Consider the following 72,089-nt stretch of genomic DNA (forward strand, 5'->3'; position numbering starts at 1 on the left):
GCTCACTGCAACCTCTGCCTCCCAGGCTCAAGCAATTCTCCAGCCTCAGCCTCCCAAGCAGCTGGGCTTACAGGCATGTGCCACCACGCCCGGCTAATTTTTGTATTTTTAGTAGAGACGAGGTTTTGCCATGTTGGCCAGGCTGATCTCAAACTCCTGACCTCAATTAATCTCCCCGCCTCGAGCTCCCAAAGTGTTGGGATTACAAGCGTGAGCCACCATGCCCAGCTAACATTATATTAAAGACTGCCTCTTTAGCACTCATTTCTTAGTGTCCGTCAATTTTTGGTTTCCAGTGTCTGTTATTGGTGTACCATGTTAGTAATGAATCCTGGCTAAGATTCCAATGCTTTTTCCCTGCTGTGGCATTTTCTTCTGACTTGAAACCATTCATTTCTAGCAAGACACAGCTTGTGCAGAGGTGAAACAGCCTATATAACTGCTTAACAGTACATCCAGGCTTGGGGCATGAGCATGATTATACCCCCAGAGTTTCGGCAATATTGTTCACCACATTTTTGTCCCTCTCCAGGGACAGAGATCATTTTTTGAACGTTCGAGGCTTCTATCTTCTTCTTTGGTTTTCCTTTCTGTGTTATGTTTGAGATTCACAGAGAAATTAATCTTCCCAGAAGCCTTTTTAAGTTTACTATTTAGTTGTTTAATTTCCCTGACTCTCCTGTTACCTATGCTTTACCTGCTCAGGGTTTTTAAAAACTACCTAAAATATACCTTTGAAGTTAATCTCATGATAGTTCACTTTTATTTGCCAAATCAGTAGTAACTTTGGAAGTTCCACATACAACCTGCAAACTAATTTTCCAAAAGGTTCACAGATGGCTTAAAATTGAGGTTAGCTTCAAATTCAAGGATTGTAATCAGCACATAGTGCACATAGATACACTGCAACAGCCGTTCTTAGCAATTCTAGAAATGATACCACATTTAGCAGGTTTAAATCTTACTTCCTAGAAACCTGGTATAAAATAAATGTCACATTTATTTTATAGAACCAGAAATTACCAGCACACCATGATCATTAGTCTATAGGCAAAGTATTTATTCCTGTAATGTTGTAGGAAACTGTTGACCATATTATTAAGTGTGAAATGTGACTCTGACTTCAATAAATTTAAGACACAGTTGATACTTAAAAAATAATTTCAAATTTCAAACTATTACCTATTACATGAATTTGTGAAAGACTACAGACATTCTGCAGCATAGACTATCTTCTCTGGTTATATAAATAAAACAGAACTTGCATGACCTTATATACTTGCTCGACTTTTTTTGTGTTTAGTTACATATCTTTATCAATCCATTTATTTATACATTTAAAGGGTATGTGTGTGGGTATGTGTGTGTATGCCAGATAGAAATATACAGAGATAAACTGTCTGAATGTGTATAGTTCTTTATAGCCATAGCAGAGGAATATAATACTTAAAAGTTTGGAAAAGTGATCACCACTAGCTAAAATCACATTTCAAACTATATTTAAATTAACACTACTTAAATAAGTTTCCACGGTACTTCATCCACAGGGTGGGTGAAAATTTAATTTCAAATAATATGCATATCCCCTCTTTTTCTTTGGGTTAGGCAATTGGAACAGTTTACCTGAGGCTCAGAGAAAAGGTGGAAGGGCTTTTAGTCTTTAACCCATCATGGTTGCACACCATCCACATAGTTAAAACCCATATCCATCTTTCAGTAGTCAGTGGCTTTGTCTGTTCTGTGCAAGACTGGTGCAGGATAATCTTTTCAAAGGCTGTAACTTTATTTTCTTGAATGCATTCTCATTTAATGAACCATAGCATGGAGCCCTTGACTGCTCCTCTGAGTGCTGTGGGGGATAAGAGTGGTAGATGTTGGCACACGTATACAATATTCAAGGTAACTTACAGTTTCCATGCCTTTCTATTATAAAACAATTTCTCTTCAATTTTGTTGCCCTAAAACAAAAGCAAAACAGTACTCTTACACTATCTCTCCTCTGTAAACACTGAATAATCAGAGATGTCTCCTTACATGAGATTAGCCTTTTTAAGAAAGCACTTTTTAAAAATCTAGCACTTTCTTCTTTTGTGTCTCTGTAAATGCATTAAGTAATCCATTCAAAATGCATTAATTAATGCATTCCACAATAGCTATCAGATACTCTTCTAGGAACTGAAAATACTATAGTAATCAAAACAAAGTATCTCATGGAATGCACATTTTATCAGAAAGAACTTAGGCATTAAGTAAATGAATAAATAAACATCAAATATGTCAGGTAATATAAGTGCTATGAAAATGAGTAAAGTGAGTTAGGGTGTTTTGTTGTTGGAGTGAGTAGTGGAAGCTCTTTCTATTAGGTCAAGAGATCAGGGAAAGTGCTTGCTATAAGGTATTAATATTTGGGCAGAGAGCTGATGATGGGAAGAGTCAAGCCATATGACTATTTCTGGGAGGATATTTCCAGCAAAGGGAAGAGTATTTGTAAAGACCCTGAGATAAGCGTGTGATTAACTGATTCAAGAAAGAGCCAGGGACAGTTTGGCTGGGATTTACTTATAAATGCAGGGTGGGAAAAGCTCAAAGCAGGACATAATGATAAACCTGTGACCTTATGCATTAGATTCTCTTCATAAAAGTGAGTTTTAAGTTGGCTATAGGTGCTCATTGACAGGTCTGGCTGCCAGAGTTAGCTGGCTATCTCTTCAAGGGAAAGAAAGAAGTGTAGCTGACAGTTTTCTCTCCATATCTTGCAAATCAATTGCCAATGATTATGGGTTGTAATAGGAATTTTTTTTACAAGAACAATACAGTTGGATACAACAATACAAGAACTGCCGTTTAATCAAATCCATTTTGTAATGCAACTTACTTTCTAGTTCTTCTTCAAGTTTTTATTAAAATGTAATATAACTTTCACTTAACATTATACAATATTTATTTTTTCTTTTTCTTTTCCTCCATGTTTCCCAGCTCCTCTCCAACCTGAATCCCAACCTCAGGTAACCTATAGCTTAGTGTAAATCTTTACATATGTTTCTCCATATTACACAAATACAAACATACATATAAAAATGTATTACATTTCTGTTTTATGTCATTTATTTGGAGAAAGATAGCATTAAAAGGCATCTAATTTTTTTGGTAACAACTTTTCTTCATTGACATTGCACCGTGGAAATCCATCCAGGTCTTTTTAATAGCTGCATTATAGTTATGTCAGTTTCCATATTTGTGGCACTTCCAGTGATGAAAAAAACATAATACACATATTCTATACTAGCACCTTCACTCCTTTTGTATATGTATTACAGTAATACAAAGGATATGCTTAGTTTTTATCTTGGAAGATATTGTTAGCTTATCTATCAAGTGGACCATAGTAATTTATGTCCTTGCTAGTACTGGATTTTAACATGTGTTTGTTTGTGCCAACGAGACAAGTAAAAATTGATATATCATTGTTGCATTAATTTTTATTTTGTTTTTGTATGTTTGGTTATTTGAACTTTGCTCCTTTATATATTGCCTCTTTATCTCTTCTGAGCATTTTTGTGCTTGGGGTGTAATTCTTTCTTATCAGTTTGAAATAGCTTTTTGTATATTTTGGCCTATTAATTTTTAGGTGATTGCACTGTATGGCAAATATTTCACCCTGTTTACCACTTGCTAATGATATCTTTTGCTATGAAAATATGTATAATTTTATTCAGTTCTATTTATATCTTTTATTTTATAGATTCTGATTTAAATTTTTTAAAATGATACTGTGTTAGTTGTTACAAGAATAATTAAGTATTCATTGCAAAATACATGAAACTACAGAAACATATTATGAAGGAAATAATAATTACAAATCATGATACCAGCCCCCCAGAAAGTCAACATTTTAATGCATAATGTCCCAAAGTATGTAAAGATAAATGTATACATATAAGCATTTCACATGTATATCTGTTTTTGAACAAAAATGAAATTAGACTTCATGTTTTGTAAGTGTGCATTTTATTCTTTTAATGTGTTATAATCACAATTCCTTATCCATGCCATTAAATATCTACCAACGCAATCCGTCAACATGTTATTTGACTTTAGGAATAATATATCATCCATTAAAAACCACAAAATTCATGTGCATGAAGACGGTTTCTGTTATTGTGGCATTTTTAAGATGTGTAACTATTATTCCTTTAGCAAAAAATGTTGTGCTTGTTCCTATTTATTTTCTTAGGATGAAACCCTAAAAGGATAATTATCATATTTAAGGTTAAGGGTAATTTTAATGATTTTGAAAGATTTTGATACCTAATGAAAAACTGACCTTCAGAAAGGCTACAGTGGTGTATACTGAAGTAGCAATAAATGGCATACCCTTGGATCCACATACTCATTAATACTGACTTAAAACAATGTTATTCTATTAATCTAGTGATGAACAAAAGTCAGGTGAAACTTGCAGTTAAGCATACGGAATTGTTCGTATTTTATTAAAAAGATTATGCTAACAAAGAAAAAGAACACAAATAATATACTAGTGATGTCATCGGTGCTCTTGTGGTTGATTTTGTTAATGTGGAGACTAAGAAAGGCTCAAGAAAAAAAATGAAACCTGTTAAATATCTCACCATCATACATTTTACTGTTGTTTTTCTTATCTGGATGAAGACAGAAAAGTCAAATACCTTTCAATTATTTAAAGAAAAACACAAGAAGGTTAAAAATAAAATACATAAATTCCAAATCACTTGGCTAGAATATAATTTTTTAAATGTTGATAACCGTAGCAAAAGTCATAAAAGAAAAAAAAAAAGAGAGAATTATGACCAGGAAGCAAATAAAAACTATAAATAAGTAAGGACAACATGAATTCAATAAGTATCAATGTGAAAATTTCCTCCTTTAAAACATTCTCATTATGTGTAAAAAGTGTCCAGCTATATTTCCTTTTCTTTCTAAAAAGTATACTGAGGCAATGTATTTCTTACAGTCTCTTGCTCTTGCTCTCTTTGGTTAACAGAACTGAGTTTCAAGAGACCTTGGTAAATTATGTGCCATAGACCTGTGACTCTTTAACACTCATTCTCACAGTTTTATCTTTCTTAGGAGGTGGGAAAAAATATGAATACAACAAAGTGTAACTGTTAACTATTTTTCCCAAGAAAACTTTGCCAAAATATGTATATACTTTTCTCAGAAATATAAATTTCATATAATTACAGTAAAATGGAGCATGCAGTGATTACAAAGTTCCAGTGAAAAAATTTGGTTCAAAAATTTGATCGACTTACTTTTACTGCTCATACTGAAGGACATGGAAATACTACCACGAAACCTGTTTTAATTCGGTAATAGAGTTATAATGAAATGCTTTTCGGGACAGGTTTTAAAATATTTTGAACATTACTTCCCTTTGAGGAGGTGATTCATTTGGTGGTAAAACCCTCTCTCTACTGCTCCATAAAATGTGGAGGAACCAATTAGCAGAGTTTTGAAAGAGTCCCTTGCATAAGAAGACAGCAGAAACCAAAATGATAATATATGAAAATTATGAAATAGTGTTTTAAGAAGAAAACAGTAATAGAAAAGTGTTTTTATTTTATCTCTAGGTATATTTTATCCTAAAATTTCTGCCTCAGAAATTAGGCCCAACCTAAAGAAGAAATCTACTCTTGACTTTGGCATACACCTAAACTACTCGGTGAGAAGGATATGGCAAAAGAAGTTCACACATTCAGGACCTCATCAGACTTTATGCAACTGAGTTGTTCAGCTCATATTCCTCAGATTTGTTGGAGCTAAAGAGCACTCCAAAATGAAGTGAAGAGAGAGAAAAATAATGGAGTGAAGAGAATCTAAGAATTTATCGTTTCTTTTACCTGTCCATTCTCTGCTTGTCCCAGGAAACAAGGGGGTTGTCCCTCCTGACGGATAGTGTGAGCTGTAGAGAGGTTGCCATAAATGTCTAAGAAATAAAGGATCCTTGGAATTTGGCATTTCCAATTATTTTTGTCTCACATTTCCTGGGATGCGGGAGATATTGCAGAGTGGGATAAGGGTGCGGATAACAGCTTGAAATTTGTTCCTTCCACCCTTGGTTCTGTTACAGAAAATTCTGAAGTTGATCAGCATTTAGGGATCATCTAGGTGGCATGCAGAAGCAAATCAAATAGACTGAGAGTAGGAGACAACTTTCCTACATTTGTGACAGAAAATAAAACCTGGCATGGGGAAGGTTATGGGCCATTTACAATGGAAGATTCTCAGTTGACTTTGTAATCAAAAAGATAACTACCTAAAGCATCAATTAATAGAGAAAGCCCTCTACATTTCAACTTGGAAATGATAAAGAATTCTAATCCAGAAAGAGGATAAAATTCAATAGTTTAGATATGGATTAGATGTGGGAGAGTGAGAGAATAGAACTGAGACAAACAAACAAAAAATGCCCTGACTCCCTGAAATCTTCCTCTGTCTGTAGGAATAGCTAACAAAAAGAAGCCTAAAGACAATAAAAGTTAAAATTCTATGCTTACACACATCTTACGTTATCACTTTCAACCACGAGTAACTGTTTAATATGTGTGACTTAATCTTTCTGTTTTTACAGATAAGGACGTGTAATTTCTGAAACAGGGCAGGGACCTTGAAACTGTGAGTTGAACAAATGCATAAACTAATTAAGTTAAAATTAGTGCTGTGAGGCTCAGTCTCAAAAAAATTATTTTCTATGTGTTAAAGTCACCTTCTAAATACATAATTAAACATAATTAATTTCAACATGAAACTCTCATTGATAAAAGAATAGGAAAAATCTTTGTGGAACTTTATTTTCAAGGTTGAATGTATGATTTTCCAGGAATAGTTATGTGTCTGTATAAAACTGTTTTAATATTTATTTATTCCAAGATGAATTCCAACCTAATAAAACTAAAATGCAGTTAAACATTCAACTCGATATTAAAGCATGATTTGTTTTTCAAAAGAAACATGTACATTTTGAGCTCCCAACCAAAAATTGGTAGCATGCCAACAATTAGAAAAATTGTAATTTTTTTCTTTTTATTTTTTCTTAAAAAAAATAAACAAAATAAGGATACATATGCAGAACATGCAGGTCTGTTACATAGGTATACATGTACCCTGGTGGTGTGCTGCACCTATTGACCCATCCTCTAAGGTCCCTTCCCTCACTCCCAACCCAGCAACAGGCCCTGGTGTGTGTTCCCCTCTCTGTGTCCCTGTGTTGTCAATGTTCATTGACCACTTACGAATGAGAACATGTGGTGTTTGGTTTTCTGTTCCTGTGTTAGTTTGCTGAGGATGATGGCTTCGAGCTTCATCCATGTCCCTGCAAAAGATATGATCTCATTCCTTTTTATGGCTGCATAGTATTCCAAGGTGCATGTGGAACACATTTTCTTTATCCGGTCTACCATTAATGGGTATTTGGGTTGGTTCCATGTTTTTGCTATTGTAAATAATGCTGCGATCCTGTAAATAGGATACATGTGCATGGGTCTTTATAGTAGAATGATTTATACCACTTTGGGTATATACCCAGTAATGGGATTGCTGGGTCAAATGATATTTCTGTCTCTAGATCCTTGAGGAATCGCCATACTGTCTTCCACATGGTTGAACTAATTTACATTCCCACCAACAGTTTAAAAGCATTCCTATTTCTTCACAGCCTCATCAGCATCTATCGTTTCCTGACTTTTTACTGATAGCCATTTTGACTGGCGTGAAATGGTATCTCATTGTGGTTTTGATTTGCAGTTCTCTGATGATCAGTGATGATGAGCTTTTTTTTAATATGTTTGTTGGTCATGTAAATGTCTTCTTTTGAGAAGTGTCTGTTCATACACTTTGCCCACTTTTTGATGGGGTTGCTTGTCTTTTTTTCTAAGTATCTTCAAGTTCCTGGTAAATTCTGTTTTGTCTCTTCCTGGTTTTGGTATCCGAATGATGCTGGCTTCATAAAATGAATTAGGGAGGACTCCCTCCTTTTCAATTGTTTGAAATACTTTCAGAAGGAATGGTACAAAGTCTCCCACTATTATTTTGTAGGAGTCTAAGTCTCTTTGTTGGTCTCTAAGAATTTATTTTGTGAATCTGGGTGCTCCTGTATTGGGTGTATATAAATTCAGAATAGTTAGCTCTTCTTGTTGAATTGTTACCTTTACCATTATGTAATTTCCTTCTTTGTGTTTTTTGACCTTTGTTGGTTTTTTTAAGTCTGTTTTGTCAGAGAGTAGGATTGCAATCCCTGCATTTTTTTTTTTTTTTTTTTTTTTTTTTGCTTTCCATTTGCTTGGTAGTTACCTCCATCCCTTTATTTTGAGCCTGTGTGTGTCTTTGCACATAAGATGGGTCTCCTGAATATAGCACACCAATGGGTTTTGACCCCTTATCCAATTTTCCAGTCTCTGTCTTTCAATTGGGGCATTTAGTCCATTTAGCCCATGTGTGAATTTGATCCTGTCATCATGATGCCGTTTGGTTAATTTGCACACTAGTTGATGCAGTTTCTTCATAGTTTCATTGGTCTTTATATTTTAGTGTGTTTTTGCAGTGGCTGGTTTTTCCTTTCCATGTTTAGTGATTCTTTCAGGAGTGATTGCAGAGCTAATGAAATGGTGGTAACGAAATACCTCAGCATTTGCTTGTCTGAAAAGGCTTTTATTTCTCCTTCACTTATGAAGCTTGGTTTGGCTGGATATGAAATTCTGGGTTGAAAATTACTTTCTTTAATAATATTGAACATGGCCCCAATCTCCTCTGGCTTTAGAGTTTCCACTGAAAGGTCTGCTGTTATTCGAATGGGTTTCCCTTTGTAGGCAACCTGGCCTTTCTCTCTGGCTACCCTTAACAGTTTTTCCTACATTTTGACCTTGGAGAATCTGATGATTATATGTCTTGGGGATGATCTTCTTGTGGAGTATCTTAATGATGTTCTCTGCAGCTCCTGAATTTGCATGTTGGTCTGTTTTGTTCTCTGTATTTCCTGAATTTGCATGTTGGCCTGTTTTGCTAGACTGGGGGAGTTCTAGATAATATCCTGAAGTATGTTTTCCAGCTTGTTTCCAGCTGGTACTCCAATCAAACATAAGTTTAGTCTTTTTATGAAGTTCCATATTTCTTGGAGGCTTTGTTCATTCCTTTTCATTCTTTTTGCTCTCTTCTTGTCAGCATATCTTATTTCATTAAGGTGGTCTCCAAACTCTGATATCCTTTCTTCCACTTGGTCAATTTGGTTGTTGATACTTGCGTATGCTTCATGAAGTTCTTGTGCTGTGTTTTTCAGCTCCATCACATCGTTTATATTCCTCTCTAAACTGGTTATTCTAGTTCGCTGTTCCTCTAACCTTTTATCAAAGTTCTTAACTTCTTTGCATTGGTTTAGAACATGCTTCTTTAGCTCATCGTAGTTTTTTATTACTCATCTTCTGAAGCCTACTTCTGTCAATTCGTCCATCTGATGTTCCATCCAGTTCTGCATCCTTAATGGAGAGACGTTGCCATCATTTGGGGGAGAAGAGGCACTCTGACTTTTTGGGTTTTTCATTGATTCTTTCTCACATTCGTGAGTTTGTCTAGTTTTGCTCTTTGAAACTGCTGACCCTTGGATGGGGTTTTTGTGGGGGCCTTTTGTTGTTGATGATGATGTTGCTGTTGTTGTTGCTTTATGCTTGTTTGTTTTTCTTTCAATAGTGTCCCTCTTCTGTAGGGCTGCTGCAGTTTGCTGGGGTTTCACTTCAGGTCTTACTCATCTGATTCTCTCCCATGCCTGCAGATGTCATTCAAGGAGGCTGGAGAGCAGCAAAGATGGGCACCTGCTTCTTCTTCTGGGACTTCTGACCTCTAGGGGCACCAGTCTGATACCAGTAGGATCACTCCTGTATAGGGTGTCTGACAAGCCATGTTGGGGAGTCTCATCTAGTTGAGTGGCATAGGGGAGCAGGACCCACTTAACTAAGTATTTTGTCCCTTGGTGGAGACGATGTGTTTCACTGGGGCAAAACCCACTCATCTGTGCTGCCTGGATTCCTCAGAACTACCAGGAGGAGAGGCTAAGTCAGCTGGTCCCCAGAGACTGCGGCCACACCTCCCCCTAGGGGCTCAGGGCAAGGGAGATCCAAACCATGAACCTGAGCCTCTGGCTGGAGTTATTGGAAATCCTGCCAGGAAAGTCCCACCCACTGATGAAAGATGGGTCAGCGTTAGACCTACAGAGGCACACTGGCCAGATTGCCACAGCTGGTGTTGGGCTGTGGGGAAAAGTCTTGGGACCAAGCTGTCCAGCCTCCCTGGCTCTAGCAGGGGAAAAGCACAGCCTGGAGCTATAGAAATGGGTGTCCTCCTTCCCCCGCCCAGGGAGCTTAGCATGTTAGGCATTTGCGAGTCCTAGTGTTGGCTGTTGTCCCTCGCCCAAGAAGCTCAAATGGTTTAGACAGCAGACAGGGCCAGCTGGTGCTGGTCGCCCCTCCCCAGAGGAGTTCAGTAGGCTTAAGCAGATTCCACCTGAGAGGCTGTAAGAATCTGCGCATTCCGGGGTTGGGACGGTAGGCCCCGATGGCAGCCCTGGGTTCACGAGTGCGATCTTCCAATCTGTAGGTTGCACAGTTCCATGGAAAAAGCAGTTTCCCCCGCTAGGTGGCATGCTCACTCATCACCTCCCTTGGGTGGGGGAAGGGGGTTCCCCTTCCCCGTGTGGCTCTCAGGTGGGGGCACACCACACTGCTCTTCCTTCTCTCCGTGGGTCACACCAGCCTTCTAGTCAATTTTGACAAGAGAATTTGAATACCTTGGTTGTTGGTGAAAGATTCACACACATATTGTGGTTTTTTTCGATGGGAACCTCCAAAAGGTGCTGTCCTAGTCAGTCATCCTGGCTCCACCCACCCCAAAATTGTAATTTTTATCCCAAGCCCTCATGCTACAAATCAAAACAATGTAACATTACCAATTGAGAATGAATTTAGTAAATTCAAATTTTTCCCCAGGCTTTCCTTTCATTATCTAATTCCCAGGTCCCCATTTTTAGAAGTCTTAAAGTTAAATGAGGATGGGAAATAAGATGAGATTGGATCTGGTCCTCTGTCTACACTAGTTATTTTCTCATCCTGCCATATGCTGTGGAACTCTCTGTATCCTTCATCTCTAGTCTTAGATCCAAGCCTCCTCGTCTTATCTGCTCAGCTTTTTCAATCCCATAACGCCCAAGCACTGTATCTGTAGCACCCCAGGTTATAACAATCCTTGTAGCTTCATTTACACACAAAAGATGTGTGGCTGGGTGTGGTGGCTCACCCTGTAATCCTAGCACTTTGGGATGCCAAGGTGGGCAGATCACCAGGGATCAGGAGTTCAAGACCAGTCTGGCTAATCTGGTGAAAACCCATCTCTACTAAAATACAAAAATTAGCTCGGCGTGGTGACGGGCACTTGTAATCCCAGCTACTCGGAAGGCTGAGATGGGAGAATCACTTGAACCCAGGAGACAGTGGTTGCAGTGAGCCGAGATCACACCACTGCACTCCGACCTGGGTTGCTAGATGTGCTAGCAGATTGAGTTAGCAGAATTTCAAATGTTATGTATTTGAACCAAGAGAAGACTAAGATAAAAGAATTTCCAAATTCTCAGTAAAATAATTTATAAACTTAAACTAATTGCAATAGTTTCTCCAGATAATTGTTTGCAATTTGCAAAAATTACTTTGAAATGTATTTGGATAACTAAGAGGCTGCAATAAATATTTGAATTGTAAATTTGGAGCGATGAGGGGCTTAATGACTCCCTCAGATAATAATGTGAATAAATTAGCCATGGCATAGTCACTGAAGTTATTGATTAAAAAATTGAGATCAATGAGGAAATTGACAATCAAAAATAAAAACACAGGTCTATTTAATAGTCTAAACTGTGATAAAGTATCAAAGTCAGCGAGGAAAGAATAAACGATTTAATAATATGTTAGAATAGTTTATTGATAATTTGGAAAAATAATCTCAAACCACATATCAGTCATAAAATGAATTAATTATTCAAACATAAAATGCCAAATAAAATATGAATTTAGTATTAAATGAGGGTATTCCAATCCTAAAATACAACAACATTTCCCATAAAAATATTAATAGACTTAATACATATGAGGTTAAGGAGAATATTAAACATCTTGGGGAGGGTTGAATGTGAGGATGATACTGATGTGGGAGTGCAATACTTTCCAAGTTAGTGGCAGATGTTAATGCAAGACATGCACCAATTTGGCTCAAAAAGACAGAGACCATGGAAGAATGACAATTTAGTGAACTAACTTGTTTCCTTAATGAGCTTCCAAAAAGTCTGTTAGTTTGTAATTAATAAGGCCTAAGTCAGATTAGTCAGGAATCTATAGGCTTAACATGTATACAATTGCTTGCCTCTTTCAAGAATAGGCAGGTGAAGGGTTAGAGAGCTTAAACCACTAACTATTCAAATAGCTAGTCAAGCAAAACTATTACAGTTTTGAAATTAGGCGGCTTTAAATTGACAGCATTATTTTTCCTTCTATGAGATGCTATATATTATAAAACAATGATGAAGACATTTTAGTACACCTGAAGGCCTGGGAACAAATTAAAATATTTTTCCTAATGCCTATTTATTCTCTAAGCAATTTCACACCACATTCACATATTACTATGTTTTTTTAATTTGTTTTTTTTTTTTTTTGCTTTTGTTTTTTAAACCAATTGCTTTTAGTGTTTTTCTTGTGTGGACTATCTGTCTGCTTTTGGGGAGAACCCTGTGAAAAGTTTGATCTGCTAAATACCACTATAATTTTATAAATAAATACAAATAAAATATTTCATTTGTAAATAAATACAAATAAAATATTTTGTCATGTTGAGTCAGTGGTCTTGACATTATGCTAACTTCTTCAATGCTTTAAAGAGTGTGTTTGGTAAATATATTTGGACAAGACCTGAGATGTAGATTTTTAAGTCCATTGCATATTTAAGCTAGAAAAGATAATATCACTAAAGGAAAGGGCATGAGACAGAGCCTTAAAAAAAAAAGATTTATGAAGTGTTTATCCAAATGTGGTCCATGAGTCATCCACATGAAAATTATCTTGGTGCTTACAAAAATGTTACACCTGAAGTGGGAGGAAAATCTACTAAATCAGAATTTGTTAGTCAAGTCTAGGAGACTACATTAAAAACAAAACAAAACAAAACAAAAAACAAACAAAAAAACACTTTCCTATTATATATTGAAATATAGGACACTGAGTCATAGGATTGCTAAAGGAAGAGGAGCCTGTGATGATGGACTTAAAACAAGTCATCAGAGGAGTGGAAGAAGTATTTCAGAAGATAATTCATTTCATTCATTGAATCAAGAAATTAAAGATAGTAGAAGTGAAGGAAGAAATGGGATAATGAAATCATGCTGACATACTAACATTCATAAAAAAGTCAAGCACTGTTGGAATAGGAAATTGTGTTGAGAAAGTCAATATCAATTCAAAGATACAGCAGTTTCTAACTTTCATTGAAGTCACGTTGTAATGTGGAAAATCATGCATACATATGTGATAATGAAAGGAAATAACCATTAAGAGAAATTTAGGGGTTATTTAATAACATGGCAATAATTTCTTAAATAATCATAGCATAATCTAATAGGTTATAAAGCAATTGACCAGAAAAAAAGGAATAAATAGATTCAATTATGAACTGGACTCTTCTATGAACTCTCAAAGGCCAAATGTATATCTCTTAGATTGAAATAATGCTGGGAAAAATATATACACCACAGAATCAGAAAATGCTATAAATCAAGCTCTTTCTAACACCACTATCCCTGAAATGACAAAAATCTCTCTCAAAAGATGAACCCTTAAGATGTCTGGACAAGCCAGAGTAGTGTTCTTAGGAGGGAAAATAAACTTTAAAGGATTTAGTATGTACAGTTTAGCCAAGAAAAATTTAAGGGGGAAATGTAATAATTGTCTGGAATATAATAAGTATGCAGATGGGTTAGACATCATTGAGAGAAATAATTATAGCACAGTTTCATGAATAAAATAATGACCAAAGTAAGCAGTTTTAGTATAATTCAGCAAAACATACCAAATGTGAAATATTTTAAAATGTAAATATATTATTGAAAGCTTATTGTTGCAATAATATCTGAATGTTATTTAAAATACATTTACCTCACCACAGAAATTAGATGAACTAATAAAACACACAGAAAAACTTTTTTCTATTCTATTAGTATTCTGATTATCATTATTGTAACTAATTGATAACATTTTAGGTATTTTTCTATAAGGAGAAAGATTTTATGTTATTAGTATAAATTTGATATGATAATAAATACAAAGCTGAAGGATATAGACATTCTGTATTCTGCTTAAGTGAAAAACTTTCCATTATTTCTAATGCATGATATTTTTCTTTTGAATAGTAAAATATTCAGTATTCACAAAGCAAAAAAAGAAAGCACATTTCCACAACTATAATTAGGAAAGAAAGACTAATTACTGGAATACCTTCACCATTAAGGTTCATGTTTCTAGTAAGTGTACATTGAATTATCTCCAAATCTTCTCACTTCTTAGAAGGGACATATAATTTTAAAATACAGGAAAATCCCATTTCAGGTTTTGTAAGGCCTATTTTTTATTCCTTCTCTTGCTTGAATTGCTATGACTATGTCAAAAGAATAGATATATTTAGGACTGAGTGAAATTTCTTTATAATGTTTTCCATGGACTGAGCTATTTTCAGAACAATTGGGAACCATCATGCAGCTATATACAGAGGTTTTATAGGCCTTTTGTTGAAACTTTAAAAATGTAATGTTACACAGGGGAATATAATATGCCGTTTTTGATATAAATTCTTTGCATTTTAATATTCAGTAAGTATTATGCATAACTTGGCTAGTTCATGCTAAAGGCCGTCACCTCTAAATAACTCAGATGTTTTAAAAAGAAAACAGTACCATGCATTTAGAAATTTATAATCAGTTCAGTCTGAAGAGTATATCTATTTTAGTACAAGTTCTAGTGTTATTACATTTCACAAGATAGCCTTTATTTAAGACTTTGTTGTTCCTCCATTCTTTTCAGTAATAACTGGTTTCAATGAAGAGTGTATTATGGTATATTATTAACGCATTTACTCTTGGACTTTCCTCCCACCTATCTTTCTTTCTGCCACTTTAAGCTGTCAGTCCATTGTATTCAATGGAGCATCAGAAAATACCAGGTTCTTTCAGCAGCACAGCAGGTGCACATTTATGAAGCATATCTGATATATTCAGCAACAGTCAACAGATTAATGTCACTGTTCACAATCCTTGTTAAGAGAAAAGGGGAAGCAGCGATATAAAAATAAGAATGCTATTTCTTTCATACATTTAAAGACAATTTTAGAAAATGTGGTGAAATAGTCTCTCCAGATTCCTAAATGATAGCCTGTATCACATTTTTTCCAACCTAATTCCTAGACCCATTTGACTTTAAATCTATTAATCACATGTTCATTTATTCAAAGTAACTTGGACTATATATGAGGCTAAAGATGAAGGGATATAAAATACGGATTTAAAAGATAACAATCATTGTCTCAGTCTATCTAAATGGGCTTGTATAATTCCCAAATTAATTATAATATTAAATACTTCTTTCCTTATTTCATTAATTACAATAACAATATATAATATTTAGAAACATATATATATAGATATATATACATACACAGGAAATGTATGGAAGAGATTCTTAAATATCTTCTTTTTTTAAAATTTATTTATTATTATTATACTTTAAGTTGTAGGGTACATGTGCATAACGTGCAGGTTTGTTACATATGTATACTTGTGCCATGTTGGTCTGCTGCACCCATCAACTCGTCATTTACATCAGGTATAACTCCCAATGCAATCCCTCCCCCCTCCCCCCTCCCCATGATAGGCCCCGGTGTGTGATGTTCCCCTTCCTGAGTTCAAGTGATCTCATTGTTCAGTTCCCACCTATGAGTGAGAACATGCGGTGTTTGGTTTTCTGTTCTTGTGATAGTTTGCTAAGAATGATGGTTTCCAGCTGCATCCATGTCCCTACAAAGGACGCAAACTCATCCTTTTTTATGGCTGCATAGTATTCCATGGTGTATATGTGCCACATTTTCTTAATCCAATCTGTCACTGATGGACATTTGGGTTGATTCCAAGTCTTTGCTATTGTGAATAGTGCTGCAATAAATATACGTGTGCATGTGTCTTTATAGCAGCATAATTTATAATCCTTTGGGTATATCCCCAGTAATGGGATGGCTGGGTCATATGGTACATCTAGTTCTAGATCCTTGAGGAATCGCCATACTGTTTTATAGACCAATGGAACAGAACAGAGTCCTCAGAAATAATACCACACATCTACAGCCATCTGATCTTTGACAAACCTGAGAAAAACAAGAAATGGGGAAAGGATTCCCTATTTAATAAATGGTGCTGGGAAAATTGGCTAGCCATAAGTAGAAAGCTGAAACTGGATCCTTTCCTTACTCCTTATACGAAAATTAATTCAAGATGGATTAGAGACTTAAATGTTAGACCTAATACCATAAAAATCCTAGAGGAAAACCTAGGTAGTACCATTCAGGACATAGGCATGGGCAAAGACTTCATGTCTAAAACACCAAAAGCAACGGCAACAAAAGCTAAAATTGACAAATGGGATCTAATTAAACTAAAGAGCTTCTGCACAGCAAAAGAAACTACCATCAGAGTGAACAGGCAACCTACAGAATGGGAGAAAATTTTTGCAATCTACTCATCTGACAAAGGGCTAATATCCAGAACCTACGAAGAACTCAAACAAATTTACAAGAAAAAAACAAACAACCCCATCAAAAAGTGGGCAAAGGATATGAACAGGCATTTCTCAAAAGAAGACATTCATACAGCCAACAGACATATGAAAAAATGCTCATCATCACTGGCCATCAGAGAAATGCAAATCAAAACCACAATGAGATACCATCTCACACCAGTTAGAATGGCGATCATTAAAAAGTCAGGAAACAACAGGTGCTGGAGAGGATGTGGAGAAATAGGAACACTTTTACACTGTTGGTGGGATTGTAAACTAGTTCAACCATTATGAGATTCTTAAATATCTTCTAATTTCTCTTCCTTTTTGTTTTCCTAACATTCATAGTAATCGTGTGTGTGTATGTGGAGAGCGGGGGGTGTTAAGCTTGACATTTGACTTCCCAGGACAGTTTATATTTCCTAAACTTTCTTTCAGCTTGATGTCACCTTGTGACTAATTTCCAGCCAATAAAATATAAGCAAAAAACTTGTGAGGCAGCTTCTGGACCTTTCTTAAAGAAAATTTCATGTGTTCTTTGACTATAATTCTCCATTCCTATCTTTATTCTATTGCCTATAACATTCAGATTGTTATCTTACACCACGAGGTCAAAAAGGCATGATATGTACAATAAGATAAAACAAGGAAACGGATAGATGAGGCTGACAGTCATTTTTATTTTTACTTTCAGAGAGGTAAATTGCACATAAGCAAGAAAGGAATGTTATAAAAATAATATGGTAATTAGAGGCAGTGATGTAAGAATTAATTTAAGTTTAGTTTAGGGGTGTGTGTGTGTGTATGTATATATATATATATGTATGCATATATATGTGTGTATGTCTACACAGAGAAGATAAAGAAATAATTCTAAGTATTTGTTATTAATATATTACCTAGTTCTACTTGCTAAAAGAGCCTAGAATCAGTGACACCTCAGAAGCAACAAGCACACTTAATGCACACGTCTTGGTTTCTAAGTATCTTTTTCACAAAAGGAACTAAGGCTTATTGGAGAAATGACTTATTCTAATTGGGACAAGAAAAATGTAAATTCTGGAGCATCTTTGAATGTAAGGACTTTCTAAAAAATAAAAAAGGATGGTAAATATTAAGAGAAATTGAAGGCAATCTGAAGTAGCTTCTAATTGTCATAACTGGAAAATCTGAGCAACAAAATGAATAATGGAATAATTAATTACAACTCAAAGTGTAAAATAAATACCAATGAGCCATAATGATAAAAATAAGTAATTAAATGATGACTAAAATTACATAGAAGAGATAAATATTCCTTACTTCCTTACAGACTTCCTCTTAACATGCAATGTCTCCCCACTCCCAAATGTGGAGCTTAATCCCTTCCCTCTTAAGGATGTGCTAAACCTAGTGACATACTTCCAAAGAATAGAATACAGTATATGAAAAAGGAAACAAGGTAATTTAAGAGTGAAGAAATCTAAAAAATACGGTACCATAACCAAGTGATGATTGATATCATCAGTAATAATGTGTATCCACTTATGTGATGTGATGAGAAGGGCACCTCACTTCTCTAGTATTCTTGCCCCAAATCAATAACCCGATTTTAATTATGAAAAAATATCAAGCAAACCCAGACTGGGGGGGCAGTCTACGAGCTATCTGACCAGTATACATCAAGGTCATGGGAAAGATGTGAAGATTGAAACATTGTCATAGACCAGAGGAGCCTTCATAGACATGACAAATAAGTGTTTATTGTACCCTGGATTGGATCTTGGAACAGAAAGAGACATTAAAAGACAAGTTGGTAAAATTTAAATATAGTCTGGATTTTAGTTAATAGTAATGTACCAATATTGGTTTCTTACATGGTTAACTGTCAAGGAAACTTGGTGAGGCATATACTTTAAATTTCCATATTATCTTTGTTCCTTTTATTGAAATCTAAATGTACTCTGAAATTAAAAGTTTATTAAGAAACAAACAAAAAGTTATGAAGTAATGGTGCAACAAAAAGAAAGAAGCCTAGATCCTGACACCATGGAATGTCTTACAGCCCTGGCCTCTGACTCTGAATTCTAGATAACAGAAATAAACTTGTATGAATAATTGCTACTTTGGGTATTTAATTCCCAGCCAAACTGAAACGCATATTCATCTAGTAAACAAGCATGAAAATGACAAAAAATCACTAACAAATTTCCAGAAATTACAATGCAAACACAATATGTTTTAGTTTAAAAAAAAAACAAAGTGATTTATATTATGTATATTTAGGTATATGACATGATGTTATAGGATACATATAGATGGTAACAGGGTTACTATGGTGAGGCAAATCTATCGTCTTATGAAATTACCCATTTTTCTTGTTTTTGTGGCAACAACAGCTAAAATCTACTCAATGGGCATGAATACCATATACAGTACAATTTTATTACCTTTAATCCTTATGTAGTACATTAGAATTCTAGACTTATTCATCCTACATACCTACTACTTTGTATCCTCTGACCTACATATGCCTATTTCCTCCCCAATCCCTGGTGCTCATAACCAGTTTGGTTCTCTATCTCTGTGTATTTGATTTTTTTTTATTATTTCACATATAAGTGAGATCATGCAGAAATTTTCTTTCTGTTTTTGGCTTATTTCACATAGCATAATATCCTCCAGGCTTATTCATGTTAGGGCAAGTGGCAATAGCTTGTTCTTTGTCAGGACTGAATAATATTCCATTATATGTTTGTATAACAATTTCTTTATCCATTTATCCATCCATCAATGGACGCTAGGATTATTTCCACATTTTGGCTATTGGAAATAATGCTGCAGTTGACATGGGAGTACAGATATTTTACAAGGCGTTAATTGAATTTCATTTGGATATAGCAGATACACAGAAGGGAAAATGTCATGTCATTTGGTAGTTTTATTTGTAATTTTTCAGAAACCTCTATATTCACTTTCATAATGGTTGTACTAATCTACATTTCCACAAACAGGGTACAATAGTTCCTTTTTTCCCCACACTCTCACTAACATTTAAAATTTGACTTTTGATAAGAGCCATCCTAAAGGGAGTGTGGTGGCATATATAGTGGTTTTGATTTGCAGTTCCCTGATGATTAATGATGTTGAGTACCTTTTCATATACCTGTTTAATATACCATTTTTATGTCTTCTTTGAAGAAATGTCTACTCAAGTCGTTTGTTCATTTTTTAATTGGGTTTTCTTTTCATTGAGTTGCATGAGTTCCTTATAAAGTTTAGATATTAACCCCTTATCAAATATATGGTTTGCAATTTTTTTCCCAATCCATAGGCTGCTGTTTCATTTTGTTGATTGTTTCCTGTGCTGTGCAGAAAAATTTTAGTTCGATCCAGTTGTAGTTACTTATTTTTGTTTTTGTGGCTGAGATGTTGGTATAATATCCAAAAAATCATTATTAAGGCCAAAAATTAACATATGAAAAAGAAATCAATAAAATAATCCTATTTATTATAACATAAAAATGAAATAATTAGTAATAAATTTAACAAAAGAGGTCAAAGATCTGCACACTGAAAACTATAAAATATTAATGACAAAAACTGAAGAAGACACAAATAATGGAAAGATATCTTATGCTCATGGAATAGAAGAATTAAAATTGTTAAAATGCCTAAACTACCCAAAGCAACATACTGGTTCAGTGTAATCCATAGCAAACTCTCAAGGGCATTCTTCATAGAAATAGAAAAAAATAATCCAAAATTTGTATGGAATAATAAAAAAACCCAAATAGTTAAAATAATTCTCTGAAAGGAAAACAAATTTGGAGATACCACACTTCCTGATTTAAAATTATATTACAAGTGTATGTCAATTAAAACAGTATGATACTAGCATAACAACGGACACATAGACTAGTGGAACAGAATAGAGAGCCCAGAAATAGATGCAAACATATATGAGCAACTAATTTGCAACAAGAGCACGAAGAGAACACAATGAGAAAAAAATAGTCTCTTTATTAAATGATTCTGGGAAAACTGGATTTTTGCATGAATAAAATCATGAAATTAGATTGCGTGGGCCGAGGCAGGAGGACTGCTTGAGCCCAGGAGTTTGAGAACAGCCCGGGCAACATAATGAGATCTTTTCTCTATTAAAAAAAAGAAAAACAAAAACAAAAAAAGAATAAAATTAAACCCTTACCTTGCACCATACACAAAATACCCTAGATGAGAACATAGGGTCAAAGCTCCTGGACATTGGAGCTTAATTGGCCTTAATAATGATTTTTTGGCCTTAATAATTGGCCTTGTATCCAGAATATATAAAGAACTCTGATAACTCAATAACAAAAAGACAACCCAAATAAAAATGGGAAAAATATTTAAATAGACATTTTTTCAAGTAAGGTATAAAAATAACCCATAAGCATGTGAAAACATGCTCAAAATGACTAGACATCAGGGAAATGCAAATCAAACCCACAGTGAAATACCACTTCACACCTGCTAGAATGGCTAGTATAAAAAAGTCATATAATAACAAGCATTGCCTAGTGGTAATGTAAAAAACGTTGCAGTCACCTTGGAAAAAAGTCTGCACTTCCTTAAATTATTAAACAGAGAGTTACTATATGATTTATCCATTCTAAGTTACATGACACTTAAAAATCATATCACTAGTTATATATCTCTATAACTTTTACATTAAGACTTATATACCTAAAAGTAATGAAAACATATATCCACATACAAATGTGAACACAAATGTATATAGCAGCTTTATTTATAATAGCCAAATTGCGGAAACAGCCCAAGTGTCTATCAGTTGATGAATGAATAAACAAAAAGTTGTATATTCATATGATAAAGTGTAATTTAGGCATCAAAAAGGAATAAAGTAATCTTGGGTGCCAGGGGCAGAATGCTATGGTCTGAATATTTGAAATCAAAACTCATGTGTTGAAACCTAATCCCTAAGTTGATGGTATTAGAAGGTAGGGCGTTTTGGTGGTGATCAAGTCATGAGGCCTCAAATCTCATAAATGGGATCAGTGCCCTTATAAAAGAGACCTCAGAGAGCTAGCTAAACCTCTCTACCATGTTAGGACATAGCAAGAAGGCACACTCTATAAGCCAGAAAGAAGACCATCACCAGACACCAGATCTGCTGCTGTCTTGATCTTGGACTTCCCAGCCTTCAGAACTGTGAGAAATAATCTGTTGTTTACAAATAACCTAATTTACAGAACTTTGTTATAAAAGCCTATATTGACCATGAATATTGCCTATTATATAATTTTATTCAGCTGAAATGCCCAGAATAAGTAAATCTGTAGAAACAAAATCAGATTACAGTTTTCCTGAGACTGGGTAGAGGTTGATAGCTAAAGGGTACAGGCTTTCTTTTCAAAGTGATAAAAATGTTACACAGTTGACAATGGTGATCACAGTCGCAAACATCTGTGATTATGCTAAAATTCACTATGCACTTGAATGGTCAAATCATATAGCATGTGCTACATTTCAATAAAATTATCAAAAATTAAATGATGAGTTGGGGTTTTTTTTTTTTTTTTTTTGAGATGGAGTCTTGCTCTATCACCCACGCTGGAGCACAGGGTTTTTTTTTGTTTGTTTGTTTGTTTTTAATTGCATCATTTATTCTTGTGTGATTTTTCTTTGTAACTGCAAAGAGCAGAGTTTGAGAGTTTCTATTGATTCCACTTGGTATTTTGTGTTTTTCTTTTTAAATATTCCTAGTGACTGTGCAGTATTATTACACTGATTTTAACTCCCATTTTACTGATGGCAAATAAAATAAGCCTCTCTTTTATGTTTACTGTGTAATTTTGATACTCTCCTTTTGTGAAGTGCCTGTTTAAAGCCTTTATCCATTTTTCTGTTGTATTTTTTGCCTTTCTCTTAAAGATTCATAGAAGATCTTTATATATTCTGAAGGCAAGACTTTTGTTTAAAATACATACTACAAATATCTGCATTTTCTTGCTTGCTTTTACACCCTTTAGTAATGTCTTTTACTAAACAGAAATTATTATTTTAATATAGTCCACAACACAACATTTTTTTATGGTGAGTGCTGTTGATAGCCTAAGGAAATTTTGCCTAGACCAAGGTCATGAAGATACCCTCTCGTGTTTCCTCTTTGAAACATTAATGATTTTTTTTCGCATTTTCATGCAAATAAATATATAGCTTAAAATAGACATCAAGATTTTGTTTCCTTTTTCCATATGGGTGTCCAATTAGCTCAGAATTAATTGTGAAAAAAAAAGTACGTCTTTTCTTCATTAAATTGCTTTGATACCTTAATCATAAATTAAATAACAATATATCTTCAGGTCTATTTCCTGGCTTCTGTTATTTTTGACTTGTAAGAATTGTATATTTGGCAGTTGTTGGAAGAAGTAGTGTCCTACAAATATTGTTTTGGACAAGGTTGATAGTATTGATCAGGTTATTTATATCTTTACAGTTTGTTTAAACTATATGTTTTTTTAATTGCTCAGAAAACAGTGTTAAACTATCTGTGAAGATTAGAATTATTCTATTTTTCCATTTATTTTTTTGAAAATTTCCACTTTGTGTATTTTGATGTTATTTATTTTTCAAGTGTAAAAAATAATAAGTAAATTATCTGGGATTTTCTTCACAGGCAGGTATTAATTTGAGATTTTATTTTTAAAAACAAATACAGGACTATTTTTTCTTTTTTCTTGCAGTTTATTCTTGGGTGATTTTTTGTAACTTGTATACATTAAGATGACTGTTCATTTTATCTAAGTTGTCAAATTAATTGAAATTATTTCTTTTTATTATCATATTATGATTTTATCATCTTTAAGTTGATAATTAAGTTGTTTATAAATGCATTGCATAATTTTGCAAATTTGGGGATTTTCTAGGTTATTTCAATGTGGTCAGAAACTATAATTTAAATTATTCCAAATCATTGCAATTGTTAAGGCTTATTTTATAAACCAGCATATTGTCAGTCCTGATGACTTTCTTATGTGCATTTGAATAAAATGTATTTTCTGTAATTGTTGGATGCAGTGTTCCATACATTCCAAACAGAATAAGTTCATTGATTTCAGTGCCCTCGTTTCACTTTTCTATTCTTATGGATGTTTTTTTCTTTTGTTCACTTTCGTCTATCAGCTACTGAAGGAGATATGTTAAAGTGTCAAACTATGAATGTGACTATCTACCCCATTTGCTTTTACAAAATTTTGCTTTACATATTTTGAAGCTCTGTTATGGGGTACATGCAGGTTTTGAATCAAAACATGTTCCTCATGGGTTGATATCTTCATCTTGCTGAAATATTCCTTTTTAGGTCTAGTGTTGTTGTTTGCATATAAGTTTGAGGTAACCAATAACACTCACAAGTATATACAGTTAGGGAGAGAATTAATGAATTGGAAATTAATATTGAGATATCATGCAAAGTGTTGCACAGAAGCACTGATACTAAATATAAAAGGCAATTGAGGCATATGGAGGTTGAGAGAATATTTTCTAACATAATTACCTTTTGTATGTTTTCCCCAATTCTCTATTTTTTTTTTGTCTATTTCTTTTCATTCATGGATTTATCAGCTACCATATTTTCCATGTATGTAATACCCATGCATAAAAAGTCACGTTTTTGTTTTTCTATAAGAGTCATATGTCACCCAAATTCATGTTATGTATGAAACACAAACATCTCTGAAATAACGACAAATGTGGCCCAAATTGTTAAAACCCGGGCAAGACCTATCTCATGCCTTTAACCTCACCATTTCAGACTTCCTCTTTTTACACTGTCAATTTCTCTTGATTTTTATGGATTTTAGTATGGTTTGTAAGTTCCTAGATTCCATCAACATGAAACTACAGCAAAACCATTATTTTCTTAGCAAAACTGTGGACACTTCCAAGTATATACCATGCCCCCTCCCCGCCAGGAATCTACTCTATAACCTTAGCAACCTGACTTGTGTTAGATGATGACCAGTTTGGCAGCAAAAGCTATTTTAAAAAGGAGTTAGTGAAGAACAGTTGGTTGAAGTTTTACCTTTACCTGATTATTAGAAATCACACTTTGATTAGCTCATATGTAGTTACCTTTCTAAATGCAAGATGTACAACTCTTGTTTATATGTTATATAAGCAGGGCATTTTTTTCCTTATCTGTCATACTTTTTGAAACTATGTCTTTATTCTTACACACACAAATAAAATTGAGTACAATAGTTGCCTTTTATCTGCAGTTTTACTTTCTAGTTTCAGTTGCCCACAGTTAACTGCAATTCAAAAACACCAAATGGAAAATTCCAGAAATAAACAATGTATAAGTTTTAAATTGAAAGCTTTTCTGAGACACATAAGGAAATCTCACATCAGCCCACACCACTTTGTCTCACCTGGAATGTAAGTCATCCCTTTGTTCAGCATATCCAGTTGTCACTTGTAGTAGCCTCAGTTATCAGATCAACTGTAATAGTGTCAAAGTCCTTGTCTTCAAGTAACCCCTACTTTGCTTAATAACAGGCCCAAAACGTAGAATAAGTGATGTTGGCATAATGTTATGATTTTCCTATTTTATTACCATTGTTCCTAGTTTTGTACTATGCTTAATATATAAATTAAACTTTATCAAATGTATGTAAGTATAGGAAAAATATAGTATATATAAGTACTTTCCACGGTTTTAAGCATCTGTTGGGGTTGTTGGAATGTATTCTTCCGTGGATAAAGGGGGACTACCGTGTTTATCTAGCTCTGCTTCTTTCAAAGTTTTAACAAGTACAGAATTGTGTTATACATTTCAAACTTAGTTTTTTAATCACCTAGTAGCAATATGGGTTTCAGTTTAAAGAAATATCACCAAGATAAGAGACTTAGTGAAATTTTACTACTTATTGAAAGAGTGAAGAAGGCAATTTCAGGCAAAGCCAGATATCTGATAGTAAATCTCATTAGCCCCATATCAGCTCTTCTTTGAAAATCCAAGCACCATGCTGTTAGCAATAAACTGATATTCTAATGCCTTTCCAGGACTCCCAATTACAATGTTAAATACAAGTGTAAATAATTAAATGTACATATATTTAACCTGAATTGCCCAATGGACATGCTGTTATCACTTTCTGCCTCCCACCAAACTTTGTCAGTTGTTGGTAAAATACTGACATGGTAATAAAGAAAAGGGGGAAACAAAGGTAGTCAGAACATGATAGCCCTCATAGTGCTTAATCCATAAAGCAGGAAACACAAATTGGTGAATTGGAGCGATGACATGGTTACACTGAACTACAGAAAAAGGCCCCTTAGAGGACTAGCAGGAAGTAAATTGGGTTCTATTTTGAGATGATGTTTCATCTACATTGTTATAATTATTTAAATAATTAATTTTATAATGAGAGAAGCTTATAAAAGCCAAAGCCATGCTGAGCTGCAAATCTAAAATTCTCTGATGCTAAATCAGAGGCGTTTGTCTGCCATAATACATATTTTATTATTTTAAAAATGGCATAGTCTTTCAGTATTGCAGAGGCTGACTTGCTAGGCTTTTCTTCTAACCCAGACCAAGCAGAAAGAAGTTTTTTCCTTGCCAAGAAAACATGAAATGTTCATTCACATCCAGCTTAGGCAGCCAAAAGCCCTATAAAAAATATAAGGAGGATATGCAAGGTCAGGACCAAGAAGTCTGAAGGGGCAGAAAGTTGCCAGAATGCAGTGAATCTGGTCTGTAAGGCAACTGTCAGTCTACAATAAACAGGTCAAGACTAGGTGTGAGTCAGAGCATATTAAATAAAGGCAGTGAGTTAAACACCACAAGGTCAGATTAGATGGATAACCCTAGAGTCTCAGGAGGTTTTGAAAAACAGAAGGTCAGCAAAGACTGAGAATGTGGGAGAGAAACACTACAAAATCAAACACATAGAAGGAAAATCAACTTGACTTTATGGCAGATTTATTTTTTGCTTGCCCTGTCAGAAGAAAAAAAAAAAAAACAAAAAACGAGTGTAATTCTAGGCGTGAGCACTTAAGTGAGACATATAAGGGGAAAGTTTGAAAATTCAATAAATAAATAAAATTATTTTTCTAATCTCTTTTGTAGTCTCTCCTCATAGGGATATCCTTCCCTCCAATTCTTCACTGACATTAACACTGATATTATACTCTCTCTCCAAGTAACTCAGCATTTGCCCTGCTCTCAATTGTGTGCATGTAACAATAATAGCTTCATTGTTCTAGTTTTATCTCTATGCCGTTGACCTTCACTTTTATTCCACTTTAGCCATTTGCTTCCAATACTGCACCCTCAATTTTCTCATTCCCTGAACTGCTCTATCCCTGAAGTCTTAAACACATGCTATTCCACTTTCAAGCAACAACTGCCTATCCTTCACCTAATTTCAAACCTCGCCACTGTTCCTCAACCTTATCAAGATTTAGAGATACTTTATTCCTGCTTTTTCTAAATCTTTGTAGTTTCTCTTCTTCCTTGCTTCCTTCTTTGGTTATTTCTGGGAAGCAGGACAACATAGTGATTAACAGGATAACACAGTGATGAAGAATGCCTGAGTTTGAAATCCAGCTTCTTCGCTCTTTAGAGTCAATCTAAATACACAAACAGAGGTTTTCTAAAACAGTATCTATTTGAAAGTAAGACATTGCAATGAGAGCATGCATACCATAGTAAACAATGTGCGTATTCATGGAAGGAAAAGAAGACAAAGGTTTGGGAAGGAAAAACATGAGGATTATATAATTATTTTGAGATAATTATTCTTGGCTATAAGGATCAGTAACAAGGGTGGCACCATTCTGGGGCCGGACAGGCAGTTGCTGGGAAAATGTCTTCCCAGAAGTGTTTTATTGTATAAGGTTGTAATAACCTTTGTGAGAAGTTGTGGTTTTTGCAAAATATTTTCTGGTAGTTTTTGTTATCAAGCATTTACGCTTAAGAACCCTCTCTTGATGGCCTTTCCTGGCTCTATTTGTCAGGGTTTACGTTTTTGTTGTTGTTTAACATAAATAATTCCATTTTTATTCTCACAGAATTCACATTTCTCCCTTTTGACAAAGATCTTTCTCTAAAAGCCTCAATGATTAAGCATCCTGTAGTCAGATTTGGATTGTTCATCAGTGTCAGGATGGACCTGCCCCAAGTTTCTGGTCTGGTCCCACATGGGAAGAAGTAATTGGCAATGTCAAAACCCTTTCAGCAAGTAGGGAGGTTTGAAGGGAGTGACTTTCAGGTTAAGTTCACCTGGAGCCCATTATGAAGTTCAATTTTGTCTGTTCCATGGTCTTTTGCTATCATCTCAAAGTGCTGGGTTAGCACTATTCTTTTAGGAGTTGTACTTCTGCAAAAATTTAATAAGTAACAGATATAAAGCTTTAAAAGGGAAACTACAAAGTAAAACTAATAGTTATTGACAATCCCAATTTGCCTAATGATTTTGAGCTGTGAACTTACGTTTAAAGGCTAACAATTGAATAAATCAAGTGACCATTATCCTGTCAAGTGAAAAGATAGGCATTAAGAGAGGTAGTCCCATTATGACATGGAGCCTTATTCTGATGTTTTGGTAAAAGCTGTCTACAGTGTGAAAACATCAACTTCTTATTCTGGTTTGCAGTTTGAATGTTTCTGGCTAGGACAGGTGGCAATTTGGTGAACCTTTGTATGGCCCATACATTAAGCATGAAAGTTGTGTTTTAAAATTATAAAATGATTATCATCTACAAAATACTGATATATGACAGTTCAAAATTAATTGTTTCCTAGGTTTTCATGAGAAAATGTTACTAAAAGTTAAAATTCTAACTAATATAATGTAATTATGTATATAAATTGTATCTAAAAAGTAAGATGTGTTTTAATGAGAAAAACCATATGAAAGGCATAAATATGTGCTCTTTATTGAGGAAAAATCTTAATTTTGTCTAATTTAGATATTCTTTAAAGGTTATTACAAAAAATAAATTTAGGAAGGGAATAGAAACAAGATAGAAAGGACCCAGTAAGTAGGAAAGAGAAATGTGAAGAAAGTTATGAATATGAAAAAGCATTTTTGTTAAAAGTCAAAAATAAAAATAAATAATTTGTATAAAAAAGAAAATTGTGTGGTAAATTTTTGTCCTAAATTACAATGACTGTTTATCTAAGAAAGAGGAATTATAGGACAAAGCAAAAGTCCATGCATGTCACCAAAGATTCATGCAGGTTGCCAAAGGTTTGTGAAGGATGAATTTATAATATAAATTTTGTGTATGCCTTAGTTGGCTATAATTTGAAGGGACGTATTTATAATTATTTGTAAAGACTGATCTTTGATATTAAAAATACTTTGATGCAAAACTAAATATTTAGCATTTGTTTAACTTTTAAGTTCAGAGGTACATGTACAGTATGTATAGATTTGTTACTTAGGTAAATGTGTGTTATGGGAGTTTATTGTACATCACCCATAGTCATTTATTTAGAAACAATAAGACTTTTCTGAAATATTGATCTACTCTCAGAATATTTGCCAAAGTTTTTGATCTTGAATTTCTGTAGCTTTTTTCTGCTTTATGGACTTCATTTAATTTCCCTAGTTTCAGGTTTGTAATGCTTCTTTTTTATTTAGAATGATAATTTTATACCTGCAAATAGAATTTTTCTCTTGAAGCTTCTCAGATTCGTATCTCAGAAGTTCACGTGATTTGCAGTTCATGCATCATTGCCTTTTGCTCTTCCTCTTTCTCCCCTTGAGAAGGTCTGAGACAATAACTTTCTTCATCTTTTTCATTGCCTCTTGTAACATTTGCCCCCAGTTCTAACTCTGCTCTTATGGCCTGATGCTGAAATATTAATCTTAATACCTAAAAAAGCAATATTTTCCTGTAGTAAAATTTGATTCTGTACTCTTAGCTTTTTTGACATGTCTAAATTGTTTCATCTAACGAGGAAATTTTACATGTTTTTACTTTTTCTAATATCTACGTATTCCCCTGCTCGAGGTACTAATTTCGTCATTTAAATTCCTTAATAATGTGGTTTACATTCATAACCTTGGGCACACATTCTTCTGGTTAAATTCAAATACCTTTTCGTCAGGTTCAACTGCCAGGAGTCATTTACAGGGGAAAAAAAAAAAAATGTACACAAACAACAAAAAGCAATAAGAACAACAACAATAAAAAATGACACTAGAGCTAGGAAAGGTAATAAAGAGAAGATTCTCATGCAAAAATGTCTGATAATAAAAAGTATCACAAAAGACCACAATCTTGCACAAACGCCATCACAACCTTACACTAAAAACAAAACAACTACTGGCCGGGCGCGGTGGCTCACGCCTGTAATCCCAGGACTTTGGGAGGCCGAGGCGGGTGTATCACGAGGTCAGGAGATCCAGACCATCCCGGCTAACACGGTGAAACCCCGTCTCTACCAAAAATGCAAAAAATTAGCCGGGCGTGGTGGTGGGCGCCTGTAGTCTTAGTTACTCAAAAGGCTGAGGCAGGAGAATGACGTCAATCGGGAGGCGGAGCTTGCAGTAAACCGAGATGGCGCCACTGCACTCCAGCCCGGGCTACGGAGCAAGACTCCATCTCAAAACTAAAACAAAACAAAACAAAAAAAAACCACAACTACTTCTGCAATGACATCTGCCTAGCAACGGCCTGTTCAACCCCAGAATAGAACCACGCTTGTTCTTGTAGCCAAGGTAATAATTATCTCAAGGTAATTATGTAATCATCCTCACTTTTTTCTTAAATCTTTGTCCTTTACCTCCCTAAATATGCACACATTTACCATGGCGTGCGTATTTCAATTTCCAAATAAATATCATTGTATTTTAGAGAGCAACTCCCCCTTTGTTATTTAAGCTGACATAAATGGTGTCCAGAAGAAGAACTCAAGAAAGATCACTTCTGGTAGAAATCAGCCATTTCTAGAACTAGTGTGTAGTACCCATTTGAGCCCTTAGCGCTCTCTGCTTCTGCAGCTCACCTTTTCTTGCATGGGTGAGTCTTCTTTCAGGTTGAGCCATACTCTTTTTGCTTGAAAATTTTGACTTTATTCAGGATCTGATTTGGATAAGGGAGTCTTACTAGACGACCTTACATCCCGCCTGGGATGGTGAAAGACTACCTTTTCTGGAAACTTTGTATCTGGTATAAAGACAAATGTCTTTCTGGTGTGAGTGCTCTTATTTTTACAGAATTTATGTTCTGTCTGTAAAGCCTGTATTCTCTGACAAATTGATTTTGAGTTTTTTTCTGAGACCAAAAATAAACATTTTAAATAATCGGTACAGAATGGCTAGTTAAAAGCCAGCAGGGCAGCTGCTGTCGCCATCTAAAACACTGGTCCAAAATCCTCTAACATCCCTTGATAAAACTTACGGGATTTCCTTTGCTCTCAAATCATTAATATAAAATGGAAAGGGATTCATAAACATTAACACATGCCAGGTTTTCTGGGACTCCAGGAGGCTACTTATTATGACTCATTCTCGTCTACATTTTTATACTGATGGGCAAATTAAATAAAAGAAAATTCAGAACCCAAATGATCATCATTAAAACCCTCTATGAAAATCTCCAACTACAGAATTAATATATGGAGACTTTTAAGTTCTCTTTCTACTTTTTTTTTTTTTCTGCCTACTTTGAATCTGCTGACTCTTCCGCAGGTGTTGTGAGAAAACTCATTCTTACGGCATTTTAGCCAAGATAAAAAAGATTTTTTTAAGTTTTAAAAGGCAGTCGAATTAATGATTTTAAAAAATTACAACAGTTCAATGGCAACCAACAACCTAGACACTTTTTGGAAATGGAAATTTAAGTTTGCCTGACTAACAATTGCTTAGAGTGATAGAACAGTTAATGATGAATTGATGGTCTAAAATAAAAGAAGCAGATAAATATTTATAAAAGGAGCTCAGATCATGCAGGTTAAAATCTTGAGCTCGGTGAAAAAACATGAAGTATGCCTGTCAAGTATAAAAATTGCTTTGTCTACCAACTTTTGGCTAATAAATTTGACAATCTAATTGTCATTTGGATGAAACAAATAGTTCTAGAAAAATATGACTTATCAATACTGAACAGAAATAAAATAAATTTTGTTTGCCATATTTCTGGGGAAAGCATGGCTTTTTCTGCCACTCAGGGACCAGAAAAAGTGCTAAAGAAAATAAAATAAAAGTGCTAAAATGCTTTCTCTCTTGCATTGACTAATCCAGCAATCCAGACTGGCAAACAAAAGATAGGTTTGGTACTAAAAATTTCACACTAGTTAAAGATTTTATTTTTCTTGTGCAATTCAACGCATCATTGCTGAAATTGAAAATTTAACCCTAAACTCAATTAAAACTAAAAATAGGGGTGAATAAGGATAAAATATATTTTTTGAAAACAAACTGCTTTACCCAAAATTTTGGTACACAGCCCTCATTAGATTATCATTTCTCTTAGTCTTCAAATTCTCTTATCTTTTTACTTCTGCTTTGCTGCTTTTGGAGAGCCTCTCCCTATTTTTTATTTAGTTAACATAACTGTGTCAGCTGCAAATGAAGTTTAGCCATGTGAACAGGTCCAATTTTGTCAGAAATATAACTTGAATCCAATAGTCTTTTATAAGTTGTTGAGTTTGTATTACTATCTCATGTTTAAAATTTTAAAATAAAAGCCACGAGATTTTTACCTCTATGTGTTTATGTGTTTGTGTATGTTTATGCATATGTACATATATTATGTCATGTGTTGTGCCTACATGGTAAAGATTTTGTATAGTCAACCAGAAATCCCTTAAGGAATTCTGCTCAGATTGAGTGTGCGGTGGCTCACGCCTGTAATCCCAGCACTTTGGTAGGCCAAGGCAGGTGGATCGCGAGGTCAGGAGTTCGAGACCAGCCTGGCCAACATGGTGAAACCCCACCTATACTAAGAATACAAAAATTAGCCAGGTGTGTTGGTATGCGTCTATAATCCCAGCTAGTTGGGAGGCTGAGGCAGGAGAATCGTTGGAATCTAGGAGGTGGAGTTTGCAGTGAGCCGAGATCACTCCACTGCACTCCAGTCTAGGCAACAGAACAAGACTCTGTCTCAAAAAAAAAAATTTAATAAAATAAAATAAATTATTTCAGGGGTTCGCTATAGTCTTCAAGAAAAAACAAAACAAAACCCTTAGCATATATATGCACCCTTTTTTGTCTGTTTAGCAGTGTGGAGTTAAACTGCTAGGACTCTCTCAAATCCATGGTCATATGCACTTCTTAGCTCTGTGCCTCCTATAAATTACTTTACCTATATAATACATAATAATCTAATAATTTAACTCCTAACTACTTCTTGATGTGCCTTTATTTATCTTTCTTTGGGCTTAAAATTCTTTAATTCTATTTCTCATCTATTTACTTTGGTAACACATGATAAATGATGAATGGGATGACTAATAACTTGTGTTAATTACTTTACAATTATCATTCATTAGATTCTCTCCATCAGTCTTTGTGGTAGGTGTTGTAATCTCGACTTGAACATGAGAGATACCATGAATTACAGAGGTGAAGGTATTTCTCAAAGTCAAATGTCTAATTAGTAAGGTAATTATGATTCAAGTCTAGATCTTTCATTCTCCAAATTCTCTGCCCTTTGTACTTCTGTTTTGCAGTCTCTTAGAGGAAAAACAGCTGACACAGTTATGGGTACCTCCATTTCTATTTCTAACTAAACCCTAAACTTTAATGTGGGATTAAAAATAGTACAGCTGAATTTTGTTTTCAAGTGGGTGAGCACATGAGAATTTCATGCCACTTGATCAGTGTTCCTCAAAAGTTTCACTTATGGGCAATTTTTATTAGCCTCTGTAAGGGTGATTTAAAATACAAATCTTCAGGCCGGGCGCGGTGGCTCAAGTCTGTAATCCCAGAACTTTAGGAGGCCGAGACGGGCGGATCACGAGGTCAGGAGATCGAGACCATCCTGGCCTACACGATGAAACCCTGTCTGTACTAAAAATACAAAAAACTAGCCGGGCGAGGTGGTGGGCGCCTGTAGTCCCAGCTACTTGGGAGGCTGAGGCAGGAGAATGGCATAAACCCGGGAGGCGGAGCTTGCAGTGAGCTGAGATCCGGTCACTGCACTCCAACCTGGGAGACACAGCAAGACTCCGTCTCAAAAAAAAAAAAAAAAAAAAAAAATACAAATCTTCAAACCTAGATCTTCCAAGAGGATTCTAATGGACATGAAGAGAACCACTGGCCAAAAATGAGAAATTAATATACAAGATGTAATCACAAATTGCCCAGTTCCTAAATGTGATGCTCATAGATAATATGCTTATTTCCACATGCTTTTATCAAGCTTATGACTGGAAAAGAATATCAAGAAAATGACTACAACAGTCATTGCATGGAGTCTCCCTAAACTGGAAAAAAAAGGAAGAAGAAGGAATTAAATTTCATTTTTTTTATTGCTGAGCCTATGTGGTATATATTGCTAAAATTCATTGATATCCCTTTCCTTTCTATGTCCAAATAGGGGAATTGTCCCTTCCCACATATGAAGTAAGGCATGGATATATGACTTGCTCTGAGCACTTAAATATGAGCAGAATTGATGTTAGGCATTTCTCGATACATGGAGTCATTTAATTGGTTTTGCTTATCTTTCTAAGTATCTCTTCTCTGACTCCATGATCACAAGATCATATCTACATGTGGATGTACACAATAAGCCATCACATAAATAGCCACTGTTCTGAAGAGATGCTAAGGCTCACACTGAACATCCAAGAAGAACTAAACCTGTAAGATTTATTTTATATTTTTTGTCTCATTTTTTTGTCATTATAACCAAAACTGTATCAGTATCCCGACTGATATAGGATGTGTTCATATTACATTTAGTAAGTGAATTTTATTAAAACAAAACCACACACACACACACACACACACACACACACGCCCTCAATTCACTGAAAATAGTCTTCCAATTAATTATTTAACTAAAGCAGACATCATTGGTCAGCTAATTCACTTTGAAGAGTAGATCCAGTCACACCTAGGAAATAAAAAATTTCTAGCCTTATTTCAGAGAGTAGTCTCCAAAGAAGTAAAGTAAAAACAATTAAGTGAAATAATCTTCAGTGCTGGAATTATCAAGTAATTAGATTAGCTTTAGGATGCATGCCACTACACTAGGTGTTATGAGGTTTTCAAAGCTTAAAATTTATCTCCTCTGAACTCTTTGACTCAAAACAACCTTAATTACAGTAGTATTTCCCAAGACTAAACCTTATAATGCTATTCAGGACCGAGTTGGTTATTAAAAGATTTCAAAGATTTTTATGGATATGCTTTTTTTTTTTTTTTTTTTTTTTTGAGACAGAGTCTTATTGTGTCGCCCAGGCTGGAGTGCAGTGGCGTGATCTCAGCTCACTGCAACCTCCATCTCCTTGGTTCAAGAGTTCTCCTGCCTCAGCCTCCCAAGTAGTTGGGACTTCAGGTGCCAGCCACCACACCTGACTAATTTTTTTTTTTTTTTGTATTTTTAGTAGAGATGGGGTTTCACTATGTTGACCAGGCTAGTCTTGAACTCCTGACCTCGTGATCCACCCACCTCTGCCACCCAAAGTGCTGGGATTACAGGCATGAACCACCATGCCCGGCCAGTATTATCTTTTAAAAAGCTATTATATTAAAAAGCAAATGCAAACAATGTAACATAATACAAATTGTTAGAAGGCATTCAATTTATTCTTACTTTTTATGTGCTGAAGTTCTTATTTTATGTTTGGAATATCTTTCACATGCAATCCATGAGGAATGGGTTTAAATGGGTTCTACTTAAAATTTGAAGGATCCAGAAATATGTCGTAGAGCAGCTCCCTTGAAATAACTTCCTGCATCATTTTAGTCTTGAAATAAATCGTCTGGATTAATCTAAGTATTGACTATAAAAGTCAATGGAAAAGTTGATCTTTCAATACTTGTTCTAGGAATTGATAATATTAAGTCTATGTGTATTTGGTGGGGAGTGACATCTTGTTTTTCTTTCTCAGGAAGCATTTAATGTCAGTCTGTTCTGGAAGAATATGGATAACAAAGCCCAAACAGCAAAGACGACCTTTCTTCCACCTTGCTTCATGGTTGTATTAGCTTAATGAGGCAAGTAGTCTTGTTATTCCTTCCATAATTATTTACATTGAGTTTTTTTAATGTGCCAGGAAGTGTTGAGACACTGGGGAGTATGTGGTACATCAAACAAGACAGAGTGTCTGACTCTGAAGATGTCTTCATAGTGGTGTCACAGATGAACGTTAATCAATCACACAAAGTCATTTAAATGTAAAACTGTTAAATGATTAACAAAGGCAAGATATAGAATATTATAAAAGCATATAGTAGAAAATTGTCTTAATCATGGATATCAGAAAAATCATTCTTAAGTATGTTACACACAGACTAATCAGGAATTAATTAAGCACAAGTTCACACACATTCATGTGTACACTTAGCGTTCCAGAAAGAGGAGATTGTAAGTGTAAAGGCCTTGTTTTGAGAGAGAGTTTGGCAATTATGACGCATTAAAGCATAACAGGTATGGCTGGCTGAAGTGGAGTAGTGTAGGGAAATGTAGCTTAAAAAGAGACCAGAGGGTTAAGTTGAGGCTGGGTACTACAGCATTTATTAAGATGTTAAGATATTTTATTCCTCTTTAATTTTTTCCAACCCAGATCTCCATGTTCATTCTCAGTTTTGCAAATAAAAATATCCATATAGCACTACCTGGTTCAGCTATTGTTCTAATTTTTATTATCTGTAATACTTTACATAAGCATGAAGAATTGCAGAAAAATGGAGTGGGGAGAAAGAAGGGGGAAAAACTACTCATACTTTTGAGAATTGACTTTAAATATTCTAAGACTATACAGTCACTAATTATTCATTAGTAATGGGTAATTAAAATGCATTGTACATTTACTCTGTGACTCAGCTTTACGTACCCTGTCATCTGGCCAGGCAAATAATTCTATCAGTAACAATTTATTGGTGGGCAACTGAGGCACAATTTACCTTAAGTTGTTTACCTAAGGTCACAGAGTTAATTAGTATAAGAGCCAAGATTTCGACTCTGCTCTCTTCAAGTTCAAAGTCCATACAGTTCCCCAATGTACATATTTAGCCCATTTGATGAAAAACTGTCATTACTGGGAGAAAGAGAAAAGAGCGAACTGCCTGTGAAGAAAAATCAAGCATTTTTCAACATGTCTTGCCAATCTCTAAATTTATAATATATTCACATGTGTTTACCAAGAAGCTTCAGGGGCAAATACATTCCAGTTTACAAATAACATTCTACTTTGTTGAATTCTTCCAAATTAGAATGACAAGCTCCTTTTCAATTTCCAGAAGTGCTTATTAAACATCTTAATGATTAAATAGACTAATAACATAGCATAAATACAATGTGGTTTCCTAAAACTTCATCTGATCCCACAAAAGTATTTATAATGAAAGTTGGGTTACTTTGGCATTATTTCATTTCGATCCGCTTACAACATTACTGGTGCTTGGAATGATGTCAATAATATTAATGTGCAAAATTTATCATTTGGTATAATAGTAAAAGCATCATTTTATGCCACATGCAATCCATATTTGTGATAGAAATGGGTTTTTATTATTTCTTCACAAATTTTTCAGAACTTATTCTTTTATAAAATAACTCCAATTAAAGTATTTCAGTAACAACAAAAATATTATGCGTCCTCTTATTGTCATCTCCAATAACAAAATTTCCAAATTTGTGTAGCTGTGCCTGCTTAGGTATTAAACACAGTAATGCTGCTTATATCTTTTATAAATATGAGGCCAGATATTATCCACCATGGGAAAACTTTCAAAAGTAAGTTATAAACTTTAAGTATCTGTGTAAACTCTCTCAGGACAAAGAAAAAGGAATTAGAAATATTAAAATGAATGTTATCAATACTATTCAATATACTTTTTATTCATAGACTTTATCGTTTAGAGCAGTTTAAGATTTACAGAAAAACTGGGCAGACAATACAGAATCCCCATGTTATGCCCACACCCACACACAGTTTTCCCTATTATTAGCATCTTATATTACGAGAATACATTTGTTACAATTAAGAACCAATATTTATACCATGTTTTCTTACTAAAGTACATAGTTAATTCAGGTTTTCTTCTTTTTTACTTCTTTTTTTTTTCTGTTTCAGTATCCCATCCAAACTGCGATGATACATTTGACCATGTGTCTCCTTAGACTAATATTGGCTGTCAAATTTTTTCAAATTTTCCTTGTTTTTTATGACCTTGATGATTTTTAAGAGTTCTGGTTAGGTATATTGCATAAGACGTCTCTTTAATAGAAGTTTTGATGTGCTTTTATGATCAGAGTGGGATTATAGATTTGAGGGGAGAAGATCACACTGAGGCAAAAATGACATTTTTGTCACATCAAACCTAGGGTACATCTATCAACATGATTTATGACTTTTGATGTTGACCTTGATCACTTGGCTAAGTGGAGTTTGTAATGTTTCTATACTGTAAAGTTATTCTTCCCTCCCATCCCTTTCCATAGTCAGCTTTTTGGAAGGAAGTTACTATGCAAAGTCCACACATAGGACTGGGGAGTTAAGTTCCCTGTCTTTCAGAGCGAGGTATCTACAAAATTTATTTGGAATTCTTCTGCAAAGGAGAGTTGTCTCTTTATTTAGTTTTTTTTTTTTTTTAATCATTTATTTGTATGGACTCATGAATATTTATAGAAATAAGCTATATTTCTATATATGGGATATATAAATATATAAATATTTATACTTTGGGCTATAATCCAATATTTTATTTTGTTGCTTAAATTGGTCTATGTTTGGTTTGGGGGAGGTCTTTCAATTAGTTCCAGTGCTCCTTTAACATATTTCTATAAATGGATATTTTGTTTGTTTACAGCACTTTCTGGCATCACAAGCAAGAGTCTTTATGTTCATATGGTGTGTTTCCTGCCCCAGTCCTAGACCTAGGCATTTCTCCAGTAAGTCCTGATTTCTTTTAGTGGAGAATGATATTAGAAAGCAAGATCTGGTTGCTAGGTGTGCTCATGGATACTGCTGGGTCATTTTTGTTAGGCCATCTCAGTTGAAAGAAAGGAAACATGCATGTCTCATTAACTGGTATATATAGAAATATTTGTAGGCATTTTTATATGTAACTATTTATATTTATATTAAGTAAGATATGTTTGTATTGTTGTCTCCAACTCTAATACACACCCACATTGATCACTCTAGCCTTCTCCCCTTTATTATCTGTAAATTTCCATGCTAAAAATAAGAAACCTGATCCCCACTATCCATTTATGCAATTTTTTCAATTTAAATATACATGGATAGCAGCGTAAGAGTTTTAACCCACACTCATCAAAAACAACTTTACCAACTAGAATACAGTGCTTATGCACAGTTTATTTTGTCTTTAGTCATTTCCAAAGTTAGTTAGGTCAGCACCTTTTCATCTTCCCACTTTGGTGAGATTGGTTCATACATTTGTAATATGGTTAGATTACATCATCACAGTCTGCATTCGTTCCTGGGATTCCCCAGCCTCCTAAGGATTTTTTAAAATTTACATATATTAAGGCTTACTCTTTGTGTTGTAAAGTTCTACCAGTTTGAACAAATACATAACATCATGTATCCACCATTACAGTATCATACAGAATACTTTTATTACCATGTTATCTTTATTATTATTATTATTATTATTATTATTATTAGAGACAGAGTCTTGCTCTGTCCCCAGACCGGAGTGCAGTGGTGCAATCTCGGCTCACTGCAACCTCCACTTCCCAGGTTCAAGCGATTCTCCTGCCTTAGCCTCCCGAGTAGCTGGGGCTACAGGTGCGTGCCACTATGCCCAGCTAATTTTTGTATTTTTAGTAGAGACAGGGTTTCACCATGTTGGCCAGGATGGTCTCCCTCTCTTGACCTTGTGATCTGCCCACCTCGGCCTCTCAAAGTGATGGGATTACAGGCATGAGTCACTGCGCCTGACCTACCACGTTATTTTTAATCAGTGGTAATAGTCATATTAGAAAAAAAAAAATTGATATTTACGAGGACCCTTGAAAAATATAATATTCAAAATGAATTTTTTATTATTTATTAATCGTGATTGGAATCAATGCTAAACTTACTATTATTGATATTATCAAAATTATTATAATTATTAAGCCAAATTCTACATAGGGGCTAATTAAAACTCTAGGCCCTTGCTGTGAACTTTTAGCCCATGATATCAGAACATTTACTAATTTTTAGTGCTCCAGTGAAGTGTTGTATTACAAGTCAAATTCATTACAACTTCAAAGAATAGTTTGTATATATTTTGTTGTCCCGGAACAATATTATTTTAAATGACTGCACAATCAGTTTATAGCTTGAAGATATTTGAATACAATTTTTGTTTGAACAATACTTTTATTACTTTTGAGTAAGTCTTTCTTTTGACCATGAGTTCATGAGAACTGTGAACAGCAATATGCTTTGCAACAACTGAAGAAGCAAAGAACACTTATTTTATTGGATCTATGTAGTAAGTAATGAAATAATGGAACTGTAAAATAGTTTGGAGAGAAAGCAATTAAAATGATATCTCTAAATTTCGACATACTATTAAATAAACCTGATTAGTTCTATAACCCAGGATTCAAGACTTCATAATTCTTAGAATGTCAGGTTTGAAATACAAACAAAAAAACTATCTTCTTTTAAAACTGTTGTCACTCATAGAAAGCCTCTTCCACAACACCAATGTATTTCTGCATAAGTTACTATGTCTGCTTTCATGTCTTTTAATCTTAGATTTTATCTTGAAAATATTTGAGGCCTTACATGTATCAAAGAAGTGGTATAAACATGTATGTCATATGGCACATGACATTTTTGTTCTTTAATCAGTGATTCTAAATGTTGGTATCTTTGTATTAAAAAATAATTGCTTCTCCATATGCAAAAATGGAATTAGTTTTGTAATATGAGAAACATTTTCTAACACAAAGATTAAAAACACAGTGAATTGTCTTTGGAAACAATTACTCCATCACTGGATGAATTCATCAAACAAACAATTTATAACCACATATGAACATTTGCTAAACATCATGCTATGAGATCAGAATATAAAAAAAGAAAAGCATTGTGTACTGGTCCACAATGTGCATATTTTCTGAAAAAGTAGACAATATAAATAAGACATAAATAAAATGTTGTAATGAATGGTATAAGTTCAATTACACAAAAATGTACAGGTTGGTACTAGAGCCCAAAGTAGGAATAAGCCAAATTGGAATGTTAGTTGTTCTCCTTCCTTCCTTCTTTCCTTTTTGAACACTTTTAATATTTCATTTAGAACAGAGGTAGAAATGAAGTAGGAGCACATAGGTAAAAATTTTAAATGGAACTCTCTGTGAGTGTTTTAGATTTTTCACTGTAAAATATTTGGCTATGTATATACTTGGAGGAAAGACATAATTTTCCAGTGAATTTAATGAAAAATCAATTATAACAAACTAAAAATAAGGGGAAAAATTAATTATGGAATGGTCCCTGGTTGACTATGGCAAAAAAGAAACACATAGCATAAAAGAAAACATGTGCCAGGTGCGATGACTCATTCCTGTAATCCCAGGACTTTGGGAGGCTGAGGCGGGTGCACCACTTGGGGTCAGGAGTTTGAGACCAGCCTCGCCAACATGGTGAAACCCTCTCTCTACCAAAAATACAAAAATTAGCTGGGTATGGGGCTGAATGCCTGTAATCCCAGCTACTCAGGAGGCTGAGGCACAAGAATTGCTTGAACGTGGGAGGCGGAGGTTGCAGTAAGCTGAGAATGCTCCACTGAGCTTCAGCCTTGGTGACAGAATGAGACTCAGTCTCAAAAACAATAAACAAATAAAGAAAACATGCTATCTCTCAGAATTTATTGTCTATTATACTATACTCCTCTTTGCCCTCTCTGTTCCAATCACATTTACACCTTTGCTCATCTTCATGAAAGCCGAATATAATTCTTTTTCTTTGTATTTGTTGTTCCTGTGTCCAGAAGAGTATTTTCCTCAAAGATCTGAATAGTATTCTTCAGTTCTCTGTTCAAATGTCCCTTTATCAGAAAGTCTCACAGAGCCAACCTCTGTTTTTAAATATGGGCATATTTTCTCTCCATCATTTTATCCTTCTTTGCTTCTCTTTGCAGCACATTTTACCACCATATATCTATTTACTTCACATGCATACTCACTTATTTTCTTATTGTTTCTCTTCCCCAACTAGAATCAAAGAGCAGAATCATTGTCTGATTCATTGCTCTATCATATGTACCTACAATAGCACATGAGAAATAGTGAATGCTCATGATGTGTCTGTTGAATGAATGGACACAGTTCCTCTCAAGCTGGAAATAAAATCAATTCTGGAAAAAACTTCAGGGAACATATTTTGTATGATGAATCATTGCATTTAGACTGGCTACAGATAAAGCATGATGGATTGGGAAATTAGAGCTGATTTTGGGAACTATATGTCACAAAACAGATGAAGAAAGAAACAAAAGGTAAATTTAAGAATAGCTATGATTAAGGAAAATATAATCAGAGTTATGACCCAACTCTTGATAGTAGATAAGATTTTTGTAATAAAATATTATATAAAGTGACAACATGTATGAATACAGAGAATGTAAAAGAAGGTAATTCAAGTAGATAAGGAACTCAGAAACTTAGTGCCATTATTATTCATTTCATTGAAGCCTAGATAAATATTCCCATAGCATCACAATAATGGTATTGAGAATGGATAAAAAAGGGGATTGGCACTTTGGGTGAATATTTGAAAGACAATAATTGAGAATTATGGTAACAGAACAAAAATAGACAAATGGCAGTGAGAAATAACTCAAATTCTGATGTTCTTTGAAATAAAAGTTGGAATGCTTTATCTCACTTATTTCAAGAGAAGGTATTTTTTAGAGGAAAGTAAAATTTTAGTAGTGATATGAAGAAATAACGATTTTAAAGATAAAAATGAGAGAATTTGAAAGTATTTATTCACAAAGGAAAGACAACTAGAAACAAGTTGTGTGTGTATGGGAATGGGCCTGGATTTGGGAAGGTTTCAAGTATAGAGGCAGAAAAAAAAAAAATGTGTAGCAATGTTCTTAGAATGCTAAGTAGGAGAAAATAAAACTACTGTGTGAAAAATTATTTTGTAATTTAAAATGCCTTATACAAATGCAATAGAATAAATTATACATAGGGATAAAAGCATGTTTTAAAAAACTTTTTTTTTTTTTTTTGGCCAGTAAGCACGTCACCTCATATTCATCTTCTCTGCCTCATTTCCTGTTAACCACACTAGTTTACTGTTGCTTTGGAGAGACACCAAACTCCTACTTGACCTCAAAGTCTTTGCAGCTACTATATTTCTACTTGCTTTATTAAATTTCCTAATTTATCTACACAAATGACTCTTTATAAACTTACTCAAGTATCACCTAACCACTGTGGTAAGATACAGGAAATACTACATCCAGTAAGATCCTTCATCTAGTGGAGTAGGTTGGAGAGTAAATAAGTAACCAGATGCATGTTATAATATGGGTAGGAACTGAGAGCATATAGGAATTACATATTATCCAAGCTTTAAAAGTGAGAAAAGCTATCATCTAGGCTGCATCCTAGTGATGAGTTGATATTATAAGCAAATGATTCAAGAACATTCGACAGAATATAAGAAGATTGAAAGGTGGGAGACAATATAGTTCATGCAAAAACTACACAATAGCTGGAACATGGCAAATGTGCCTGTATTTACATGTAGAGAACACTCTGAAACTATTTCTGGCAAAAACAGGCATTAAAAATCAACTATTATCTGTTATTATATCACAACTGGTTTCTCTGTTTCCACTTTTTCTTCCCTAGTGTCTACGTTCCACTTGGCAGCCATAGTAATTATTCTAAAAAGTAGAATATATCATACCATTCCCTTCATTAAATACTCTGGTGAACACTCCAGCCACATTGGCCTCCACATCTTTTCCCTGGAACATCAAGCACACATCACATAGAGACTTGGCACCAGTTGTTTTCTTCTGAATATTATCATGAGTTTTTCCATGGACTACACTTTAACTTCATTCTCTGTTTAAATTGTAACTCCTCAAAGTGGCCTCAGCTGACAACCCATCTAAAATGACTACTGTCTCCCATCTTCTTATCACTGCATCACCTGTGGCTGTCTCTGTATTCATTCTGATATGGTTTGGGTCTGTGTCCCCACCCAAATCTCATGTCAAATTCTAATTCCCAATGTTGGAGATGGGGCTGGTGGGAGATGATTGATTCATGGGGGGTGGATTTCCTCCTCAGTGCTGCTGTCATGATAGTGAATGAGTTTTCATGAGATTTGGTTATTTAAAGGCATGTATCACCTTCCCCCTCCCTTGCTTCCTTCTGCTCCAGCCATGTAAGATGTGCCTTCTTCCCCGTTATCTTCTGTCATAATTGTAAGTTTCATGAGGTCTCCCCTGCCATGCTTCCTGTACAGCCTACAGAACCATAGGCCAATTAAACCTCTTTGCTTTATAAATTACCCAGTCTCAGGTATTTCTTTATAGCAATGTGAAAAGGGACTAATACATAAAATTGGTATCCAGGAGTGGGGCATTGCTGTAAAGATGCCTAAAATTTGGAAGCAGTTTAGAAACTGGGTAATCAGCAGAGGTTGGCACACTTTGGAGGGTTCAGAAGAAGACAGAAAGATGAAAGTTTGGAACTTCCTAGAGACTTGTTGAATGGTTTTGACCAAAATGTTGATAGTGATATGGACAGAGATGGTCAGGCTGATGAGGTCTCACATGGAGATAAGGAACTTATTGGGAACTGGAGCAAAAGTCACTTTTGTTACACATTAGCAAAGAACCTGGCAGCATTGTGCCCTGGCTCTAGGGATATGTGTAAATTTAAACTTGAGAGAGATGATTTAGGGTGTCTGGCAGAAGAAATTTCTAAGCAGCAAAGTGGTTCAAAAGTAGGCAGGCTGCTTCTAAAAGCCTATGCTTATATGCATGAACGAAGAAATGATCTGGAACTGAAACTTACATTTCAAAGGGAAACAAGGTAAAGGTTTGGAAAATTTGCAAACTGGTCATGTAGTAGAAACAAAAGACCCATTTTCACGGAAGAAATTGAAGCAGACTGCAGAAACTTGCATAACTAAAAAGGGTAATTACTAATAGTCAAGACAATGGTAAGAAAAAAAACCCTGGAGGCACCTCAGAGAGTTTTGGGCCAGACACTCCCATCACAGACAGTCTCATCACAGGCTTTTGCCCAGAAGCATAGGAGGACAGAGTGGTTTCATGGGCCAGGCCCAGGGCCCTGCTGCCCTGCACAGTCTTGGGACACTGTTTCCTACATTACAGCTGCTCCAGCTGCAGCCTAGGCTTAAAGGGACCTGGAGAATTAGGCTGCTGCTTCAAAGGGTATAAGCCATAAGCCTTGGCAGCTTTATTGTCAAGCCTGCAGGTAGACAGAATACAAAAGTTTAAGCTTGGGAGCCTCCACTAGATTTCAGAAGATGTATAGACAAGTCCGGATGTACAGGTAAAAGTGCTCTGCAGGGGCAGAGCCCCCATGGAGAACCACTACTAGGGCTGTGTGGAAGGAAAATGTGGGATTGGAGCCCCCACACAGGGTCCCTACTGGGGCACTACCTAGTGGAGCTGTGGGAACACAGCCATTGTCCTCCAGACTCCAGAATGGCAGATTCATTGACAGCCTGCCCCGGGCACCTGGAAAAGTGACTGGCAATCAATGCCAGCCCTTGAGAGCAACCATGGGAACTGAGCCCTGCAGAGGCACAGGGCTGAACCTTCCCACAGCCTTGAGAGACCACCCCTTGTGTCAGAGTCGCCTGGAGGTGAACATGGAGTCAAAGGGGATTATTTTGGAGCTTTAAGATTTAATGACTGCTCTGCTGGGTTTTGGACTTGCATGGAGCCTATAGTCCCTTTCTTTTGGTCAATTTCTCCCTTTTGGAGTGAAAGCATTTACCCAATGCCTATGGCCCCATTGTATCTCTAACTTTTGTTTAGAAGTAACTAACTTTGGTTTGTTTTGTTTTGTTTTAATTTTGTGGGCTCATAGGCAGAAGGGACTAGCTTTGTCTCAGATAAGACTTTGGACTTTTGAGTTAATGCCCGAATGAGTTAACACTTTGGGAGACCATTGGGAAGGCATGATTGTATTTTGAAATGCACAAAGGACATAAGATTTGGAAGGGGCTATGGGCAGAATGATATGGTTGGGTCCGCATCCCCACCGAAATCTCATGTCAAATTGTTCCAAGACCCAACTGAGGGTCAGGCTGCTATTTCTCATGTCCCAGTAATGAGATGCAGATGAACTGGGGAGGAAGAGAGTTTTTATTTCTCCACCCAGTTAAAGGGAGAAGACCTGGAAATTATCACCAGACTGACTCATAATTACAGAGTTTTCCAGAGCTTACGTATCTTCTAAGCTATATGTCTACATGTAAATTTGCATTCATCTAAAGACATAAGTGATTAACTTTGAAGACCTTCCTCTGGAGCCTTAGTAAATTTACTTTATGTGAATGGGTCTAGGTGCTGGGGTGATTACTCTTATCTTGTCTCATGCAAAATCATGGAGGTTTTAGGGGGTCCTTGAGACCCCCAATAAACTTGTTTGTGGAGGCCTGGGAAGTGTCTTCAGACCCACAATGAAACGTGTTTAATTCAAACTGGGTCCTCTTAAGAATTCCTTAGGTATTTTTTCATGCTTTAAGGACCAGGAAATGCCGAGGCAAAAGCCTTGATGGGCATTTGTTACATCCCAACCATTGTATAAGGGCACGGGCTTTTAGTATTTAACTTAACGACTCAGTCACTACTGAAACAGTTGTTAGTATGGCCTGGCTTGCCGCAAAATTGTAATCCCCAGTGTTGGAGTTGGGGCCTGATGGGAGGCAACTGGATCATAGTGGTGGATTTCTGCTCAGGCCTACTCTGATGATAGTAAGTAAGTGGGTGCTCATGAGATTTGGTTTTTTAAAAGTGTGTAGCACCTTCCCCCTTTATCTCTTCATCCTTCTCCAACCACGTAAGATGTGTCTGCTTTCCCTTTTCGTTCTACCATGATTGTAAGTTTCCTGAGACTTCCCCAGCCATGCTTCCTATACAGCCTGCAGAACTTTGAGCCAATTAAACCTCTTTTCTTTATAAATTATCCAGTATCAGGTATTTCTTTGTAGCAGTGAGAGAATGGACTAGTATACCATCCTTGATATGATTGTCATAAGGGTAGAAACTTTGTCTATTTTTTTACAGTGCTATATCCTCAGTATATATAACAATGCCTAAAACATAATGCATGTCAAGACCACTTTGCTGAATTAATGAATAAACAAGCACATATTTGTTGAAATAATTAATAAACACATGTTTGTTGAAGAAATCAACAAATTATGGTGGAGATATAAGCAAGAGTTACGTATGTTAAATGATTTTGTGTTTTGAGTCAAGAAGTTTACCTTTTATTTTAAGGAAATGGGACACTAAAAAAATCTTTTGCAGGAGTGACTTGATCAGATTTTTATTTATAAAAGATGACAATGGCTAGAGAGTAAAATTACAGTCAGGGTACGACATGGTTTGGCCGTGTCCCCACCCAAATCTTATCTTGAATTGCAGTTTTCATAATCCCCATGTGTTGTGGGAGGGCTTGGTGGGAGGTAATTGAATCGTGGAGGTGGTTATTCCCATGCTGTTCTCGTGATAGTGAGTGGGTTTTATAAGGGGCTTTTCCCCCTTTGATTGGCACTTGTCTCTCTTGCAGCCGTGTGAGGAAGGATGTGCCTGCTTCCCCTTCCACCATGATCATAAGTTTCCTGAGGCCTCCCAAGCCCTGCAGAACTGTGAGTCAAGTAAACCTTTTTCCTTTATAAGTTACCCAGTCTCGGGAAGTTCTTTATAGCAGTGTGAGAATGGACTAATACAGGGTGCCTAGGTAAAAAGACTGGGGAAATAATACAGGCAGGAGAGGAGGAAACCTAGATAAAGATAATGGCAGTGGCAAAGGAGTCATGTCCTGGAGACACTTAAAAATAATTAGTTATTGACTGGTCTGGAGTTAGAGTAGACACTGAACTAGAAAAGGTCATCAGTGTATACTCAGCATTTAGCTTAAGTAGTTGCACTGGTGGTGGGAATATTTTGCTAAGATCCAAAAAGCAGGAGGCATTACTTCATTAGGGGAGGTTTGAGTGTTTGGGTCATACTGCATTTCAAGAGAGGCAGGAAATAACAACAAGCAGTTGGATAAATAAGACAGGAGTTTGGGAGGAAAATCTCAGACTAGAAATATATATTTGGGTATCATGAATGTGGAGCTAGTAACTGAAGTGATATCTTATCCTAAAGATAATAAGTAAAGAGAAAGGAGAGACCTAAAAGCAATATTCAAAAAAGCACAGACACATAAGGAATTGGGAAAGAACAAGAAGCTCACAAAAGACACCAAGAAAAAGAAAATTTAAAAAGAGACGATTTCAAGAAAGAATGAGTGGTCAACAGAATCAAAACAGGCAAAAAGTGAAAAAAAGGACGGCAACATACGTTTCATTCTTTTTAGCAGTTGAGAGGTCGCTATGGGGAGTAGATAGAAGTAGAATACAGACTTCAGAACACATCTTAGTAAATATTATGGAAGATCATGAAAAACACACATTTAGATTACTTAACCATAAAGAGGAAGGGAGATACAGGGCCTTAGAGAAGAAGCCATGTCAAGTAGAAAGAGTATTTTATAATGGAAGACACTCAAGTCTGTTTAAACAAAGACTGAAAGCAAATAACAGACAAAAAAAAATGTAGCTAATACATGAAAGTAAGTGTAAATGTAATAGAATTGGGAAAAGGAGGTGCCATTCAGGACACAGCTGGAGTGTTGACTTTGGATTTGACAAAAGAAATCTATTCGTTTTTCTAAAATGTTAGGAAGAAAAGATGAATGGGCTGCAATTCGAGGACATGTTTACAGAGGGCATTTCACTAAGTAAGTGTAAGCCACTGTATGAAGAGAAAGATAAGTTGTTAGCAGGCTGAAGGGTAAAGGTTTAAAACAGTTGCTGGTGGGAAGGACTTACTGAAGAAATTTAAATAATTTTATAGCAGAAACTGATAACCCGATTGAGGGGAGAAACAAGTAGTGACACCAACCTGAGAGAATACATGAATTATTTCAGCACAACACTCAGGTGTAGAAGCAGAGAAAACAATCGATTGTTGTGTTAGCATTTTCACCACAAAAAGAAAAGAAAGGAAAAGGCAGGAAGGCAGAAAAAATGTGAGATATCCGCAAAAGTGCATTAAAATGGTAAACATTGGGATTAGGACTTAAATACAAGAGGGAGTTGACGGACACAAAGAACGAAAGACATCGAACAAGTCAAAGTTTAACCAAGTTAATCATACAGAATCTGGAAATTACATGATAGCATTTTTTTTTCTTCAGGCTAAAATTGAATCAGAATTCTGAAATAAAATATGGTGATTAGGGGTGGGAATAAAAGCAATCATTTGTATTTGTCCCAGCTTCATAAACTTGGCCCCTGAAGGTAGTGGGACGTTTCTTCATTTTAAAGTAATACTGGAAGTATCGGTTTTATGGCAAATCTATTTTGCTATACCTGATATTAATAGGTCGCTGAAAATTATAATAATTCTATTTAACATTACACAGTCTCACCTTATCAAGCTACTCCCTGGAATACAAAGTGCTCATGACAGCCCCCAATTTTCTTTTTGGCATTGTCAGACTCATAGAAAAATATTTTGCATTCTTACTGGTATCTCAGCCTTGGCAGAATGCCCACTTCTTACATCTGCTTTCCTTCTACCAATGTCTGTTTCCAACTGAGAGTCTCAGATTTTGATATATAACTCTCTTGCTATGTCAGGAAAAATAGGAAAAAGTTGTCTTAGTTAAAAAAGAAAAATGTTATCTTGGTTACAGATATAAGAACGCATGCCTCACTTAAATTATAAATCACAAATTTTATTTAGTAGATGATCCTTAGTCTCCATACTGGGCCCAGCCAATGTAATTTTCTAACTTTCTAATGTAAACTTGGGAAAAAATGGGAAAAGAAAAGAAATTCAAAATAGAAATTAGATATATTTTCCTTACAAAAGCATATAAGTTCTTTTATAAAAGCAGTAACTATGAAATGTATGAAATATTTGAACTTGACCCTAGTTAACTCATAATTGGTCTGCATGTGTGTGTGTATGTATGATTGTGAGTGTATACATGTATGGCACACACATTATACATATATGTCTATTTGTAAATATATATGTACATATACACCTATGTGTTTATATGTAGATGTTATATATATTGTGGATACTGTATTATATATACTATTTACATGCTATTGTTTAAATTTACATATATACATACAGGTTTTAATTATAAAATCCTTTTAATTTTTTTCATCTCCCATCTTGGTGACAGCCCAAATTGAACATATCATTAATATTTCTTAGTTGCATGCAACAGAAGCTAATTAGTATATTTAACTGCCCCCCTACCTTCAAATAAGAAAAAAAGAACACATTACAAAAATACTGGGTTACTGGTGGAATATGCAGGAGAAACAACTCAAATTATACCATGGCACTGATTCTGAAGACTAATACTGCAGCTACTGACACCCACATTGCCACTAAACTGAAAGCCCTAGACACTATACTGTCTATTGATTTGCAAAGTTGGCTCTCTTTGGAAATAAAAAGATTGACGACTGCTCTGACACTTAATTTGATAGTTTCCGTGTAGTTCCTGCTCCTTTGTATCACTGACTTACGTTCAAAGTGTGCCAGCAGATGCATCAGTTCTGTAGAACCTCAGGCACTATACCACACACTAAATAAAAAGAGCCTAGGAAAAAAGAGATTATTTTTATAGAATAAAATTTCACTTTGGGAATTTCTATTTCATCAGGGAAAGGAAACAAATGTCATGAAAACTTATTCTGCTAATAGTCTTTTTTTATTATACTTTAAGTTCTGGGATACATGTGCAGAACATCTAGGTTTGTTACATAGGCATACACATGACATGGTGGTGCATTGCACCCATCAACCCGTCATCTACATTAGGTAGCTGAACCAGCCTTGCATCCCATGGATGAAGCTGACTTGATTGTGGTGGACAAGCTTTTGGATGTCCTGCTGGATTTGGTTTGCCAGTATTGTATTGAGGATTTTTGCATCGATGTTCATCAGGGATATTAGCCTGAAATTTTCTTCTTTTTGTTTTTTTCTCTTCCTAGTTTTGGTATCAGGATGATGCTGGCCTCATAAAATGAGTTAGGGAAAATTTCCTCTTTTTCTACTGTTTGAAATAGTTTGAGAAGGCATGGTACCAACTCCTTTTTGTATCACTGATAGAATTACTCTGTGAATCCGTCTGGTCCTGGGCTTTTTTCGGTTGGTAGGCTATTAGTTATTGCCTCAATTTCAGAATTTGCTATTGGTCTATTCAGGGATTTAATTTGTTGCTGGTTTAGTCATGGGAGGGTATATTTGTCCAGTGATTTCTGCATTTCTTCTAGATTTTCTAGTTTATTTGTTATTTAGAGTTAGAGTACTCTCTGATGGTTGTAATTCTGTGAGATCAGTGGTGATATTCCCTTTATCAAATGTTATTGTGCCTATTTGATTCTTCTCTCTTTTCTTCTTTATTAATCTGGCTAGTGGTCTATCTATTTTTTTAATCTTTTCAAAAAACCAGCTCCTGGATTCATTGATTTTTTTACCAGTGTTTTGTGTCTCTAACTCCTTCAGTTCTGCTCTGATCTTAGTTATTTCTTGTCTTCTGCTAGCTTTTGAATTTGATTGCTCTTGCTTCTCTAGTTCTTTTGATTGTGATGTTAGGGTGTTGATTTTAGATCTTTCCCACTTTCTCCTGTGGTCATTTAGTGCTATAAATTTCCCTCTAAACACTGCTTTAGCTGTATCCCAGAGATTCTGGTACCTTATGTCATTGTTCTCGTTGGTTTCAAAGAACTTATTTATTTCTGCCATAATTTCGTTACTTACCCAGTAGTCATTCAGGAGCAGGTTGTTCAGTTTCCATGTAGTTGTGTGGTTTTGAGTGAGTTTCTTTATCCTGAGTTCTAATTTTATTGCACTGTGGTCTGAGAGGCTGATTTTTACAGTTTCCATTCTTCTGCATTTGTTGAGGAGTGTTTTACTTCCAATTATGTGCTCAATTTTAGAATAAGTGCAATGTGTTTACGAGAATAATGTATATTTTGTTGACTTGGGGTGGAGAGTTCTGTAGATGTCTATTAGGTCCACTTGATCCACAGCTGAGTTCAAGTCCTGAATAACCTTGTTAATTTTCTGCCCATTGATCTGTCTAATATTGACAGTGGGGTGTCAAAGTCTCCCACTATTGCTGTGTGGGAGTCTAAATCTCTTTGTAGGTCTCTAAGAATTTGCTTTATGAATCTGTGTGCTCCTGTATTGGGTGCATATATATTTAGAATAGTAGTTCTTGTTGCATTGATCCCTTTACCATTATGTAATGCTTTTCTTTGCCTTTTTTGACCTTTGTTAGTTTAAAGCCTATTTTATCAGGGACTAGGATTGCAACCCCTGCTTTTTTTTGCCTTCCCTTTGCTTGGTAAATATTCCTCCATCCTTTTATATTGAGTCTATGTGTGTCTTTGTACATGAGATGGGTCTCCTGAATACAGCACATCAATGGGTCTTGATGCTTTATCAAATTTGCCAGTCTGTGTCTTTTAATTGGGGCATTTAGCCCATTTACATTTACGGTTAATATTGTTATATGGGAATCTGATCCTGTCATTATGATGCTAGCTGGTTATTTTGCCCATTAGTTGATGCAGTTTCCTTGTAGTGTCTATGGCCTTTACAATTTGATATGTTCTTGTAGTGGCTCATACTTGTTTTTCCATTACATATTTAGTGCTTCCTTCAGGAATTCTTATAAGGCATGCCTGGTGGTGACAAAGTCTCTCAGCATTTGCTTGTCTGTAAAATATTTTATTTACTCTTTGCTTAAGAAGCTTAGTTTGTCTGAAATGAAATTCTGGGTTGAAAATTATTTTCTTTAAGAATGTTGAAAACTGGCCCCCACTCTTTTCTGGCTTGTAGGATTTCTGGAGAGAGATCCACTGTTAGTCTGATGGGCTTCGCTTTGTGGATAACCTGACCTTTCTCTCTGGCTGCCCTTAACATTTTTTCCTTCATTTCAACCTTGGTGAACGTGATGATTATGTGTCTTGGGGTTGCTCTTCTCGAGGAATATCTTTGTGGTGTTCTCTGTATTTTCTGAATTTGAATGTTGGCCTGTGTTGCTAGGTTGGGGAAGTTCTCCTGGATAATAGCTTGAACAGTGTTTTCTAACTTGGTTCCATTCTCCCCATCAATTTCAGGTACACCAATCAAACACAGGTTTGGTCTTTTCACATTGTCCCATATTCCTTCGAGGCTTTGTTAGTTCCTTATTCTTTTTTCTCTAATCTTGTCTTCACGCTTTATTTCATTAAGTTGTTCTTCAATCTTTAATATCCTTTCTTCCACTTGATTGATTCAGCTATTGATACTTGTGTATGCTTCATGAAGTTCTCGTGCTGTGTTTTTCAGCTCCATCAGGTCATTTATATTCTTCTCTAAATTGGTTATTCTAGTTAGAAGTTCCTCTAACCTTTTTTCAAGGTTCTTAGCTTCCTTTCATTGGGTTAGAACATGGTTCTTTAGCCCAGAGGAGTTTGTTATTACCGACATTCTGAAGCCTACTTCTGTCAATTCGTCAAACTCATTCTCGGTCCAGTTTTGTTCCCTTGCTAGCAAGGAGTTGTGAATTTTCAGATTTTTTGCTGGAATTTTCTGGAATTTTCAGTCTTTTTGCACTGGGTTTTCCTCATCTTCATGGATTTACCTACCTTTGGTCTTTGATATTGGTGACCTTCAAATGAGGTTTCTGTGTGGACATACTTTTTGTTGATGCTGATGGTATTCCTTTCTTTTTGTTAGTTTTCCTTCTAACAGGTCCCTCTGCTGCCAGTCTTCTGGAGTTTGCTGGAGGTCTGCTCCAGACCCCATTTTCCTGGGTATCACCAGCACAGGCTGCCGAACAGCAAAGATTACTACCTGTTCCTTCCTCTGGAAACTTTGTCCCACAGGGACTCCTGCTAGATGCCAGCCAGAGCTCTCCCGTATGAGGTGTCTGTCAATCCCTGCTGGGAGGTTTCTCCCAGTCAGGAGGCATGGGAGTCAGGGACCCATTTGAGGAGGCAGTCTATTTCTTTTTCTTTTTCTTTTTTTTTTTTTTGACAGTCTAGCTCTGTCACCCAGGGTGGAGTACAGTTGTGCAATTTTGGCTCACTGCAACTCTGCCTCCTGGGTTCAAGCAATTCTCCTGCCTCAGCTTCCCAAGTACCTGGGATTACAGGTGCCCACCACCACACCCAGCTAATTTTTGTATTTTCAGTAGAGACGGGGTTTCACTGTGTTGGCCAGGCTGGTCTCAAACTCCTGACCTCATGATCCATCTACCGTGGCCTCCCAAAGTACTGGAAAGCATGAGACACCATGCCCAGCTGGCAATCTGTTTCTTGGCAGAGCTTGAGCACTGTGCTGGAAGATTGGCTGCTCTCTTCAGAGCTGGCAGGCAGGAAGGTTTAAGTCTGATAAAACTGTCCATTTGTGGTGGATTTGTGGTCTTGCTGACTTCAAGAATGAAGCCATGGACCTTCATGGTGAGTGTTACAGCTCTTAAAGATGGCCCAGACCCAAAGAGTAAGTGAGCAATAATTATTGTGAAGAGCGAAAGAACAAAGCTTCCACAGCATGGAAGGGGAGCTGAGCGGGTTGCTGCTGCTGGTTGGGGTGGCCAGCTTTTATTCCCTTATTTGTCCCCTCCTATGTCCTGTTTCTGTCCTATCAGAATGCCCTTTTCTCAATCCTCCCCATGATTGGCTACTTTTAGAATCCTGCTGATTGGTCCATTTTACAGAGTACTGATTGTTCTATTTTACAGAGTGCTGATTGGTGCATTTTACAAACTTCTTGCTAGCTACAGAATGCTGATTGGTTCATTTTTACAGAGCACTGATTGGTGCATTTTACAATCCCCTTGTAAGACTGAAAAGTTCTCCAAGTCCCCAGTCGACCCAGGAAGTCCCGCTGGCTTCACCTCTCAATCCCTCCTCTAAACAGGACACCCCAACTGCTGTTGAGAATTGGGTGATGACCTCTCTAGCTACTTCCTGCTGGATAGGGGTGAAGAAGGGGCCCTGCAGTTGTTGTGTCCTTCAGAGGGGAACTCTCTAGGCCAGTCAGAGGGCCAGTGGGTCAGTCCAGGGGTCCTCAGAAGAAGTTGTGATTAGAGCTCATTTGGGGTTCCATTTGTAAGACCATCTGTAGCTTGATGGCCTCAATCCTGGAGGAAACAAATTTGATGAGGAGGTTAAAAATATAGGGCCCAAAGGTGTGTAATAGCAAGATGGCTGTCATGGGACCTAGAAAGGGGAGAAGCCATGTCACCCAACTCCAGAGGTTCGTATCAGAATTTGAAAGGCACTGTCTGATTTCAGAAGCCTTTTCCTGTAAATGCCAGGTGGCATCTCATACCATCCCTGATTGGTTAGTGTAAAAACAACACTCTTTCCCTGAGAAGGTGCAAAGTCCTTCTTTCTCTGCAGTGAGGAGGTCTAGGCCTTGGCGGTTTTGGAGAGTCACTGGTGCCAAAGAGTCTATCTGGGATGCCGTGATTGGTGCATTTTACAATACTATTGTAAGACAGAAAAGTTCTCCAAGTCCCCCCCTTGCCCCAGGAAGTCCAGCTGGCTTCACCTCTCACAGCTGCCCTTCTCCCCGGTGCTCTGTCCCAGGGAGTTGGGAGTTTTATCTATTAGTCCCTTACTGGGGTTGCTGCCTTTCTTTTAGAAATACGCTGCCCAGAGAGGAAGAATCTAGCGAGGCAGTCTGACTACAGCGGATTTGCTGAGCTGCAGTGGGCTCCACCCAGTTTGAAGTTACCAGAGGCTTTGTTTAAACTGTGAGGGGAAAACAGCTTACTCAAGCCTCAGTAATGGTGGACACCCCTCCCCCCCACCAAGCTGGATCATCCCCGGTCAACTTCAGACTGCTATGCTGACAGCAAGAATTCAAGCCTGTGGACCTTAGCTTTCTGGGCTCCATGGGGGTAGGGTCTGCACCACTTGGCTCCCTGGCTTCAGCCCCCTTTCCAGGGGAGTGAACGGTTCTGTCTCGCCGGTATTCCAGGTGACACTGGGGTATGAAAAACAAAAAACAAAAGAAAACAAAAAACTCCTGCAGTTAGCTCAGTGTCTGCCCATATGGCCACCCAGTTTTGTGCTTGAAACCCAGGACCCTAGTGGCGTAGGTATCCGAGGGAATCTCCTAGTCTGTGGGTTGTGATGACCATGGGAAAAGTGTAATATCTGGGCTGGAGTGCACCATCCCTCACGACAAGATCCCTCCTGGTTCCCTTGGCTAGGGGAGGGAGTTCCCCAAGCCCTTTAGTTTCCCAGGTGAGGTGACTCCCCACCCTGCTTCGGCTCACCCTCCGTGGGCTGCACCTACTGTCTTACCAGTCCCAATGAGATGAGCCAGGTACCTAATTTGGAAATGCAGAAATCACCTGCCTTCTGTGTTGATCTCACTGGGAATGCAGACCAGAGTTGTTCCTATTCTGCCATCTTGCCAGCCCCTCCTCATAGTAATTTTTTCATTTTACTAATTCATAGGATTCAGGAGCAAATAGAAGTAAGAAAAAGTTTTCACTCTTTCCAAGAGAGAGGAATTTTAAAATTTTCCTTTTAATATATAAAATCAACAAATCAGGACTTGAAAACAAATGAGCATGGCAGAATTATAGGTATGTTTACATATTTCTGAACACATAACAAGAGAGTCATCCTGCAAATTTTTATCATTTTATCCATCCATTAATTAATATGCTGTAATACTATTTTCTCTTCTTTTTCAACTACATTCCCTCTTCTAACTTAACAATCAGGCAGAGACCAGTTAATCAAATAAAAACCACATCTGTTATTTTATTCACAATCATTAAATATAAGAAATCAATTAAATAAGTTGTAAAGAATATTTTTTAAGTAACACTGAGGTAATAAAAATCTTCTAAGTTCAGAAAGCATTTACCATCACTCAAGGGGTGGGGGAAAAAAGGGAAAGAATTGGTGTTGTTAGAACCAAGTAGTCTGGAAGACGATCAGAGGATCCACAAATCTGGGATGTAGACCCTTGAAAAGGGGCATTGCCTGGCTTGTGCTGTTACCTTTGAAGCGTACACAATGAGGCTAGTTCTGGGAATGTGAAAGTGAGGGAGCAATAAGGGAACTCACTGCTGCTGCCAAGAGGCAAGGTCATTACTAGCTTTCCAGTTTCCCTTTAGCTAGAACCCTTATTGATAGAATGTAACAGGAAGTCAGTTGGGAAAGAGAAAACATAATTGCCAAAAAGCATAGCCCCTGTATTTCAAAGCATAGAATAAAATGAGGGTCTGTATATGTGAGATAATAGCTTAGTAACTAACAAACTCTTTTCCCAATTGAACATGGCAAAATATGGCTGATATAAATATATATATATATATATAATTCCAAGCAAAATGATAACTTGTCTAAACCTTTAACAAACTTTAACGACTTATAGGTCTGAATATAGCCTAAATATAGATACATAATTTGCAATTACTTTCAAAATCTGGTCAAATGTCAACCATTTCCCATGACTAATGTAAATGTATAGTGGACTGACTTTTATACCTGGCTTTGTTATATATAAATTTTACCATTCAGATCACTTATAAATTTTTTGGCCTGAAAGTTTTCTTATAGGGAAAACATGATTGACAAATGCCTTCCATGTTTTTATACAGGTATCATTGGACCAAATCAGAAAATATATACTAAAAAGTTTTGCTATTTAGAAAATGTACGTTAAAAAGTGTGCAAATGTTATTAAATTTAAAATCTATACAAATGTTTAGGCAGAAAATAGCAATGTAAACAAAGGCATTTGACTTTCTTACCATTCTGTTCCTTGATTTCATTCAGAGAAATCTCCTGTGCAAAAGGTCTATAATCTCAGTGCTAAAACTTACCAATGATGTCTGCTGGGTCCACTGCAGGTGGGAAACTGCCGAGGGGTGATCTACAAGCATACAGCTGGAGAAAGTACAGCATCCATGATGGTACAACTCATTAATTCTCACCATTTTAGAGGAAAAGACACTTTAAGCAAAGCAAATATGTTGGGTAGAGAGAAACAACTAATTTACCACTTTATCTGCTAAGGATCAGTAGAAATTGAAAGCGGTAGCAAAAGATGCTTTGAGACTGGTTTCACCGTTAGAGCCAAGAGAATATCCACAGTGTGGAAAGAACTTAGAATGTAGGTCAGTGCCAACTTGCATCTGGTGGTTAGGCTGGGCAGAAAGGAAATGGTATTCGTAAAGCTGGCTTTTTGTTCAAGAGCTTCATGGAACCTATAGAAAACCTGATGCAGAAATTAAGTTACCCTGAGGTGTAGCTTTTGATGACATCAAAAATCTAGTTCTAGACATTTTTCTCCCAGGAAGTTGAATTACTGAAGTAATAAAGTAGTTATTTTTTAAAGTAGCTTCTCTTTTGATTAAAATATGAGAAGACAGCACTTTAGGAGGCCGAGGCAGGCAGATCATGAGGTCAGGAGATCGAGACCATCCTGACCAACGTGGTGAAACTCCATCTCTACTAAAAATACAAAAATTAGCTGGACATGGTGGCACATGCCTGTAATCTCAGCTACTCGGGAGGCTGAGACAGAAGGATTACTTGAACCAGGGAGGCAAAGGTGGCAGCACACTGAAATCACACTACTGCACTCCAGCCTGGCAACAGAGTGAGACTGTGTCTCAAAAACAAAATAAATAAATAAATATGAGAAGAAGGTAGTGAAAGAATAATTTGTATAATGAACAAAACCATGATATAAAGGTATAATGAACCATCATTTTTGCTTGTTTGCTGACAGAGATGACCGGGAAATTATCCTCATTCCCAGAGTGAAGGAATTATGTTCAAAACTCCCAATCTAAAATCCAAGACCAAGCAATAACAATAACAACAACTACCATCACAACAAAAATGTGGGACTATAAAATTATAAGTAACTTAGTCTCAAGATTCAATAAATTTATATTTTGAAAAAGATACACGAAGAAAATTTAAAATCTATAAATGACAATATTAAAAATAGATATTAAAAATAAAGAGAATTTTTCTTTCTGATGAAGATGAAGTAACAAGGACTGAAATCACCTTTCCACTAGACACAAAAAACCTCCCTTAACTCTCCTTCACCTTATTCAGATAAGCTTTTCAAAGCTAAGACAGGTTAAAAAGGTTTAAAGAGGAAAGACTGTAAAAATTGAAAGGGGGGAAATTGTAGGATACAATAAATTCCTCTTCAAAGGTTTTAGCCTGTTAGCTTCCTTTAAAATTCAAGAGGGGGAAAATTGTTAAGTACAATGAGTTCTGAGCTCCTCCTCAGGGAACACATATGTCAGTATGTTCTTTGTTCTCCATTTTAAAATTTAACTTCCTCATTCTTTTTTTTTTTTTTTTTTTTTGGTTGAGATGGAGTCTCTCTCTGTCTCCCAGGCTGGAGAGCAGTGGTGTAATCCTGGCTCACTGCAAGCTCTGCCTTTTATTAAGCAAATAAGTTCTGCCTCCCAGGTTCATACCATTCTCCTGCTTCAGCCTCCTGAATAGCTGGGACTAGAGGTGCCCGCCACCACGCCTTTCTAATATTTTGTATTTTGTACTTTTAGTAGAGACGGGGTTTCACCATGTTAGCCAGGATGGTCTCTATCTCCTGATCTCGTGATCCACCTGCCTCGGCCTCCCAAAGTGCTGGGATTACAGGTGTGAGCCACTGTGCCTGGCCCCTTGTTCTTTATGTCTCCTTGCCCCTGGTTTTAGTAAACAACCCCCTCCTAGCTTCTATCACCTGTTCTGTCCTTAGTCATCCTTAGTCACCAGCTCTGTAATCATCCTTCCCACCAAAACTACTCACTCCACCACTCTGGCTTGTACCCCTACTCTCTTTAAAATAGTCAATCAGAATTATCTTAGACTGTGCAGTCCAACCATAGCTAATAGGGGAAAGACACAGCAGTAGGAACTAGCTGCATCAGGAATAAGAACCCCATCCCCTCCCTTGTCTGGTGTGCTCTCACCATTGCTCCATCTGTGAGACGCACCCTTCTATAAAAGAAAATTGCCTTGCTGAGAAAACTTTGCCTGAGTGCCATTTTCACTTTATGGCATCAAGCATTTACTTCCAATGTCAATTCTACCCAAATTGACGTATAGATGTAACATATCCCAATAAAAATGCCACCAGGAGTTTTGCAGAAATTTATAATCTGATTTTAAAATTCACATGCAAATGCAAAGGAACTGGAATAGACAAATGACTTTGAAAAAGAATAAAGTTAGAAGTCTAACGCCTGATTTTTACTTATTATAAAGCTACCATTACTAAAACAATGTGGCAATGGCATAAAGCTAGTGACCTAGAACAATGAACAAAATAGAGTCCAGAAAGAGACGCACTTATATGTGGGCAATTTATTTTTCACAAAAGTGCAGGGAAAAGTCAATGGAGAAATAATGGTTGTTTCAACCAATTATTATAAAATAATTGGATATCTCCATACCAAAAAGAAAAGAAAATGAAAACGAAAATTGTGAAGAGGCTAACACAAAATAGAACATGAACCCTAGAAATATAGAATGACTAGAAGACAACATAAGAGAGTATCTTTATAACCTTAGGTCTGGTGAAGACTTCTTAAATAGAACAGCACAAAATAAAAAATGACATATTTTATTGCATCATCAAAATTAGAAACATCTGTTCACAAAAGACACTGAAAAATAATAGACTATCATAGACTGGGTAAGAAAATTTTTGTGAAATGTATCTGATAGAGGACTTGAACCATGTATAAAGAACTCAAAAATTAAAAAGATTATCCAACAAAAATGAGAAAAACATTTGTTTGGATACTTTACAAAAGAGAACATATGAATAGCAAATAAGCAATTAAAAGATATTACACATTATTTAAAATGATCATTAATCTTATGTTACTGTGTGAAATAATGTGGTTAGATTTTGTAGCAAATCATTAAGCATTAGCAATTCAGTGGAGAGATAAGCTTAGAACCAGAAGTGAATAGAAATTTCCAAAAATCCCAGAAACTGAACTTTCAGAGGATAAAGAAGGAAGAGATTTGAGCCAATTGTATTTAATCTTTTCTATGTCTTAAAGAGTCAGGAGAACCCAGCTGTAAACTAGATTACGTGGTTTAGATACAGAAAAAAATATGTAAGAATGATTGGCTGTGGTTAGCTCTATAGGATGTGATTAGGATTGATTTATATATACCATCGTATTTGCACTTATCTGTATATCTCATATTTATCACAATCAAACTATATTTAATAATTAAAGATAATAAATTTAATATATTAAGATGCCTTTTAAATATCCCTAATTATAAAAATACATTCCTATCAAACCAAAAAAAGCATATTACATTATCTAACCCCATTTTGGAGACTGAAGTCACTGATTGTAAGATCTTAAAATATGTATGAACACACATAAAAACCTGAGGGCAATTTTATTTTCTACCTTGTCACTAGACATAAAGAAAGTAGCACCATTCAAACAATACCACTAATTACTTTGCCTTTTATTAACAATAAGAGCTTATGAGATTGATAGAATGCCAAACCACAGGTGAAGGGCGCAATCAGTCTCAGTAGACGTTTATCAGGAGTACATTGCAAAGCAATTAAGATTGCTATTTAAATTGGTGCAGTTCGTCTCCTTGGAATGAAAGGGCACATTGAGAATACAAAGGCCACACCCAGTTTGTAAGTGTTCTTAAGGCAGGTCAGAACTAGTACACATTGAAGGGATGATTAGTAAATTGACAAGCTACTCAGCAATACCTGATGAAGAAAGACTGAATGAAAAACAGTATTAGGGCTATTTGAAAATCAAATTTACATAAATTTTAAAAATATAATCTTTGCACTACAAAGAACAGGTTTATTTAAAAACTTTTAATATGTTTTCCTTTGATTTGATTAATTGAATATATTTAAAAGAGTTCACATAGACAAAGTAGGGATTTTGATTGTCATTCAATAAATAAAAAGAGTCATCATTTCAAATGTGCAGACTCCTGGTATGCAGAAGATCTGCCAAGACTTCTTGATAAAATGTCATCATAGTTCAGTCACAAAAGAAGAAGTACTAAGCAGAGCAAGCTTCATAGGTATGTTACCTGTGCAGTTATACAGAATCCTGAGCTTAGCAGGACCCACACTTGTTTTAATGCTATGCTATAGTTGTCTTGAAATTCTTAATATTTTTTGTATAAGGCCTATATTTTTATTTGTACTGGGCCCCTAAAATTATCTATCCCATTCTTAGAGTCATGGTAACTAAATAAAAATGAGGAGATGAGGAGGAAAAGGATTCCAAGAAGAATAGAAAATGGGCTAAACTCAGAAATCCCCATAGCACATGACTTCATAAAAAAAGAAAATAGCACTGTATTCTTAGAGATCAAAAAGAAAAAATTGCATTTGGCAAGGCCTGTGCACTAATGAAAAAGTCAAATTATTAAGTTCCTTTTTAGGCCAAATTACAGATACTGTTTTTTCAAGAACTCCAGAAAGCAGATGCCAAGATATAATTAGAAGTGTAAAAGAATTATTGCCAAAAATGCCAGCAAAATTTTATAGTATTTAGGGAAAACCTTCATACCATAATGCAAGTCTGACATTTGAGGGAAGAAAGGGGGATTGTTTAGGAAGAGTTGAAGAGTGTTGTGCAGCACCAATGCAGTCTTACCCAGGCTGCCTACTACAGGAGTCCTGTATTGGTTACTAACAGTCCAGTTCTAGAATTTCTGCACTATGCTCAGTCATTGACTGGCAGTAGCTTGGAGAGAGACTCATCTTGGTGTGGGCCCTGAGGAAAATCCTACAAATACATACTGACAGCTAATGCTTCTCCTGACAAGTTCTCTCCTGAAAAGAGATTTGAGTACAGTTTTAGAGGTTTCAAATCGGCCTTATTAAATCAAGTTTAGCCTAAAGCTGTCTCCTTTTATATTTTAAGTTTGGCCTGAAGGTTTTGTTACAGGCAGGTCTTTGTTGTTAGAGCTCCCAAGATGGCGGCAAGCCTTTTGTTCTCTGACCTGGGGTTCTTGGCCTCACGGATTTCAAGGAATGGAACCATGGGCGTTGCAGTGAGTGTTACAGCTCTAATAGAACCTGTGGAAGAGAACCGTGGAACCCAGTGACCAGTGTTCAGCTCAATTAGGACGAACCCAAGCACTTAGCCATTCAGGAACAATGGTGAGCCTTTAGCCTGATTGGGAGCGGCAATGGGTGCCTGGCTGGATCAGAAATGCAGCAGATACCCTGCGGTATCTAGAGGGGTGGAAGTCAGAGGCGGGTCTGTGATGGCGGCAAACAGCAGTCGTGGATGACGAGCAAAATTTCAACTCAAGCTGTAACAAACATGGACCAGAAGAGTGAGCAGTTGCAAGATTTAATAGAGTGAAAACAGAGCTCCCATACAATGGGAGGGGACCCAAATGGGGTGCCCACTCCTGGCTCCAATGCCTGGGGTTTATATCCCAATCATTGTCTCTCCCCCTGTGCTCTCAGGTGATACATGATTTGACTATTTCTTTGCCTCCTGCTTTTAGCCTAATTTGTATGTTAGTGAACCCTTTTTGCTACCTGATTGGTCGGGTGTGAGCTGAGTTACAAGCCCCATGTTTACAGGTGGGTGCGGTCACCTTCCCAGCTAGGCTGAGGAATTCTTAGTCGGCCTAGGAAATCCAGCTAGTCCTGTCTCTCAGTTTCTTTGTACATAGTGAACTATAACCTAAATGGAGGTGTGAAGAGACTATATAACCTACTTTTGTGCAATCACCAAGTTTTGGCCAATCAAAGGAGACCGACTATTCAAACCATGTTCAAATAAGGCAAATGGAAGCTGTAACCGATCCAGCTGTTTCCGTACCACACTTCCATTTTCTGTACATTACTTTTCTTCTTCTGTCCATAAATCTTCTTCCACAACATGGCTGTGCTGGAGTCTCTCTGAATCCACTCTGGTTGGAGAGACTGCCCAATTTGTGAATAGTTCTTCACTCAACTAAACTCAGTTAAATTTGGCTAAGGATTTTCTTTCAACAGATGGTGTCAGAAGTGGGATTTGAAATAGAGCTTCCAGCAACTTCCAGGAGCCCTGAGTGACCAGGCAAGGTATCTGCCAGGCCCATTGTGTGGATTGCGCTCTTGCAGCAACTGGGGATTATGGTAAGTGCTTGCTCATATTTTAAAGCTCCACAGATTTTTGTTTTGAGTTCTCTGAGTTTGTTTGAGAAAATTTCTGATCCAAACTGGGTATGAAAGTTGCAACAGGGACGGTTCTGGGTCCAGGATTGGAGTGGATCCAACAGTTAATTGGCTTCGGTCCAGTTAGGTGCCTCTTATTTCTGACTGAGTCAGAGACAACCAAAAAACAATAGTAAATGGCAATATTGCAGTGGGTATAAACTTCAGCTTCTGGAAATTTGCAGGGATTATTGTGTTCTGTCCCCATTTTTTTTTTCTTGCATATTAATGTAGGGGAAAAAAATCATTGGCTAAGTTGATCTGAGAGCTACAGCCAATATTTGAGGTAAAAATGGGGTCCTTGAATTCTGAAAAACTGAGTAACTTCTGGCTTGTACTTGCATAAGTATCAGGTCCCAGAAATAGCAAAGGCTTACAGAAATGGTAAAATCTTACTAAAGATCATTTAAAGTTAAAGTAGAACATTCCAAATGAACAACATTGTGCTTGAGGAAGTGTACTTGAAAATTAGGACTCCTGAATTAATTTCATCTAGCGATGCCTGTTGAAGCTCCTGAAACGATTTCAGTATTTTTATTTAAAGACTCTTTATAAAAGGCAAATAAAAACTTAAGTGACTAATTGATAAGAAAAATTAAATCTGCTAATCTTTTGACTTAGTTGGTATTCCAGCCTAAAGGTGAAAAGAAAAACCTCTTCTAAATAAAGTGTTTATAAAACATAGGCCCTCAAGTAAAATTGCTTCTTTTTCAGATCTATCCATGAAGAGGCCAGGCATGAAGAATGCTTTCTTTGTCTCATTCTTTAAAGGGCTCCACCCTGAACTCAATAATTTTAGTAATTTTAACTAAGAAACAGTAACTAAGTTAAAAAGAACACCTATCAAACTAAAATACACCTTTTTGTAATTTAATTGGCTATCTTGAAACCATTCTAAGTCAAACCTTTGTATAAGGTGCTTTTCTGACCATCTTGTCTTGTTATCTTGATGAAACTTTTACTTGACACCACTTCTTCCCTTGGTTTAAGCAAATGACACTATTTAGGCCTAAAATCTTAGCTCTGTATTTATGAAATATAAATTTTTTGTTTCACTTAAGAGTTGTCCCTTCAGGAATGCCTTTTTTCCCTTAGTTAACAATTGCTTAGAGCAATGAAATGGGTAATTGGAGGATTAATAGTCTGAATGCAGAAAAGAAAAACTAACAGTTGGCTAATGGTAATTCTTTATGAAAGCTATGAGATTTGCTTCTGTGTGTTCGTATGTCTATATATATTATGTGTATGTGACTATTGATGAAAAAAGTTAAATTCTGTAAAATACTGTAAGAGATTTATTCTGAGTCAAATGTGAGTGACCATGACCTATGACACAGCTCTCAGGAGGTCCTGAGAACATATGCCGATGGCAGTTGGGGTACAGCTTGGTTTTATATATTTTAGGAAGGCATGAGACATCAATCAAGTACATTTAAGAAATACAGCTGGACGTGGTGGCTCACGCCTGTAATCCCAGCACTTTGGGAGGCCAAGGTGGGCAGATCACGAGGTCAGGAGTCTGAGACCAGCCGGGCCAACATGGTGAAACGCCGTCTGTATTAAAAGTACAAAAAATAGCTGGGTGTGGTGGCAGACGCCTATAATCCCAGCTACTCAGGAGGCTGAGATAGGAGAATCTCGCTTGAACATGGGAGACAGAGGTTGCAGTAAGCTGAGATCACACCATTGCACTCCAACCTGGGTGACAGAGTGAGACTCTGTTCAAAAAAAAAGAAAGAAAGAAGAGTGGGGGGGGGGAGAAAGAGAGAGAGAGAGAGGGAGGGAGGGAGGGAGAGGGAGGGAGGGAGGGAGGGAGAGAGAGAGAGACAAGAAAGAAAGAAAGGAAGGGAGGGAGGGAGGGAGGGAGGGAGGGAGGGAGAGAAAGAAGAAATAAAGAAAGAAAGAGACATTGGTTCGGTTCAGAAAGGCAGGACAACTCAAAGCAGGGGCTTCCAGGCTACAGGTAAATTTAAACATTTGGTTGAGCTTATCTGAAGACCTGGGATCAATAAAAAGGCATGTTTAGATTAAGGTAAAGGATTGTAGAGACCGAGTTTTATTGTGCAGAGGAATCTCTCAGATAGCAGGTTGTAAAATGGTTCTTATCAGACCTAAAAGGGTACCTGACCCTTAGTTGATTATCTCCTGGGTTTGGGAAAGAAAGAAGAAAGGAAAACAAAGGGGAAAAGGGATATGGAATGTGGGTTTTTTTCCCACAAGAGACTTTGCAGGGCAATTTCAAGGTATGGCAAAGAAATATAATTTGGGGTAAAACATTTTGATTTTCTCCCTTGTTGTGCCAGAGTCAGATTGGAAAGTAAGTCATGACATACAGGGTCAATTGAAACCCATCTGATGAGAATTTATGATTTTGTAGGGTATGACTCTCCAGACCCCTCACATAGGAATTTGGGCAAGATAAAAAATCAGAGTTTAGTCCTCACCAATATGGCCCCTTCTTTCCTGCTTTTCCTGTTTTGTCTCCTGGCTGTTTTGAGAGAGTTAGATAGGCCCTAACCTTCATAGATGTGGTAACTGTTCTAAATTGCTGAAATAGTTTATGGCCAAGGTTTGGTTTGTCAAACCCATAGACTTGGAAAGATGATCAAACTTCAGGTACATTTCTGCTACCCAATATGCTACTTAAACATTTATAGAGGGATTTGAATTGAACCTTTGTCATATTCATTGCATGTTTTCTGGTTGTAAGAAAGCTTTCCCATGCAAAAGGGCTTATGTTATAACAGTAGCTCATATACCAAAGTGTACTTTCACCAGGTTAAGAAAGCTTTTTATGGTCCCCTGACTGAGAACAGTCAACTTCTTCACAACCTAGAACCCAAAGATTCAGTCTTCTGAGAACATCATAGAAAGATTGCCCTTGCCATCCACACTGAAGCAAAACTTGGGAACCTTGAACCTTGGGTTCATAATCTTACAACTCAGAAGGTTCCCTCCATACTCTGGAATGTATAGCCATTGGAAACCTTAAGGTAAAGCTAACCAGGGAAGTTTATCCCCAGTATCCCCAGAAGCAGACGGTATGCTTGTCATGGACGTTTTTCCCAAGACCATGAATCAAGATATGTTTGCTCTCGTGAGATACTTATCTTTCCATTTTTTTTTTTTTCATTTAAGCCTCTATGAACTATAGAAATGAAAAATAAGTCTTTCATTTGCATTTGTGAGGTATATTTTTGAGAAAAATTTTGTAGCTAGCCTTATACATGACAATCTTTTGCCCTGATAGGTGGAAGACAAAAGGTCAATGTAGGTGAAAATTTTTAATAATATATTTGTTGCCTCATAATCAGTCTGAAACAGAATGTTGGTTCACTCATCTTAACTTGCATCGTGGGTTAAAGCAAAGGTTGCCAAGAGGTCTTCATTCTTCTAGATGGACATGATTTATTAGGTCCTTATGTTCATGGTTTGGAGTAAATGAGGCAAGGATTAAAAATTTATTCCTCATCATAAGCTCTGTAGAAGATTTTAATGTAAAGGCTATGGTTACACAGCGGACTTCAAATTATCTTATGAAAGTTATACTAAATAATAGAGTTCTAGATTACTTACTGGCTAAACAGAGAAGTATCTGTGTAGTTGCTGGCATGTCTCATTGCACATGGAGAAATATATCAGGTATTATATTCAATTGTAGAGAATTAGCAAACAGGCTGCTTGGTTAAAGCATGTTGACTCTTTATCTAACTTATTGTTTGATCTACTTGACTTTAGTATGTTGGATTCATGGATACCCTGGCTAAGGAGCATACTCCAAACTCAATAGTCATAATAGTAGTCTCTCTGGTACACTGCATTCTCTCAAAAGTCTGTAATGTTTGCATGCAGCCATCTACAGAATGTCAAATTGTGTATCTTCAACTGGAATGGAAAGACCTAAAAGAAATGTGTGACCATGTGGTCACCATAACCTATTAATGATATGCTGAGATCAGAAACCCAAAATGGTGGTAACTGAGATTGCTACTAAGGTCCTAAGTTTTGGTCGTACTCTCACCAAAGGGAGAAGTTGACCAAAAGGGAGGAATTTTTAAGCAGAATTATGGAAGTCCATTGTTTCTGACTGATCGGATGCACTAGACTCCAACAGACCAGACCAAACTAAAATGGGATCATTTATGTTAATGTGACATAGTCAAACTAAGACTTTAAGGAAGCAGATAGATCCTAGAAAGACCAGGTTTTGCTTTTGTCCTGCAAATAGTATATTCCAGGACAAAAAGGGATGCTCTACAATAATCATTAAAAAAGAATAACCTGCAGTCTTTGTTTCCACCTTACAAACCCCACTGTTCTGCTATTTTCTAGAGCGTTTTGAGACCAAATAAGTACGTTTATAATGGTGACAGTAACATCAATAACTAAAGTTTTGGTCAATCTCAAAATTTAGAGGATGACCAAGATCAGGGAAGTGTTAAGTTTAACCTAAAGCTGCCTCATATATTTTAAGTTTGACCTTAAGGTTTCTTCTACATAGTGAACTATAACCTAAATATAGTTGTAAACAGACTGTAATCTACTCTTCTGCTAATCACCAAGTTTTGGCCAATCAAAGGGGACCAACTGTTCAAACCCTAACCAAATAAGGCAAATGCCAAGCTTTAACCCATCTGCCTGTTTGTGTACCTCACTTCCATTTTCTGTAAATCAGTTTCCTTCTCTCCATACATCTTCTGCCACATGGCTGCACTGGAGTCTCTCTCAGCCTACACTGGTTGGAGAGACTGCCCAATTCATGAACTATTCTTTGCTCATTTAAACTCAGCTAAATTTAATTTGTCCAAGGATTTTTTTTTTTTAATATCCTTCCAGAGTTTGGTCATTCCTACCTGAGAAGCCAAGCATCCAATATGGTGGTTATCCGATAACCAAGTATGTCATTCCAATTTTAGAATTGGAAATTGGCAAAATAATCAATTGTTGGATCTCTTGACACTGTAGAGATGGTCTAAGCTGAATTTTAGCTAGGAATCCATTTACAACATGGCTGTCATATGTCACCAATCAATCAGGAGGTTATGATTATGCTTTTTATCTTCAAGTATTAATGTCAACTAACAACCTGGGTCTTATTGTCTTTCAAATGTTGTGATACTTCTCTTTCCCCAGTGTTCACTCAACAAAGTAAATGACCATATATTCCTCTGGGGAAGTACTAGGGGAATCTTTGTAGTATGTACTTGCTGTGGTATTATAGGATCTTTCCTCCTGTAGACTTAGATATCTCCTTTTTCAGTGGATACAGACTTTAAAATTGACTCACGCATGAAAACTGAGCAAGAGATTGAGAGTTTATATCTGGGTTATTGTCCTCAACCTACTACTCCTTCACTTTTGGCTTCTCATTGTAGATACTAAGTAGAAAACTGGGTAATTGCCCTATTTGTCCCTAGGGATACCACATTCCATTAACTATCTTCACAACCACCTGTGGGTCAAGACTCCTTGACTATCCCTTGACATTGACAGTAATTATAAAAATTATCACCCCTCTACCTTTGGATGGTTAGATACTACCACTAATAGCAATTTCTTTTGGGCCCCATCATCCCCATTGTGCCATTTAATAAGCCAATTTTGGGTTCTAAGGCTATCTTTCCTACTGGCAGATTTGACTTACCTATGAAAGCAACCCTGAACTTTGTGATATAATTGCTAGTACCTTTTGCACCAGCAAGTTTTTGGTGATCTTGGTGAAGGTTGTGTCCTCTGGGTCTTCTTCTGGAGCATAATGCTATGGCAACTCATATAATATAATTATTTCAACTAGCCCATATTTCTAAACCATATTATGATTTCTTCTACTATCTGACATTGCAACCCAAACATCTTATACTTTTGCTCAGCATTAGCCTCCACTTACTCCATTCTTCTAACATCTACTCTAGTCATAAATTTTCTGTATCACATGGAATATCTGCCAAGGTGTTAAAGCCTATGTCCTAGAAATGTTCCTCTAAGTTAATTTATTCTTGTTTATCCACTCTTATATTCCAGTTTACCTAAAAATTTGATGATATATTTAGCTTGTCTTTACTGATGCCTATTTTCTCCTCTGGTAGTCGTAATGAATAGAGTTTAAGTTTCTCAGTATGTCTATCTTTGTCTGTCTTCTCTCTCTCTCTCTCTCTCTCTCTCTCTCTCTCTCTCGCACCCTTTTCTCTAACAATACCTAAGAAAAAAAAATTGTTAGCTTTCTCAGCTTAAGGTGATTCTCTGCCTCTTTAGATTTGCTATGTAGGAGACAAACCCATTTCCAATCACTGTGGGCACATAAACTCTCTAATAGCCATTTTCAAGTTCACTTTTCTCAGTTTGAGATAAAGAAGTAGGAAACTTACTACTCTCTTTTTAATGGGGGCAGAGAGCATTAATCACATCAATGTGGCAATTATCTCCAAATAAATCATTTACTTCAGATCCTCTCTAATCTTCAACTTTAGACCCTTTCATAATACCCGTGTGTTTGATGGCTTTAAGAGTCATCTAAGCCCTTCTCTTATACTTATTTTTTCAAAGTTAACATTAGGTTAGTACCTCACTTCAGGTTATCCATATGCATTATATCTTGATGTTTCAAGGTACTTCAAATTTAACACCAGTTACAATTGCATGGAATAATTTTAGCAGTTTCAGTTAAGTGACAGATTGCAATGAGTATGAGGTAAAAAAATGGAGAAAGCAAGAGTAGCCTACTTTGTCAAGAGTGCTTACTGTTGCTAGAAGGGGATAGACAGATGAGTGAATGAAGGAGTAATGGAGTTTCTCAAGGGAGATTGTTTTGCTTTATTTTTTAAATGTAAGCAATTAAAGTATGTTACATTATTTTGAGAAAGAGCAAGTTGAAAGAAAAAGATTGATGATAAAATAGAGAAGATAATGGATAGTCCATAATCCTTACATATATAGAATCAGTAGGATTCAGAGTACTGACGATGAAAAGGAAAAGCTAAGGAGAAAAAAGACAGGTCTCATATATATATATAAAAGCAAGTTAGTAAGATTGATAATCATTCCTCTTTTATTTCTTCTCCTTTCACTCTACAGTTGAAGTTGAAAGCATCTCAAATGATTGAGAGATAATTTTAAAAAGAAATTGAAATAAGTGTCCTAGAGTTTGGGAATTTATCAGTCATCAACTGTCTGATGTTTTCTTCTTCCCAGAAAAAAAAAATAAAACACACATAAGAAGCTGCCTGAAGCTATCAGCGGTTATATGGTATGGAGTCAGGATGGAAACCATTGTACAAGCTGCACTTCCATTTGACACTATAATAATGTGTGAGCTCCTTAAGAGGTAGAAAGCAGAAAAGTATGTAGCTAGGTGATACAGGAGAATTAAATCTTAAAAAGCTGCACTTCTGAAAAAGGGGAATGGGTAAGTCCTATGAGTGATGGTAGATGGGAGATGGGGTGCAGTCATTAAAGACAGCCAGAGTATTGGTGTTTTATTGAGTTTAGCATGGGAGAGTGTCTCTGCAAAACTCACTAATAT

Source organism: Theropithecus gelada, chromosome 11, assembly GCF_003255815.1.
Source record: "Theropithecus gelada isolate Dixy chromosome 11, Tgel_1.0, whole genome shotgun sequence".
NCBI lineage: Eukaryota > Metazoa > Chordata > Mammalia > Primates > Cercopithecidae > Theropithecus > Theropithecus gelada.